Here is a 72,089-nt window from a genome sequence, read left to right on the forward strand (position 1 = left end):
GCCTTGGGCGCTGTCCCTCTGCTAATCATTTCAAAGTGAATGCTCTAGTCATTGAGCAATTGTGCCACTTCTAGTTTTCTGGTGGTTAATTGGACATAAGAGTCTTAAAGACAATCATGTTCCAGCTGGCTTTGAATGGCAATGCTCAGATCTCAGCCTCCTATGCAGCTAGAATTAAAAGCAGGAGCCAAGAGTGGCCAGCTTCACAGTTTTATTTATGTTTATGACAATTTCTAAAAACACCTGACTAGCAATCTTTGAATTACTGACAAAGAAAGATAATCTGTAATATATTTCTCTGTCAAATTGTAAAGGTGTAAGTTTAAAATTGTTATATTTGTAGAGGAAAGATTATACAGCTCAAAGTGTCTGTAGGGCACCAGATTAGATCCACATAAATATTATCAAGGAATATTTAATAAGGGTTAAACCAAATATTTGTGGAATGACATTCTCTTTAATAAGTGGTGATAGGTTAGACAGAATTTGGGCAAATTAAAAAGTGAACATTTACTTACACATAAAAATTTATTCAAATATGAACTTCTAGCAGGATTAAAACGTATATAAAACAAAAAGAGTTATGAAAATGAAAAGCAAAGGAAGATGTCTTGATAATTTTGGAGATGAAGCATTCTTAAATTTAGCATTAAAATTATACAAAAGGGAAGGAGATTCTGGGAAGATGGCGGAGGAGAAGCTAGAGTCTAAACAAGCTCTCGCGTAGAAAGCAGTTTTAGAGTTCCAGTGAACAGTCCTTAGCCAGAGAATCACACCAAGTGTGCCATCACAGGACAGAGAGTCAAGCCAGAGAAGGACAATCCACGCAAGGAGATAGATCTGAGCTCTTGCCAGAAGCCACAGAGGCAGTGGCAGCAGTGGTGGCAGCGACCGCAGACACCATACCTGACCCACAGAGAGTTCAGGACGAAGGAGCCAGACGCAGCAGGTGAGCAGATTCTACTAAACACCAACAAGAACCGACAAGGAGCTGACATCTTCATCCTGCAGTTCACAGACCAGAGACGACCCAGGAACCAAGACTCGGCGTGAGTAGAAGCCTGATGTCCTCACTCCTTCTCAGGGAGCAGAGGAAGGAAGGAAAACCCTCCCTCCCACCAGTACTGGAGATCTCCTATTTGGATACCGACAAAGCTCGGTGGAGTTGCTAGTTCCAACTCAAGCCTTGGAATAAAAGGGGTCATTCAGCAGGTCACAAGAACTTAACGATGGCATGACCTGCCAGACTCAGCTCTACCCAGGAAAAAGTCAACCAGCTTGGGCGCCAGCCCTAGGAGTGGCTTTCTTCACTGAGTAATCAGAGCCAGAGCCTGCCCCTCCCTCTAGCAGCCTGGACAATCAATTGAAATTCAGTAAACAGAAATCCTGAGAATGGCTCCAGGCTGGGCTCTGTGAGTTTTTCACAAACTAACCTCCGGGAAAAGCTACTGTTTGTTGAAAGGCCTCAACTCTACCCAGAACCTAGCCTCATCACTGCATCCCCCTCTTTGGTGATACTCAAAGCAGATCTGCCTCCCATTGAACTAGCCTGAGAGGAGGATCGCAAAATCCTGGGTAAAGCAGAGCATTTTTCTGCCTGTTCGAACAAACTGACTTAAGAAACCAACCAAGCCACAGGACCACAAGCAGACCAGAGACTCCAACAAGAGACTGGTTACAGACACAAGGGAGATACAGGATTTTTCCCACCCCTCCCAAAATAATCAAAGAACTTCTTTTTTCTTTTTCTTCTTTTTTTTTTTGGAACCTTATACAAAAAAAATTTTTTTTTCTTTGCTAAAACTTTTTTAATCTTTAATTTTTGCCTGTTTTGAAAAAAATTGTTTTCCAGTAACTTTTTTTTCCTCTTATAATTTTTATTTTAGGGATACGTGAGTATGCGTTTTTCTTTCTTTTTTTGTTTTCGTTCTCTTTTTTTTAATTATCTTTTTGTTTTTTGATTAGCTCTACTGAACTTCTGATCTTTTTTTCTTCCTTCCTTATCCTTTTCACCTTTTCCTCTCTTTCGTTCTTCTTTATGTGACTTAATTCTTGTCCTGCACAACCTCAGATAAACCCGTAGTTGAATATTAGACCCTATCCCATATTGTATACACACTTATTCCACAAAATTATTACTCAATTCAAAACCTCTGAGACTTAAATTCCTTAATAGCAGTACTACCTCTTTATGCCTATATAATATTTTAAGCATTTTTATTTTGAAATTCTTAACATCTCCTTTATAGTCCTCCCCTTCTCTCATCATATTCATGTTCTCCTCTAGATAGATTGTTTTCGTTTCTGCATAATATTATTAATTTTTACTTTTCTATTTTTTCTGGTCTCTTTTCTTTTCCCTTTCCCCTTCTTTTTTTCTCTCTCTACTTTCATCCTACCCAACCTATCTCCTGCTTTGAGATTAGGACTAAGTTAACTCTCCCTGTGCCTTCCCACATCAATCTATTCGTATTTTTTACCCACATCTCTCTCTAACCCTAATAATTTCTGGTTTTCCAAATTCTTCTTTGCGGTTCGTATCCATTAACATATAGTTGTTTGATGTTGAATAGATGTATCTGTTGAACTAGATTGTGATTTGAGAATAGACACTGAAAACCAAATTAAGGAAGTAAAGAAGTTCATACAAGATCTAAAACAAAACTTCAAAAAAGAATTTGAAGCCATCAAAGCTGACCAATGAGAAGGAAAAAAATAAAAAACAAAGTAGAAAGTCTTGACCGCAGGTTAGACCATGCAGAAGATCGAATCTCAGGGATTGAAGACAGCCTAGATATTATAGAGAAAGAACATACAACCATCCAAGACAAGTCCAAGAAATATGTTAGATCTATCCAACACTTGGAAGACACCATCAGGAGGCCTAATCTAAGGATAATGGGTGTAGACGAGCACCTAGAAACAGAAGTTAATGGCCTAGGATTGTTTAACACGATCCTAGCAGAGAACTTCCCAAACATGCAAAAAGATAGGTCTATTCAGATACAAGAAGCTTTTAGAACCCCAAATAGACCAGACCAGAATAGGACATCCCAAGGTCACATTATAATCCGCACAGGATAAACTCAGACCAACAAAAGATCCTTATAACTGTCAAGGAGAAGATATTAATCAGCTATAAAGGGAAACCAATTAGAATCACCTCAGAATTCTCAGCAGAGACAATCAAAGCAAGAAGAGCCTGGAATGATGAAAGCCATGCCCTAAAAACAAACAACTATCAACCAAAAATACTGTACCCAGCTAAAGTCTCCTTCACACCTGAAGGCCAAATAAAAACCTTCCATAATAAAAAAAAAATTGAAACAATACATCTCCACCAAACCAGCCCTACAAAACATTCTTAAAGATGTCCTATACATAGAAAACCAAGAAGACCACAATAAAGGCCAAGAAACTGCACCCAAACTGAGAATCCAAGAACCATAGGAAGAACCCAGTTTTCGCAGGCCCCAAGAAGGTGGATAACATGGCAGTAACCCCCAAATCCCTCTCACGTCCATAGCAAAATAAACCCCAATCCAATAGATGGAAGAAAATAATTAAAATTAAATCAGAATAAATGAATTAGAATAAAAAAATAGAAAGAATCAACAAAACAGAGTTGGTTCTTTGAAAAAATTAAGAAAATAGACAGACCCCCCAGCAAATCTTATCAGGAAAAGAAAGGAACACAGCAAAGACAATACTCAGTGGCAAGTTTATAGCTCTGAGTTCTTACATCAACAAATTCGATAGAACTGAAACTAAAAATTTAATGAGACACCTGAGCCTCCTTGAAAAATAGCAAACTAAACCCCAATCCAGTTGACGGAAAGAAATAATTAAAATTAAATCAAAATTAAATGAATTAGAATAAAAAATAGAAAGAATCAATAAAACAAAGAGTTGGTTCTTCGAACAAATTAACAAAATTGACAGACCCTTAGCAAATCTTAACAGAAAAATAAGAGAATTCACCGAAATAAATAAACTCAGAGATGAGAATGGAAACATCACCACGGAAACGACCAAGATTCAGAACATTATAAGGGAATACTGATCAAAACTTTATGCTAATCAGTTTGAGAACTTGACAGAAACGGATCTTTTCCTAGTAAATATTGACATGCCAAAACTGAACAAAGATGAGTTAAACCATCTTAACAGGCCATATCAAGCACTGAAATAGAAACAGCAATAAGAGACCTCTCAGCTAAGAAAAGTCCAGGACAAGATGGTTTTACAGTGGAATTATACAAGTCCTTTAGAGCAGAGCTCACACCAATACTCCTCCAAATCTTCAATGAAATTGAAAGAGAAAGTTCACTACCGAACACATTCTTTTTTTTTTTGTCGGTCGTGGGGCTTGAAATCTGAGCCTGGGTGCTGTCCCTCAGCTCTTTAGCTCAAGGCGAGTGCTCTACCACTTGAGCTACAGCGCCACTTCCGGTTTTCTGGTGGTTTATTGGAGATAGGAGTCTCATGGTCTCTCCTGCCCGGGCTGGCTTTGAACCGCGATCCTCAGATCTCACCCTCCTGAATAGCTAGGATTACAGGCGTGAGCCACCAGCGCCGGGCTGGAACACATTCTATAAAGCCATCATAACCCTCAGCTAAAAACCAGGCAGGGAATCATCAAAAAGAGATCTATAGACCCATTTCTTTGATGAACATTGATACAAAACTTCTCAACAAATTTTGGCCAGTCTACTTCAACAATTCATCCAAAAAATCATACACCACGATCAAACAGGATTCATTTCAGGGATGCAAAGCTGGTTCAATATACGCAAATCAATTAATATTATTCATCACATCAATAGGAGCAAGAATAAGAACCACATGGTTATCTCAATAGATGCAGAAAAAGTATTTGATAAGATCCAACAGCCCTTTATGATGAAGGTTTTGGAAAAATTAGGAAACCATGGAACATTCCTCCATACAATAAAGGCTGTATATGACAAACCTATAGCCAGCATTATACTTAATGGTGAAAAACTAAAGCCATTTCCTCTTAACTCACGAACAAGACAAGGATGTGTACTCTCTCCACTTCTCTTCATTCTAGTATTAGAATGCCTATCTACAGCAATAAGACAAGATGCATACATAAAGGGGATCCAAATAGGGAAAGAAGGAATAAAACGCTCCCTCTTTGCAGATGACATGATCTTGTATTTAAAGAATCCCATAGACTCCACTCCCAAATTACTCAAGCTGATTCAAAACTTTGGCAAAGTAGCAGGGTATAAAATTAACACCCCAAAATCAATGGCTTTTCTGTATGCCAACAATGAGAAAAGTGTGGATGAAATTAGGAAAGCAACTCCATTTGTAATAGCCCCACAAAAAATAAAATACCTAGGAATTAACCAAAGAAGTGATGGAACACTATGATGAAAACTTTAAAAACTTGAAAAAGGAAATCAAAAGAGAATTTAGAAACTAGCAAAACCTCCCATGATCCTGGATTGGAAAGATTAACATAGTGAAAATGACAATATTTCCCAATGCTATCTACAAATTCAACGCGATACCTATCAAAATTCCAACCTCATTATTCAAGGAAATAGAAGAGGGAATCCAAAAATTCACATGGAACAATAAAAGACCCCGATTAGCAAAACACTCCTCAACGGAAAGAACACTGCTGGAAGATTATCAATACCAAATTTCAAACTCTACTATAAAGCCATAGTAATCAAAACAGCTTGGTATTGGCATAAGAACAGACCTCAGGACCAATGGAATAGAATTGAAAACCCAGAAATGAACCTACAGACCTATAGCCATCTAATCTTTGATAAGGGAGCTAAAACAATAGAATGGAAGAAAGAGAGCCTCTTCAGTAAATGGTGCTGGCAAAATTGGTTAACTACTTGTAGAAAACTAAAGCGAGATCCTTATATATCATCCTGCACCAGAATCAACTGCAAATGGATCAAAGACCTCGGAGTCAAAGCAGACACTCTGAATACATTACAGCATGGAATAGGAGACACCCTAGGTCTCTTTGGCTCCAGCCGAAATTTTCTGAATAGGGACCGGGGAAACACAACAAATCAAACAATGTTTGGACAAATGGAATTGCATGAAGTTGCAGAGCTTCTGCATGGCAAAGGACATACCTAGCAAGATCAATGGAAAGCCCACGGATTGGGAGAAGATCTTCACTAGCCATACAACAGACAAGGGTCTCATATCAAAGATATACGTGGAACTCTAAAAATTAAATCCCCCAACAACAAATCCTCAAAGAAACAACTGCCCAATAAATAACTGGGCTAAAGACTTTAAGAGAAAATTCTCTGAAGAAGAAAGAAGCATGGCCAATAGACACATGAAGAAATGCTCAACATCCCTAGCCATAAAAGAAATGCAAATCAAAACAACATTGAGATACCTCCTAACTCCAGTCAAAATGGCAAAAATCAAGAACTCTAACAACAACAGATGCTGGAGGGGATGTGGACAGAAGGGAACCTTACTTCATTGTTGGTGGGAATGTAAAGTTGTTCAACTTTACATTGGAAAGCAGTATGGAGGTTCATGAAAAGACTTCACATAGAGGTCCCCTATGACCCAGCAATCCCACTTTTGGGCATTTACGCAAATGTTCACAAACAAGACCACACTAAAGCTACCAGCACAACTATGTTTATTGCAGCATTATTTACCATAGCTAAGATCTGGAACCAACCCAGATGCCCCTCAGTATATGAATGGATCAAAAAAATGTGGTATATATACACAATGGAATTCTATGCCTCCATCAGAAAGAATGACGTTGCCCCATTTGTTAGGAAATGGAAAAACTTGGAAAAAATAATATTAAGTGAAGTAAGCCAGGCCCAAAGAAACATAGATCTCCTGGTTTCCCTTCTTTGCATTATCTAGTATATGTATGAGTCAAGCAGAAAAGGTCAGATAATGTGATGTTAGAAAAATGAACCCTTAGGTATGTATTTTAATGTTTTTTCTTTCATGCATTTGTTTCTAACACATTTATAAGGTTATTTTTATGTTGCTTTGTATGTCCCTCCCCCACAGTATAACCCCTGCTTTCACTATATTTGATGTCAGTATAACTTGTGGAGGAGATGGGGAAAAATAAGTCATTGAAGGGTACAGGTGGACCTGTTGCATCAATGAGAATACAAGTTGTCATGTTGAAAACGAGGTTTACAACGATCGTGCGGGTCGGGGCAGGGGGAGGGAAGGTGGAGGATTAGAGGATTAGATGAGGGGTGGTGTGGGAGGCTGGGAGTGGTGTGAAAGGTAAACAAAGGAGGAGGCTTCAATGCTTGATAAGAAATATGCGCATTATTCTGCCCTTGTAATTGTAAGCCCTCTGTACAGTGTGTTCACAAAAAAATGAAATAAAATAAAATGAAAAAATATTATACAAAAGGAAAACGATATAGTTGAACTCAATAAAAGTATAGAACAATTTAGTCTGTGAAAGCTCAAATACAAGTAGTGAATAGATGTTGTTAGCAGATGGCTCATTTATCTCATCCTAGCTACTTGGGAGGATGTGTGATTTTAGTATTGCTGTTTGAAGGCAACCCACAAAATAAAAGCCCTGGGAATCTTATTTTTGTAATCTGCAAAAAGCCAGAAGTGAGGCACGACTCAAATGGTAAATTGTTAACAAATTGTAACAAATCCCAGGGACACTAAGTTCAAGCCCCAGAAACATACGTACATGTACAGAAGTTATAATAGGAATACTAATATGATGACGATGGTGCTGTTGATGATGATAATGATGATGAAGGGTACCCATAGTCCAGGATAAAATATTTGCAAATCCTATACCTGAAGAATGCTTTAAATATAGATTCTACATAGAACTTTCAAAACCTAATGTTTAAAAGAACATCAATTAGAAACTAGCAAAATACATCTTGTGAAAAATTAGCACAAGAAAAGCATCATCAGTCATCAAATGTACATTAAAACTAAAATGGCATCGTAAAACATGTATGAGAATTACTTCATGTAATACAATAATGACCATACTAAATGCTATCAAGAAACAGAGAAACTGGATTCTGAGTGGGGCAGTGCATAGTCACAGGCACTGTGACTACTCTTTCACATGTTACCCAAGAGTCAGGTTTCAACACAAATGACTACAATGTGATTGTGCAAAAGAGATTGAGACTTTTCCCTCTCATGAATCAGAATTCTGTCAAATGATTTCTGTCTTCCAGATATTTACACATTTCTCATGATCTTTTCTAATATTTTGTCTTCATTACTGATGTTCACAGTACAATTTTGCTGTTGTCTTGTGTGTATATCTCATTTTTAAGTATATCTCATTTTTAAGGCTTGAACTCTGTGTTTAATGGTCTCCATTGTATTTTTTGCTCATGCCTGATGACACTCTATCCTTGAGCCACATCCTCACCTGTTGCTTCTTGCTGGATAATTGGAGATAAGTTTTCACATTTTTGTCTGTTTGGACTGACGTTGAACTAAAATATTCAGGTCTCAGCCTCCTGAGTTCTAAGATTGTACACGTGACTGGCTAACACCAATCTTTGCTTTACTGTTATTTTAATTATGTGGTAGAGGAAAGTGGAAGTATATTTGTGTTAAGTGTGCAATTTTCAAATACAAGTTTGTATCAACTTGATATAATGTAACTGTTATCAATTTTAACAGTTAAGTCAATGACTTTTACACATTCCCACAGAAATACAATTGAAAACAAAAGGCATAACTATTTTCTTAAAACAAGTAATGGAAACATGAATTTCTTTCTCTTTACAATTCATGTTTTATATAACTTTAATTAGCATACTTACATGACTAAAGTAAATATATTAATTGTATACCACAATAAGCAAAGTGATTACATTAAGGATAGGTATTTTCTCACAGCCAGAAGATAAGTTTTTGAGCATTCTCACGAAAAAGAAATGTTACATGCAGAAATTAATGGATATGATGTAGCTTGATCATTATACAACATATAAATGAATGAGATTAGCACTCAATACTTCATAAATATGTAAAAATAATTATGTAGCTAAATGCCAGTGGCTCATGCTTGTAACCTTAGCTACTAAGGAAGCTGAGAGCTGAGAATCATGGTTCAAAGCTAGCCTAGGCAGGAGAGTCAATGAGACTCTTATCTGCAATGAGCCACAAGAAAACTGGCAGTGGCTCAAGTGGTAAAGCACTAGTCTTGAGATGAAGAGCTGAGGGACAGTGTCCAGGCCCAGATTTCAAGCCCCATGACTGACAAAAATTAAAAATAAACAGTTACAAATAAACACATATTTTGCCATAAATGTTAAAATATATATTCTAATTTTTTTTAAATCCTCAATAGATATACTAGTTTATATAAATATAGAGAAGTGTGTTCTGGATTTAGTTGTCATTGAATCAATTTTGTAACTCACACATTTCTCACTCAATTCATATTTGTATGTTTATATACTTATATACCTTAACTATAATTAACTGATACGTGATAGGCAATTCTGTTTTAGGAATCTACCTTGGCTTTCTAACATTAACCCTTCTACCCTAACATCGATATGCCCTCCAACATTGTCAGAGGTTTCATCTCATTGGAGCAGAAACGTGTAAGCCAAAACCATTGTTTGGAACAACTGTAACATTTTACATGTATTTCACTTAGTTTAAGAACCAAAATATTCAATTCATCTTAACCATGTCAGTAACAGCAAAATGTCTTCTGAGCTTTTCAGTCTCTTAAGAGATGAAAATCTTTAATTATACATCGATTTTTTTCTCTGTCAAACAGGTTATATCTTAGGAAATTTTTGGGTAATCCTGTGTTCTTGATTAGAAGACAGGAACAAAGGTAATAATGAATATAGCCAAAGAAAATACTTGAAAACAATTAAAAAAGCAATCACAAACACTCCTGTTTTCACCGATTTCAATGAGAATATACATTTAAGTATCACGTTTTTGTTGCATTTAAAGAGTAATAATTAAACTTTTATTATCCGTGAAAAAGGAAACAGAAAACTTTCTTTGAAGACAGCTTGACTTTGAACAATCCAACATAAGCATAATGGATTTAACTTGTTTTTCTATGTATTTGCCAAAATAATTGAAAGCAACCACAAAAGGCAGGAAAACATCTAAGCCAAAGCAGTAAGTTTTATCTATAAAATAATTTTGAGGGTCTGATTCTTTCAAAGTCAGGCTTGCAAAGAGGAAATTATATTTGCTTTGGTGTGAACAAGAAAAAATATAAAAATACTTTATTAATGTTCATCATATCTTGACTAGGGCTTCTCGTTTTGGAGAAGAGGAAAGGTATGAAAAAGTTCAAGACTGTTTAACTATTCTCCAAGATCATTCTTATTTATATGCTATAGTGATGGAAGTAGGCTTGGTTGCAAATAGTATCATGCTTGTTTACATTTAGAATCATTGTTTGTTTCTGGGTTGTAAGCTACAAATCTTGAGTATTAATAAAGGATCATTTCCTAAGAGAAGAAAGTTTTTGTGTAATCAAACCTAAAATATTGAAGACAGCATAGTGGATACTATTTTCTAGCTATTTCACAATCTGTAGGTATGTCAGCCTTACTGGACTTAGTATTCTTTTCCAGTTCCTTTTATAACACTTGTCCTAAATTATAATACATATTAACGGAATGAAAAAGTAATGCCATCTTAAGAAAGTCCCATTGCAACAAGATGTTATGTCAAAAAACGAACTTTACAACTTTGGCGGGGGTGGGGGGCTGGGGAGCGATTGGTGGGCAGGGATGATAAGGAGAAACAAAGGGGGAGGCAACAATGCTTGATAGGAAATGTATTCACTACCTTGCTCATGTAATTGTAACCTCTCTGTAATGTATTTTCACAAAAAAACTTGTTAATATTAAAAAAGAATGTCATTTAGGACTCTGGGAATATGGCTTCATGGAACAGCTATTGCCTAACATGCATGAACCTGGGTTCAATTCCTTAGTACCACATAACCAGAAAAAGGAACACTGGAAGGGGTGCTTTGTCTCAAGTGATAATGTGCTAGCTTTGATCAAATTATAAAAAGAGCTCAGGAACAGTTCCCTAGCCCTGAGTTCAAACCCCAGGTCTGGCAAAACAGTCATTTAGCTAGTAAATGCAAAATAAAAAAAACCATAATTGGAACATATAATTGCTTCTTCCAACTGATACCTAAAAATAGTCCTTAAATCATGCATGGACTTTACCTATATTAAAATACTGTGTTGAACAACAACAACAACAAAAAAGAAACACGTTTTTTTAATAGGTCATTGCAATTAATACCAGGAATGAGCTTAGATATCAAGTGAAGATTAATCCAGGAAATTCAAAGATGCCAGTCTTTTGAGTGGTCACTGCTAATCACAATGAGAAGGGTAGTATAAGTGAGATTTGGAAATCTTTTTGGTAAGTAATGGTACCAAAAAGGCAGAGGTTCATTAATCGTTTTGACAGAAGAGAAGGAATAACTCTAGATGGAAGGAATAAATGATAATAATAATTAACTTATACCACAAACTGTTCTAGAGAACCATTTTTGGTTATTGAACAACTAGTTATTAACTAGGATTATTTCTCATTGCCATTGCAATCTAATCACTTATGCCAGTTCTTAATCTCTGTGTGGTAAGTTGTTTATCCTTCTATGCTGCTCTTTCATACCTAATCTCCTTTTCTAAAAATCTCAGACTTTCTCTATTTCTCAATGAACAATTTCTGATACTAAGTCCACATACGGAGACAGCAGAGGATGCTAATGTAAGAGTCCCATAGCTCATGAGTCATAATGTAACAACATAGAAAAAGAGGACATATATAGTGCTACCTCAATTTTCTGAAAAGCTACAATGTCATTTGATTCAAATTTCCATTATTTGTGTACAGTGTCATTAAGTGCACATAAATGCAAATATGAGTCGGGTGTTGGTGGTTCACCCATGTAATATTAGCTACTCAGGAGGTTGAGACAAGACGATTGTATTTCAAACCTAGCCTGGTCAGGAAAGTCCATGAGACTTTCCTGAAACCCAGAAAGTGGTGTTTAACTAAATTGGGAGAGCACTCAACATGAGCTGAAGAGCTGAGGGACAGTGCTCAGGATCAGAGTTCAAGCCCCAATACCAACAGAAAAAGGACAAATATGACTTTAATTTTCCCTAAGAAGAATGACAAAGTCAATAGAAATCTTCATAAGCGGAGAAAATAATTCCTAAATAGTTCAGTCCACCTTTTGCTGAGTTAAGTTATGGCTTCTTTGCTGGACATATTCTTTTCTTTTAAAAATTGTCTAATATTAGCTTTATAATAAACTTCACCAAAAATTTCTTGGTTCAAAAGAGAAGCCCACACAGTTTATGTAACTTGGATTTAAAAATATCACAAAGCCAACAGAGACAGGAGAGTCTGTCAAACTCTTATCTGTAATTAAACACCAAAAAAGACAGAAGTGGAGTTTTGGCTAAAGCAGTAGAGTACTAGCTTTGAGGACAGGTGGGTAGGAAAGACTGTTCAGGGACAGGGTCCAGCCTCTGAAATCAAGCCCCAGAACCAGCACAAACTAAACAAACAAAAAAGCAAACAATAAAAAACCCACATATATTTCTTTGGGACCATCCTGAAAGCACTGGTTTTAAAAGAGGCTCCTTTTGCTGATCATACTCACTGTATCTTGCTTTTTGCAATCCTTGTAGCTATGGAGAACTCAGGAGCAGATTAAAGGACTAGATAACTGACTCCTGCAACAAAAGAATCATGTCAAGAGTGAAATATCTATGAATAAGGCACTTTTAAAGCACCATGTCTTTGTTTCTTTGCTGAAAAACACTTTTAAAACAATGTTATTCCCCTAACATCACCTTATCTGACCTTTTCTGCTTGACTCAGACATATACTAGTTGTTGCAAGTATGGGAAATCATGGGACCTATGTTTCTTTGGGCCTGGCTTAATTCACTTAACATAATTTCTTCCAATACTTTCCATTTCCTAACAAATGCCATTCTTTCTGATGGAGGCATAGACTTCCATTGTGTATATATACCACATTTTCTTGATGTGAGGGGAATGAACCCCAAGATAAGTATTCAAATGTTTTTTTTTCCTTTCATGCAATTGTTTCTAACATATTTCTAAGATGATTTCTTTGTATGTTCCTCCCCCACAGTATAACCACTTCTTTCACTGTATTTGATATTGGTATAATTTGTGGAGGGGAAGGGCAGAAATAAATCGTTTAACTAGGGATACAGGTGGACCCATTGCAACAATGAGATGTACAAGGCGTTATGTGGAAAAACAAACTTTACAACTTTGGTGTGGGGGTGAGGGGAGGGAGTATAGGAAGGGATGGGAAGGGGAAACAAAGAGGAGGCAACAATGCTTGATAAGAAATATACTCACTATCTTGCTCATGTAATTGTAAATCCTCTATACGGTATTCTCACAATAAAAATAAAAAAGAAAAGAAAAAAATAAAACAACGTTATTTCCTTTTCATCTATGCTGGCCTTCAAATGGCATATTGTTTCCTTTTGTAATGCTCTCAACTAGAAGTTTACAGACAAGGTTTATATAATTGAAGAACACACTTGAAAAATTCAGGGACAGAGTTTCCTTCAAGCCTTAGATTCTTTTCATGTACAGTAAAAACGAGAGCAAAAATTAACTTGAACTTTGTCATTTCTCTATGTTCAATTATCAAAGAATTAGCATAGTAGAAACTATTTTCTAGCAATATCACAATCTTTAGATGTAGATTTTGTTTCCCACTGTTCCATGGGACACATTTTTGTTAACTTCTTTTTCACCATCTAGTGATACTATAACATCCTATACTGTCCTGGGATTGCTGTATCTTTACTGGATTCTCTAATTTCTGTTGGAAAGTTAGGAACAATAGAAAATTGGGTGACTGTTTCCGTTTTACCTTTTTTTTTATTACCTTAGAAACTGTAAATCAAAATAACATAAACTATGTTTATAATATTAGGAGACAGATTTCATTTCTCCATTCTTACCCTAACCTTCTACATAACTTTGGTACTTAGTGATCCCCAAATGTGAAAATGGAGATAGGGAGCTTCTTATTTAAATATTATTCAGAATTTCAAGACTTCATTAATGCAAGGTCCTTAGTAGTATGCACATCATCCATGTGTACAAAGTTGGTGGCAAATTTTTCTTATTCTCAGAAACTAGGACATGTGGTATTTTTGTAGCTGCATCAGGAAATGGCTGTAGCTGAGTTAGTTTATTAACCAAATCTGATGTAAAATATTTCTACAAGTTAATTGGCTTGAATAATCTGTATTTATCATTTTACAGTTCTAAAAGACAGAAATTTAAAAGAAGTCTCACTAGATTAAAATTGAGCCACCTACAGAGCTAAAATATTTTTCAGATGATTCTAGTGGAAAAGTCATTTACTTCCTGTTCCGCTTTCCAGAAACTTCAGAATCTAGATTGTTGTCTTTTCCTTTATCTTCTAATGTAGCATCTTTACATCTTTCTGATGGTTCTTACTTAATCATGTCCCTTTGAACTGCACAGACAATGGGATAAGCATCTTCCCCTAGAAATAGCCTTTGACCACTTCTGGTTCACTTTTGTAAGCTGAAGTAGGTCACATGACCCATCTTGACATTGCAGAGTAGAGGTAAATCTCACCTACAGGAAACTGATGCAGGACAGACTAATATGTCAATATATGCAACACTTGAGATGAAGAGGAAAAAGAAGACAACTCTAATACAATCAGTCATACTTGCCATCACATGTCTCTGCATGTACTTTTGTTTCTAAAACTACTTAGATCTTCAAATCATGTCTTTAATGCTTGTATATTACTGGAATTAGAGAACATTTTAATACTGAGACAGCATAAAATGTCAAAGAAATCTGGAGAAATAATTTCAATATTACATCTTGTTCTACTAGGACATGAAATGATTTTATATACAATACTTTATACTAGTAAATTTTCCAGAACTGGATTTTGCTAATATATGTGACTATCAACCAGAATAAATGTCTTCATTTATCCGCATCTTGTACAGGCAGCATAGTCAAGCAGATGTGGGAGTTCATCAGTAGCACTTTTTAAAAATGCAAAAAATGTGCACTGGGAGCCAATATGAATATTTTTCCAACATCACCTTCCACATCCTCTTTCTTCCTTCCTAGGAAACAACCCAATCAATAAAAAGGCTTAGATTTTTGGCTCTTGCACTTGAAAGTGGAAGCAGAATGTTATGGATATCAGAGATGACTGTTCATGGTTTTTTACATAATAATGTCACATGCAACAGCCCTATGAGTCCTGCAGAACTTAGCATTGTACTTCCTTAGTGATGTGATAGGAATGTCAGCCTTACAGGACTTAGTATTGTTTTCCATTTCCATTTCTACCACCTAGCCTAAATTATAATACCTAGTAATGGAATGAAAAATTAATGCCATCTTAAAAAAGTCATTTAGGATTCTGGGAATGTGGCTTCATGGTACAGTGATTGTTTAGCATGCATAAAACCCTGGGTTCAATTACTCAGTACCACATAAACAGGAAAGGAATTTGTGCTGTGCCTCAAGTGGTAGAGTGCTAGCCTTAAGCAAAAAAAAAATCTCAGGAAGAATTTCCTGGCCCTGAGTTCAAGCCCCAGGACTGGCAAAAAATTCATTTAGCTAGTAAATGTGAAATAGAGAACCTACACTTGGAATATACAATTGTTCCTTCCAACTATGACCTAACAATAGTTCTTAATTCATGTACTTTACCGATATTAGAAGATTGTTTTGAGGAAAAATAAAACATTTTGTTAGTAAGTCATGACAATTAAAGTCAGGAATGTGCTTAGATATCAGGTGAAAATTAATCCTGGAAATTCAAAAATGTCAGGCTTTTGAGTGGTCACTGCCAATCACAATGAGAAGAGTAGTCTAAGTGAGATTTAGAAATCTTTTTGGTCACTTGTGGCACCAAAAAGGCACCAGCTAATTAATAGTTGTAATAAAAGTGAAGGAATAAATCCAGAAGGAAGAAATAAATAATAATAATTACTAAATTATACCAGAAACTCATCTAGGTAACCATATTTGATTATTGAAGAACTATTTATCAACTAGGCTTATTCCTCATTGCCTTTAGCATTCTAAGTCACTTAGGTTAGATCTTAATCTCTGTGTGATAAGTTGTATCTCATTCTATGTTGTTCTTTCATATCTGATCTCCTTTGTTTTCTAAAAATCTCAGTTTTTCTCTATTTCTCTATTAACAATTATTTATACTAAATCCACCTACGCAGACATCAGAGGATGCTAAAGTAAGAGTCCAATAGCACATGAGTCATTAATGTAACAACATGGAAAAGGATGACATATTTATTGCTACCTCAAATTTTCTGAAAAGCTGCAATGTCATCATTTGATTCAAATTTCCATTATTTGTGTACAGTGTCATTAAGTGCACATAAATGCAAATATGAGCCAGATGCTGGTGGTTCCCACCTGTAATCTTAGCTACTCAGGAGGTTGAGACCAGACGATTGTATTTTGAACCTAGCCTGGTCAGGAAAGTCCATGAGACATTTATCTTCAATTAGACACCTGAAACCCGGAAGTGATGCTGTAACTAAACTGGGAGAGCACTCAACTTGATCTGAAGAGGTGAGGGACATTGCCCAAGATCAGAGTTCAAGCCCCAATACCAACAGAAAAAGGACAAATATGACTTTAATTTTCCCCAAAAGGAATGACGAAGTCAATAGTAATCTTCACAAGCAGAAAAAAAATTTCCAACATGATTCAGTGTACCTACTTTTGCTGAGTTATTTATGTTATGGCTTCTTTGCTGGACATATTCTCTTCTTTTAAAAATTTTGAAATATTACCTTTATAATAAACTTCACCTAGTATGTCTTGGTTCAAAAGAGAAGTCCATACAGTTGATGTCACTTAGCTTTCTTACTATCTCAGTTCAAAGCCAACCCAGGCAGGAGCATCTGTCAAATTCTTATCTCTAATTAAACACCAAAAATCCAGAAGTGGAGTTTTGGCTCAAGCAGTAGTGTACTAGCTTTGGGGGCATGTGGGCAGGAAAGACACTTGTTCAGGGACAGGTTCCAGACTTTGAGTTCAAGCCCCAGAAGTGGCACAAACTAAATAAACAAACAAGCAAACAAAAAATCTCATATATTTCTTTCGGACCATCTTTAAAACACTGGTTTGAAAAGAGGCTCCTTTTGCTGATCATACTTACTGGATCCTGCTTTTTGTAATCCTTATTGCTATGTCGAACTCAGGACCAGAATAAAGGAATGGACAGCAGACTTTTGCAACTAGAGAATCATCTCAGGAGTTAAATATCCATGCATAAGACATTTTAAAACTCCATGTCTTTGTGTCTTTGAAGTAGAACACTGTAAAACAATGTTATTTCTTTCTTTCTATGCTGGCCTTCAAATGGCATATTTTTTTCCTTTTGTAATATTCTCAAGTAGAAGTTTACAGAAAAGTTTTATGAGTAAAGAGCACACTAAAAAAAAGTCAGGGACAGAGTTTCCTTCAAGCCTTGGATTATTTTCTTATACAGTAAAAACGAGAGCACAAATTAGCTTGAACTTTGTCATTTCTTTGTGGTCAGTTTCTACTTCCAGTAAAAGTTCCTTAAAATGAGTGTTTTCTGGCTTCATTGAAATAGCCCAAAGACATCTTTGGACATGAGGTAGCACGTGTTTCAGAGACAACTTCGTAACGAGAAAATATGGAATTTACATGGCTTATAAAACATTATCCATGTACATATGGCCATATAAGACAATGTTAAGTGAAATGAACCGCCAAATAGGGAAACATCTTGTTTTTTAATTTCTTCCTATTGTTTTTAATGTATCTAACATGTACTATGTGTTTTTTTGTTTCTCTTCTATTTTCTTCCTCAATGCTATAAACTTTTTCCACTGTATTTGATGTCAGTGACCTGCATCTTGCATACACATTTTTCTAATGTGGGGAGCGGAAGGGAAATAAAATGCTGAAAGAAGTATACAGTATGAACCGTTGTTAAAATGAGAAGAACAAGACACTATGTTGAAAACGAACTTTACATCTTGGGGATGGGAGGAGAGAATTGGGGTGGTGGGGAGAAAAGGGATGACAGGGGAAAAACAAAAGAGGAAGTAACAATGCTCGTTAGATAATGTACTCATTAACTTACTTCTGTAACTCTAACCCCTTTGTCCACCATTTTCACAATAAAAAACATGATAAAAAACATTATCCTGGAGTATATTAAGTTCAAATTTCCTAAGTGCTCTGGGAAAAAGGTTTTCAGAAACATTTTTTGTCAGTGTTTGTGTTGTACATTATTACCCAAGTGTACATAAGTTAAAAGAAGGTGAAATAATAGGAATAAGAGAAATAGAAGTTTTGTGTTTAAGTATAATGGTTCAATACATTATAGAAGACTCTGCAAATAAGACAACTTGGAAACAATAAAGCGAAGGCCAGTATGTAGACTTATGGGAGTGATATAGAGAAAGCATTACTCCTAAGTGGAACATGAAGGATGAGGCCACTGTCTTTCTTCTACTAGCTCTAAATCATGGTAGCTAATCATTCAAATTTGTAAAAAGGAGAATGGAAGAATAATTCCGGTTCCAAGCAAGTCAGATATAAGAGCATGGATTTAACTGGAAAAAAGGCCATGTTGAGAGAGCAGGAATTATAATAGCAATGAACTGGTGGCTAAGATCACATTTCTTTTTCTTTTTTTCTTTTTCTTTTTGTTGGTAGTGGGGCCTGAACTCTCGGCCTGGGCACTATCCCTCTACTCTTCAGCTCAAAGCTTGTGTCTACCTCTTGAGCCACAGTACCACTTCCACTTTCCTGGTGAATTAGAGATAAGTGCCTCAGAAACTTGCCTACTCATGCTGGATTTGAACTGCAATCTTCAGATCTCAGCCTCCTGATTAGCTAGGATAATAGGCATGACCCACTGGCACCCTGCTTAGGATTACATTTCTAACAGTGTACACTCAGCATATATAATGTGTATGTTCATCTATCTTTATATGAACTCGATTTAAAAATCTGGGCTACAGCTAGATTTTACACTCACAAAAATATTTGTAGTTCAAAAGTTGATACTCTTGGAGAAATATAACCTAAGAATATAAAGGAGTCTGGGAAGTTCAGTTTGCATCCAGCTTGGGCAGAACAGTCTTTGAGACACTATGTATAATTAACCAGCCAAAAAATGCATTGGAAAAATGACTCAAGTGATGGAATACTAGTTATGAGCAAGATTGCTGAATAAGAGTTTGAGGTTTTTGCACACATATATACATACAAACATGCACATACACACATAGGCACTTATATGTTCAAACACACATAGGAAACAATTCTCAGATTGTGTAGAAAAGTTAGAAAATAATAGAAAATAGGTCCTGAGTAAGAATAGAATCAAGTGATAATTTTTAATATTTGAAAGTCATCAAGTGAAATTTCCCCCAAAAAGCTTGAGAATATTACATAGGTGGGAAAAGAGATAGTAAGAAACTCAAGTCATCATTAATAAATTATACTTCAGCAATTCTTGGCACATTCTACTTTGGGCCTTTGTCTTCTTTGCACATTCCTTTTGAGTTCATAGTTGCTCTATTTCCATTTTATCTGTAAATACTGCTAAGAAAATTGTTCAACTTCCACTTCTTCTTTGCACACGCCCAGTCTATGTATGAAGGTACATTGTCCATGTTAAGCAATAGGGTAGTACTCACTCTCTGAGGAGAAAAGTTCCACAATTTAACCCTATGCCCACATTAGAGTGTGTAGAATTTAAAGCATTTTGAGACAAACAGTGATATTAGAATTGAAAGAATGTCCTTAGGGACATTTCCTTGGAGCTCATTAGTTTTCCCAGGAGAAATATAAATATCCACAAAATTTGGAGCTAATTGGTTAAGTATCTGAATGAAAACTAGATGTTGTGTTAATACAAGTCACCACTGTATTATTGTTACATCAGAATGCTTCACTACTTCACAATATGTATGAGAAAATGGAAGAAAGGCATTAAACACAATATATTATCTTTTTAAGCATTTAATCCAGGTGGTGAGGGTAATGTCTGAACTCTTCCATTCAATAAAAGCTTGAAGTTTATTAGAGCACTTCCTACATATAAGAATTTGTGGCAGGTTGATTGATAGAGCTATTTCAGCATGGAGATATCCCTAAAAAGAACTACACTTAAAAAGAATATGTGGCAGTTATGATGTGTCAATGCCTATTGAAGCATTTTCTATTCTAAAGAAGAATCAATTGAGGAGTCTTCAGTTACATCCAAAAAGCTCTAATACCTAATACCTAGTGTTACTTATCCTACATTTATAATGAGTAGGTGATAAAATATACAAACATATCTAAAGATATTTCAATAAAATCCCAACCTGATATAGATTCATTGGTCACTCATCGGAACTGTAGGATACATTAGGCTTGTTTGTGCTGTAATTCAATCTATAGTCTCTTGGCTAAACAAATCTTCAAAAATATTCACAGAATACCTCTAAGTAAAGTTCATGACAGTTATATCTGTATAATTCTTCTAAGGTTAGGATAAAAGCATTTTGTCCCAACATTTAAAATCAACAGGATCTGTTGAATTCATGAATCCACAATTTTATGGCTTCACATTCATATCTCAACGTTTTACTAATATGACTTTCACCAAAACACTGTTCTTATTGAACTTGCTTGTCTATGTCCCTTTAGTTTTCAAATCCAGATAATATATTTCCTACAATATCTTCCTGAAAATTCTTTCCTTCCTTTACTTCTATAAATCTGTGTTTATTACTTTTTTTCCCCTTATTTATCCCTTTCTTCCAATCTTGTCCACACTGGTGCGCACATTGCTCACATTTGTGTCAGAACTTTCCTTTTCCTCTTCCCTCCAATAATTCTCCCAATTTTATTATTCTTTTTCACATTAATGGTCGTGGATATATTGATGATATCTAAACAGACATATCTTTGCATCTTTTTAACATAAATTTTAGAACTATCAGAGAATTTTTACCTCTAAATCCATCTTTTTCACCTGTAGTCGTTATCACAAGAATATCACTAACACAGTTGCCAGCCAGAGAAGTGGAAGCACTTCAGATTTCTTCTTATCCTTCTACTCTCGCCCACTAGATAAGATGAATGATCAAGATGTTCTCAGTTTCTGTCACTAATATGATTTCTATGTACACCTTTTTATGCCCCTAACACTAGCCTATTTCAAATACTCATCACTGGTCACCTAGTCCTAAAACAACCATTTCGAAAGTATGCTTTTTCCCCATAGTCTTTTCATATTGGTCCTCTCCATCACTAAATTACTCTCCTTGTAAGCACACAGAGTGAAGAGCTCAGACACAAATTCTAGTATCATTATTTACTCACTACATTGACTGTTGGCCTTACATTTCTCATCTGTAAATGAATGTAATTTACCAGAAATACTGTTGACTTGTAGACCAGGAAAAAGGAAAAGTGAAGAGTCCTTACATTTTCCACCTTAGCTTACAAATAAGGAAAGAGTCAAATTCAGTTTGTTGGTATAAAGTTACAAATTGTTTCATGCAGAAATAAAAATAAATTTTACCTCCTGGCTCTACGGCCTGTGTCCTTTTAAGACAACATGTAAGTGCTATTATGTAAATTGTGTCATGTGTTCACAGCAGTATTGAAGATCATAGTCTTAACATATCATTGGTTTTTGAATAGTATCTATATGAGAATGTTATTTGAACTAATCACCATAAGTTGAAAACTATATCTTAGTCCATCAAAATGTGGAAATAAATTATTTGATTTATTAAAAAACAATACCACCAAGCCAGGCACTGCTGGCTCACAGTGAAGTGCCCAGATTTCGCATGCCCCACTAGAGACTATGATCAATGCAAACATCAACGAGTCGTTTATTGCAAGCTCGAGCTTGGTCTTCTGCGCACTTGGTAACCAGTGATGCTAAGAGGCCCCAAGCTCAAAATTCAAAATTAGCGCAGCTTTTATAGTATCAAACAAACAAGTGTAGGGGGTTTCCACACAACCAAGTTCACAAGTTCAGGGGGTTTCCACACAAGTAAGTTCACAAGTTAGGGGGTTTAAGTCCTCCCTGATCACACTTCCCTTTTTCTGCTGGAACACCTGGGCAACTGTTCTGTTCCTTAAGGGTGGGCAGGGTTGGCGGCAACCTGGGGTTTTTCTGAGAACTATTTTTCTCTTTGGCAGCACAGCTCTCTTTGGGGGTTACTCTGAGGGCAAGAGAGCTGAAGGGGCTTCATATTAAAATGGAGTTACTTTAGCTCTTCACACACGTTTAATCCTAGCTACTCAGGAGCTTGAGATCTGAGGATCACTATTCAAAGCCAAGCTGGGCAGGAAAGACCGTGACACTCCTATCTCCAATAAACTACCAGAAAACCGGAAGTGGTGCTGTAGTTCAACTGGCAGAGCGCTCACTTTAAGCTGAAAAGCTGAGGGACAGCGCCTAGGCCTAGAGTTCAAGCACCACAACCGACCAAAAAAACCCAGAAAAACAAAAAAAAAAATACTACCAAGAAAAGTGAGTATACAGGAGTATGCAGGAATAACATTAGGAATTTTACTGTCTCTACCTGTTTATGTGACTGTATTTCCTGATATTGAATCTCTCCTCTTGTTATTCTTATTGTATGTAATCCAACGTCATTTATTACTATGAATTCAATGTGGGAATCTAGCTTTAAAGATGTCTAAAGTTTCTTCCTTTTCAATCAAAACATTGTCGTTATCATGATACACTGTGGTCATCATCATCATCTCCATCAAAATTATTATTAGCATCAGAAGTGCTAATTATTGAAAGTCTGTTTTGTGTCTATGATTTTGTTATTATTTGTCTTTTCATTAATAAGTTTAATATCACCACAGTGAATGCATCCATATTAAAATTTTGAACAAATAAAGAAACAAAAAACTAAACCAAATCAGATAGCTTGACTATGTACTTATAACAAATTATGGAATAGATTTTCGAAGCATTGCAAATTCCTAAACAATATTAATTAACTTCCTCTCTCCCCATCACTAAGATACATTTTTAGAGATTATTTGTCAGAAATATATACATATATCTAAATTTATGTGTAGAATGATATACATTAAGTGAAAAAAATATTAAACATAATCAAATTTTTTAATTCATCAAACCAAGTGCCGGTAACTCACGCTTATAATTCAAGCTATTCTTTTTTTTTTTGGTCTGGTCGTGGGGCCTGAACTCTGGGCCTGGGCGCTGTCCCTCATCTCTTCAGCTCAAGGCCAGCACTCTACCACTTGAGCCACAGCACCACTTCCGGCTTTTTTCTTTTTGCTTATGTGGTGCTGAGGAATCGAACCCAGGGCCTCAGGAATGCAAGGCAAGCGCTCTACCACTGAGCCACCTTCCCAGCCCCTAATTCAAGCTATTCTTGTGCTGAGATCTTAGAATTATATTCGAAATTAGTCCAGACAGAAAATTAATTTTTAGATTCTTATTTCCAATTAACCACTAAAAACAGAAATTAGCTCTGTGCCTCAAGTTGTAGAATGCTTTGCTTGAGCATAAAATGGCTTAGAGACAATGCCCACGCCTTGCAAACAATAACCACAACAAGAAAATGTATCACATTAATTTTACAAAAGCATCTTTTAACTGCTGTGAACATTTCTTAGAAACATGAATACATGCCCTTGGAAAATGTTAAGTTAAAATGTATACAATATTTATGTCTATGTTAAAGACATGACTATTTAGATTAAGATATTTAGGTAATGATTAGGAATTAAGAATAATGATGGGTAGGTAAAATATTGGGACTGGTCTTTAATTCTATTTTACAATAGTAATAAAATGATATTTTAATGATTATATAAAATTACTCTTGCTTGTTACTTGAATTATAATAAGTGATAAATGTTTTTAAATGATTTCCAATGCAAAGGAATATCAATGTTTTGTAATTTCAAAACAATGAAGAAAATGATTTCAAGGCTGGCTCACTCTAAGACTATATTTGTTTTCTTGTTCTAGTTTTTATATGTTCACAGAAATTCTAAAAATTCAATAGATGTTGGCATTCAGGAACCGCTTCATTGATACTAATATTGGAGCCCCTTAAGAGTAATTGTTTTATTTCATTTGTTATTTTCACAAATAAATCAAGATGATTGTGTATTTTGTTTCTTTTCAATGCTTTTGGCTCTTGTCTTGAGAATAATTTGGTTTCCTAGCAAAGTAGAGAAAAGCAATTGGACTAAGCAAGTAATGTATGGCTTTCATAAAATACAGATGCATAGATTTGTGTCTTCTGTTATTTGCTAAAAGTTTCTTCCAGAAAAGGTTATCAATTACTTATAAGTGATGCATAATTCCTAGGTATTCCAGTTATCACATAGACTTTTTGATTGAGTTATCTCTGTATAAACTCAAAATAACAGACAAAAAAAAACCCTCAAAATAAACAGAAATCACATTTTGTTTAAAACGCTTTAGTTTACAGAGTTTTTAGCCAACACCAAAAATATCTTTATAAGTATTCTGCATTTTGTGTGAAGAATTTTTAACAATAGTTTTTTGCTGACATGTAATTAACTTACAATATATTATCTCCTTTTATTGTATACATTTTAGTACTTTGGAAGTGAATTGTACCTTCATAGGTTTTCAAAGCCTAATTTTCACAAACTTGCATTTCTTCAAATAGAAATGCTATAAATATTAGAACAGACATTAAAATAGATATAAAATTCTGTAACAGGAATTTGTCCAGCATGCATCCTCTATAGTGTGTCTTTTCAAAGTTTGTTTTTGGGGATTATTTCCAGGGTAACACAAATACTATTCAAGTGCACTGTCAATGAACTACAATTCTCTGTCCAAACAAGTTTATTACTTCTCTTTAATACATTCATAGATGGGGAAAAACCAGTTGTTTAAGGATACAGGTGGACCTGTTGCAACAATGAGAAGTACAAGTTGTCATGTCCAAAACGAGCTTTACAAAGTTGGTGCGGGGGGGGGGGGGGGGGAGGGAAGGAGAAGGATTGGGATTAGGGGGGGAGGGGGGAGGCTGGGAAGGGATGTGAAGGGTAAACAAAGGAGGAGGCTGCAATGCTTGGTAAGAAATGTACGCATTATCCTGCCCATGTAACTGTAACTCCTCTGTACAGTATGTTCACAAATAAAATTAAATTAAATTTAAAAAAACAAACAAAAAAACAAAACAAAAAAAGAATGATTACTGGAAATGCAGTCTCTAATACTGCAAAGTATATCGACTTGAATTTACTTCTGATAATTAACTTGAAGCTGCATGTATAGAGTTAGTAAAAACCTAATTGTGAATTGAATATGAAGACCTACAACCAATTATAGGCATGAAGCTCAGCTAGAGGCACAGCCTTTTTACTCAAGTTATTTTCTGGCAAAATCATCTGTCCTATGAATCTCTGAATGGGAAAGCCCTAGGGAATGAATGAAATTTTCGCAGTATATACAAGGAACATATTTTATATTCTATTCTTTGTAAGGAGTCACTGAGTATAATAAAAAATATTTTCATTAAAAAAAAAAAAAGAAATTCGACGCCTTAAAACAAAATTGTTTTTCAGGGCTCAAATTCTCAATGATCTACATCTTCCCCAAAGGAGAGATAAGCCTCTAAATACAAGTAGACCACATCTTTCTAACCCGGGTTTCTCCGGTCTGCATCCTAGCTTGGATGAAAGCCACTTATACTGTCCATCCACAGGAACCAGTCCAATTTTGTCTTCCAATTCTGGGAGAGCTGACCAATGTTAGCGAGTTCAGCATGCAAACGAAAGTTTGAGTAAAGCAGAGAAAGTCAGATAAGGTGATGTTAATGAAATGAACCCTAAGATATGTATTCAAAAGTTTTTTATTTGCTTTCAAGCGATTGTTTATGACACATTCATAAGATCATTTCTTTTTTAATTTGTAAGTCCCTCCCCCATTATATAACAACTGCTTTCACTGTATTTCATGTCGGTATAATTTGTGGATGGGAAGGGGAAAAACAATTCGTTTAAATAGGGATAGAGGTGGACCCATAGCCAAAATGCGATGTACAAGTCATTATGTCCAAAACGAACTTTACAACTTTGGTTTGTGAGTGGTGGGGGGTATGGGAGAGGGGAGGACTGTGGGGGAGGGCAGGAGGAGGATGGGAAAAGATGGGAATGGGAAACAAAGCGGACGTTACAATACTTTATAAAAAATATACTCATTATCTTGCACATGTAATTGTAATCCCTCTGTACATTCTTTGCAAAAAAATAAATGAACAAATAAATAAATAAATAAATTTAAAAACAAAAAAAATACATTCATAGAAGTGTAATGAATGGACCCTATACAATTCTCTTTGACCTTTTAAAGACTTGAAAACTTGCTTGCTAAAATGATTGCAGTATTATACAAATAAAATCAATATGAAGAGTATATCAATTTCTCCACAAATGCATTACTATATTTTGTGTCATTTTTTATATTAGGGTCATACTAGTCAGTATTCTTTCTCTTTTTTCTTAGGTACTAAAGAGGAGCTTATTTCATATGCTCCTCATCTTGAGTATTAATTTACATATGTTCTTTAAAGAAATATCCTATTTAGACAAAACTTTATATAGAATTAGAAGATATAAAAATGCTTAAGGTTCAGAATCATTGTAGCATTAACATTATAGCATTAACAAATATGTTCCCTCCATCTGTTGGATGTTTTCACTTCGGTTATAGTGCCCTTTGTATTATGAAAAGTTATCACTTGATATAATCCAGTTTATTCTTGCTTTTCTTTAGCCACTGATGCTTTCCACGTCAAAGTTTTAGAAACCTTTACTGTCCAATGTCATGAATTTTTACATTTATGTTTTTTTAGGTTTTTACATCTCTCATTTAGTTTGATAATTATTTTTTATTTTAATTTTTTTATATAAGGATTGAGGTAGGCCGGGTGCCTGTGGCTTACACCTGTAATCCTAGCTAGTCAGAAGTCGGAGATCTGAGTATTGTGGTTTAAAGCCAGCCGGGGCAGGAAAGTCCATTAGACTCTTATCTCCAGTAAACCACTAGAAAAACAATAGTGGTACGGTGGCTCAAGCGGTAGGGCTCTGGAGTTGAGATGAAGAGCACACGGACAATGCCTAAGCCCAGACGTTAAGCCCCATGAGTAACAAAAAAGAAAACAAAACAAAAAAATGATTGAAGTAGTAGTCTACGATCATTCTTTAAATCTCCAGAGAAAATAGTGCCAATACACCCATTTAAGATTCTATTTTTATTTCACAAAGACATGGGATACTTTTCAAAATCTATTCACCATAAAAGTAAGAATTTATTTTTGACAAATCTGTTACATTCTTCTATGTGTCTGCTCTTATTGTAGAATTATGTTTCCTTCACTACTAAACATGGAAATAAGATTCAAGGCTAGTATGAAGGCTTAAGCTACACCATTTTACAAGGTTGTTCTGACTGACTTGTATTCCTTGAATTTACATACGATTTTATTGAGCAGATGAACCAATATTCTGCAGAGATATCTAGATATTTGATAGTCACTCATATTTTGTACCTTGTGAAAACACAAGACCTCAGATATTATATATAGAGTATATATAGATATGTCTTTAGAGAATACTTGAAACAACTAAAATTATTTTAGGAATGAGTTAAGATTTAGATAACGCTGTAGCATAATAAAGTTGAATGATAACAACTTGAGCTGTACAACAGAGGAGAATGAGAGTGGAAAGAATGATGGACCACATAGGAGCTATATGTCATTGCTCCTGTGTTTCAAAAAACAGAAAGGCTTCAGAGAAGAGAAGGAGAAAAATAAAGTGTCCTGAGTCAAGTTTCTTTTTAGCCTATCTAATAGTTTGGACTAAAAGTCAGCCAAAATGGGAAAAAATAAAATAGAAAATAAAACATTGTATATACCTGTTACAATGTAAAGAAATTGTAATAGGAATATGATAATTTCCAAAGACATAAAAGAAAGAATAGGTAATCTCTAAAGGGCAAAAGAATGAAGAGAGAAAAGAAGCAAAGTAAAATCTTTATCAATAACAAACACAAGACTTTGAAAGTGGAAAGGCAGTGGAAATATTCAAAATAACAATAAATTTGCTAGGGTGGATAGACTATGGATCCCATTTTATCACATATAATTTTGAAAAAGCATACTAGGAATGAAAGTTTAAAAGTCATGATTTAAAACATTATTTGGATTATAACTAGACAGTATAGCTCAGTGGTCAAACATTGGTCTAGCATATGTGAAGCATATAAATTAGCTTTGTAACCTGTGTAATATATATGTGTATGTATGTATCAATGGATTCAGAGAGAAATATTTTAACATATTTTTGTATCTACAATAGATTTATGAAATCATCCATTATAAAATAAAATGGATACAAAAGTTAATAAAGTGCAATACAAAAGGAATTGTTACAGGTTTCTTTTTGTTGAATGGAATATGAATTGGGAGAATCAGTTTGGGAAAATTATCTCTACTTTACCAGAATGGATAATTGCTATTAATTCCAATCCATCTATTTGCCTATATTGTGCATCCCCACACATGAGTGTCAAAATCAAACCACACTTTTTGCCTTTGTATTTAACTCACCTGTCATAATTTAGGAGATAGTCAAATAAAGATTAAAATAATAGTAAGTGAGGCTATGAGTTAGAGCTTAACAAGATTTTAAATATGATAATAACTATTTTAATTGTATATATCTTTTACTCTGTTGTGATGTCCCTCATTCCCACATTAGGAAAGTACATAGAAGGTTCTCACTAAATTATATGTACAATTATGAAAAATGTATTGAAAGAATATGGGCACAGTGTGGTTTTAGCTTATTGAGACCTGTATGGGGTAGTGTGTTTTTGAGGATTTGCAATACTTTTTGTTGGAGATGAAGGGAAGGATGTGCTTATTCTGGAAAACAGGTTAGAGGATTGCTCCCAGAAAGATAGTGATGAATTCCTCCAAAAGGTTACAGTAAAAACACTTCCACAACCATATTCACTACTGCACTATTCACCATAGCCAAGTTATGGGAACAGCCCAGATGCCCTTTGGCAGAGGGATGGTTGGAGAAAGTGTGTCATATATACACAATTGGATTGCACCTATCAATTATGAAGATTGTTACATTATTTGCAAAGAAATAGATAGATCTAAAAATATGTAAAGTAAACTAAGTCAGAACCAGATACACAAAGGACCCATGTTCTGTCTCATATTTGGAAGCTAGAACTTTATACAAGTTTACAAAACAATATTAACCAAATCATGCTATTTGCAGAGGAGTATTTAAAAGGTGTAGTTTTTTATAAAATTGAACTTTTAATCCAACAAAATGAATACCAGGAAATTATCACTTGGAAGATATGAGGGGAAATCAAAGGGAAGAAATAAAGAGAGTTATGCAGGAAGAGAGTGAAGACAGTATATTCAATGCAGATAGTATGAAATTAGTAAAAATGAAGGTGGGGTGAGGTTTGGAAGGGTAGGGAAAAGTTATATAAAGATCCATTATACTTAAAAAATGATTTATTGGATGGAAATTCCTTGTACAACTAGTTAAGATAATAAAAATATACTTAAAAACAATGGAGACATCTTAAACTGCGTTCTCTTAAACCATGAGTCAATATAATAGTTTCCTCCTGAGAAATTTTCTTTGCAGGGCTGGGAAGGTATCTCAGTGTTGGAGGGCTTGCCTTGCATGTATGAGGCCCTGGGTTAGATTCCTCAGCCCCACATAAGCAGAAAAAAAAGCCAGAAGTCCTGCTGTGGCTCAAGTGGTAGAGCGCTAGCCTTGAGCTGAAGAGCTGAGAGATAGCATCCAGGCCCAGAGTTCAGGCCCACGACCAAAAAGAAAAAAAAGAAATTTTCTTTGCAGGTATTTTCCTAATAGTGACAGAAAAGTGATCAATGCAATGAATATCAATACATTACATTGCACATCATTAAGAGACAGTATATAGAATCACGGCAAAAATGTTAGAATTCATCAAATGATAAAATAACAGGTAGAATGTGCCAAATGCTAATTGATTGTTTTTCCACATTCTTTAACCATGGTATCTAATTTAATCCTCACAATAATTCCATAAAGTGGAACTATTTACATTATTAATTCTCAGATGATGATACTGAAGTCTTCAGAGTTGGAATTACTAGTACAACATTGCACACATGGTAAGTGTTATCCTGAGATACATCTCCCACTGTATCAATTAACCTCATTCTATTTTATGACTAAAATACCAGCACTTAGTCTACAATTTCTAGGAGAAATTCTCAGAATTATTGTGTACACTCATAATATTTCACTTTATATTTGTTAGAAAATAGGTAACGCGGGCTGGGAAGGTGGATCAGTGGTAGAGCGCTTGCCTTGCATGCCTGAGGCCCTGGGTTCGATTCCCCAGCACCACATAAGCAAAAAGAAAAAAGCCGGAAGTGGCGCTGTGGCTCAAGTGGTAGAGCGCTAGTCTTGAGCTGAAGAGCTGAGGGACAGCACCCAGGCCCAGAGTTCATGCCCCATGACCGGACCCCCCCCCCCCCAAAAAAAGAAAATAGGTAATGGTAATATGAAAACTCAAAATTCATAATCAATGCATATCTCCCTGGTGAAAGGAACTGCTAAAGTATAACATTCTTGATTTCTAGCTCAAAATAGTAGAAATCATATTGTATCCCTTCACTCAACACTGCACTGCCTGGGGACCCTATCACTGTTTAACAAAGTCTTACTGAAAGAATGACCTCCCCAATTCCTGATGGAAACAGACTGCAGGTCTTATGGACCAATCATTTCCACATTGTAGCTCACCTAAGTTGTTTACCATTAGAAGTGTTTTGATTGCTTTTTATACCCAATATTTTAAGCGAAAGGTACTACTTTAAAATGCCATTAAAGCCAGACTGATAAAAATCAATTTTGACCTCAGAAAAATATTTTACCTTTCATATACCCAAAAATGCCGTCTGACCTATCATTAATGTTAGGAACAAGAGGTTAAAAATCATAGATTCCAAGACCTAAGCATGAATTAAAGATTCTCCAACTTGTGAATACAATTGGTTTAAAAAGACATAAAGGGCTGGGAAGGGGCTCAGTGACAGAGCGCTTGCCTTGCATGCATGAGGTTCAATTCCTCAGCACTACATAAGCAAAAAGAAAAAAGCTGCAAATGGTGCTGTGGCTTAAGTTGTAGAGCTTTTCCCTTGAGCTGAAGAGCTGAGGGAAAGCGCCCAGGCCCAGAGTTCAGGCCCCACTACCGGACCCACCCCCCCCCCAAAAAAAAGACATCAATACTACTACATTTTTTCAAAATTTCTTATGATACAGAAGATTCAGTCATAAACTATTAATACTTGAAAATAACTCATTTTCTTGGGAGTAGGACACAAAACACAAGATTAATCCAAATCATTTTCAAAGACCTTTATTTATACTACAAATTCACTATTATATCTACAAAGATTTTAAAAATAACTGAAGCACAGTGACACAAAGGACATAATTTAACTGCATCAGCTACATTCAAAGGACTATGCTAATAGAAAACAAAGTTATACTAATAATTAGCTTCCCCAATTCACTTACATTCTTTTATTCTATTTCTTTTAGTTTCATAAAAACTGGCTTTCCATAAAATGATGTATAAAAAGCCTATATACCCACTTACTTTTTCAGATTTTAACAATGTTTATTGCAGAAATGTCTTTAGCTCTATAGTCAATGAACTGAAATAATATTAAAATATTCAAAGGGTTTTCAGAAATTGTAAGACTCGCTCTGAGATGTTATTTATATTCGAAAAGATATTCAAAAAGCCTTATTTGTTAAATTTGTGATAATTACTCCAACAAAAGAACTATTAATGAAGAAATCTTTGTATGTACAAAACAACTTCAAATGCATCCACAGTCTGGAGATGACACATGCTTTTTTTTTTGTCGGTCGTGGGGCTTGAACTGTAGGCGTGGGCGCTGTCCCTGGGCTCTTCAGCTCAAGGCAAGTGCCCTACCACTTGAGCTACAGCGCCACTTGACACATTCTTTTTGTTTCTTTATTTTTGAAATGTAAACCTAACAAGCATATCCACAATATTGATTTTCAGTCAGTATGATGGGATATTCAAATCTAAAAAATACGGGGTTTATTATATTAGTGTGAATAGATACGATCTTACCAAAAACGTTATTTTCAACAGAAATGCGTAAAGAGTTTATCCACTTTGTGTTTCACAGGAATAACCAGAAAGTAATACCTGTTTGGTCAAGTCACTCAAAATCACTCCATGAGTATATCTTAAAAGTATAACCAATTTAAGAGGTCAAATACATATTTTGTACTGACAGTCATCTTACAGCAATAACTTACTACCTAATTATATGTGTATCTTCTTACCTAACAAATACTAAGAGCTGAAAGTGATCTCTTTTATCTAACTTAATGGTGTAAATGCTTTGATAATGATATTTTTATCATTTGAAAAATAAAATGTACAGAAGGGTGGTTCCACTGAAATGACAGAATGGAACACTGATAAATAAAAATGTAACAACAGCTCTTTTAAGCCTCACCCTGTCCATATTGGCAAGCAACATTGCAACAGCACAAAGCACACATATACACATACACACAGGTGTGCACATGCACACACAAATATACATGCATGCCAAATTCAGGGTTTATTGTACAAAAAAGTTCAAATAAAATGTTAGTGTTTAGGACAAATGATAATTTGCCTTATTACAAAATAATACATAAGCCAGTCACCATGGTTGTTACATTTTACCTTCCACTCCACATGTGACCACTTAATTTATTTTTAGTTAATTAATAAATTATACATTCATTAGTTTGTTGCTAATACTAGAGCTTGAACTGAGGACCTGTCTCTGTCCCAGAATTGTTATTTTTTTTTTGTTTTAGTTTTCTCAAGGCTAGCATTTTACTGCTTGTACCACAGATCCATTTCTAGCTTTTGCAGGTTACTTTCAAATCAAAATCTAATAGACTTTTTTTCTTGGTCTGATTTCAAACCACAATCATCAGATTTCGTCTTTCTGATTAGCTAAGATTAAAGAAATGAGCCACCAGTGTGGATCCTACTATTTCCTATACTAATCTAATGCACATACTTAGATAGTAATTTAAAACTGAGAGCATAGAAGCAAGATGTACAGTGATGATATTGTCCTGTCAGAAATTCAAGTTAGTAATGTAAATTTCTTCTTAAGGACATGCACAAAAAATACTTAAGAAGAAATCTGATGATGTGTGTGTATATGTGTGTATGTGTGTGTGTGTGTGTGTGTGCACGCGCGCTGTTGCAATATGTTCCACATAGAAGCACTGTGCAGGGTGTCCAGCCATTCACAGTTATTGCATGAATATCTACCTTGACTACCAACTCATGGACAATGTCTAAATGTCCACTCTAGGTTTCCCTATGAAGAGGGATATACTCATCCTCATCCCTAGTATTCATATGAATGGCATTTTTGGAAAGTAGTCTCTGCACTTTAGTAAGCTGCAAGGCAAGCACTATACCATGAGCCACCTTCCCAGCCAAGGATTAAAATTCTTGTCTGTAATTTGGTCAAAGGTATGTCTCTTTACGTAGGCTACTAAAAATGTGTTTACTAATTTAATGTAAATAAATGAATTCTATTTCCATCTCTTTAAAAAAATTGTTCTGTAAATTGATCAGAAGCATGGATTTTGTGGCTAGATAGGTCATTGCACATTTGTTTCTTTCTTCCTCTCTCTCTTTCATGTTTCTCATAGATAATATAATTGCTCCATAATTATCCTACTTTGTTTTGCTTTTATATTTTCGGTTGTATCATTTCACTTTCTGCCCTGCCATTTCCCAAATCAGCACCACATAAACAGAAAAATCTGGAAGTGGTGCTGTGGCTCAAGTGGTAGAGCACTTGCCTTGATTTGAAGAGCTCAAGGACAGTGCCCTGGCCCAGAGTTCAGGCACCACAACTAATTTAAAAAAACATCTAAATCCTTTAAAATTCTAGTAACAGATCTGACTGAAATCAGTGGAATCACACTTTTCCTGTACAATGAAGGAATAAGTCCAGGCTAGGAAAGCAACTAGAGAGGCAGGCTGATTGCATCTGTGATAAACCTTTTTGGAAAATGGTATCGAGTATTACTTACTGGTGATCCACTTGTGCTGGAAGCATGATTCTGAACTATTGCTTGCTGATTCTGAACTATTGCTTTGATCATTATATTCTCCAAGAAGAAAAGTGAAATTAAATTGATAGCAAAGGATTACTAATACATTTTGACTTCTCATTAAGCATCTTCAATCATCAAAATCACCTAAAGACAATAAACAGGCCTACTTTTTTAGATGAAAACAAGTGTCTTTAAAAAAAAAAAACAAGGAATTTAAGTAGTTATGCAAAGGACTTCTATTTTACTACTGCATTATACATTTTTTTTCTAATTTGAGTACCAATAAATTATGAATCTATTAGAAAGGTCTTATGTTGAATAGTGAGTACTCTTACACTATATCATGGTATTTCCCAAATCATTTACATAGAAGGTATTGTTTCCTATTTTCTCATTCCTAGAATAAGCTGCTCATGAAGATACCACTGGTCCTCATTTTCAGTCTGTACCTTTGAATACGGAGGAAAATCTTTCTCTGCTCTCTATCAATCCCTACTCTCCTGGTAGAATAATTTAGAATAGTAAAAATGGAAAAAGAGAAAATAAATCACGGTGAAAAAACATACCGAAAATTCACCGGATTTTTCCAACAAGTTCAACCAACGTGAACTATACGGGAAATTCATTGACACCTCATTCCCACTGGTACTCAAAGTCTCTGGTTAGGCAATTCTGATGAAGACAAGGAACAATATGAAAAATGAGAAATGGTATCAATTACGAGAAAAAAATGGAGAAGGATCCAAGTAAATTTCTTCTTTGGGATGCCGAAATTAATCGGCTTACTACAGTGCGGAGACTACTTTCCAAAAAGGCCACTCATATAAATACTAGGGATGAGGATGAGTATACCCCTCTTCATCGAGAAGCCTACAGTGGACACTTAGATATTGTCCATGAGTTGGTAGCTCAAGGCAGATATTCATGTAATAACTGTGAATAGCTGGACACCCCTGCATAGTGCTTATATGTGGAATAATACCAGAGTGGTTTCTTTCTTACTTCATCATGATGCAGCTACAAATGCCCAAACTAAAGTCCTCTTGACCACCTTGCATCTTGCTGCTGGGAATAGAAATAGCAAATATATGCTGTATCTACTTCTGTTGAACCATTATATCAAACCAGGTCTGAAGAACAACTTGGAAGAAACTGCATTTGATATTGCCAAAAAGGATAAGTATGTATCACTACCTCTTTGAAGTTGTGAAAGGCTTTACAAATTGTTCTCCTAAATCGTAATGGTTTGGTTAAGTTCTTTAAATTTCAAAAATGCCAGTTCATCCTTTGTGTCCCTCCAAAGTCGTAATGGTTTGGTTAAGTTTCTTAAATTTCAAAACTTTCATCATTCATGTCCTTACAAAATATTTTCACAATGCAAAGCAACAGCAATATCTTACTTTAAAAAATCATGGATTCCATGTTATTCTTCCAAGTGAATTGCCTGACATTGATGTCAAAATGTATTCAAGAGTTGTTTGTATACATCTATAATGTTTTTTGCAGAGTTTGTGATTTTTTTAAAATCAGAAATAATTTTAACTTATCTGTGGAAATGAATAGTATAGAAACTTAAGTTATTCCTGGTGCTTATCTGAAAAAAGTATATCTATATTTGTATAATGTCCATAATCCATTTCCTTCTCTCCTAGATATATTTTGAATTCTACATTGTTTTATAATATATAGGTTAATTAATAAATGTGTCCATTCAAATTGCATTCCTTATAGAAAAAGTTTAAGATTCCTTTTTTTCCCTAGGTCCTTATAGTATTTTATTTCTTTGGGATAAGATGACAATGTTATCTAATTTCAAGTTGTTTAAAGGTTATGCTATGTAAAGGCCTTTCTAAGGTGAAGATTTAAACACTGATGTCAACCTAACCTTTAATTCTATGAATTATATATGCTGTTACACTTGTATTTTTGTAATCAACCTTTTAATAACTCTTTTTCATTTCTTGCATCTGAAAAATGAAAAATATGGAATACTTCACCAATTTTTATATCATCCTTGTGCAAGTGCCATGCTAATCTTGGTATTGTTGTCATTTGCGTAGAACTGCTGCTGAAGCCTGTAGTATCCTCTAAATTTAAGTAGTTAATGATGCAATCTTTATACAGGCATATACCCTTGGTTGCCTATTTGTAACAATGAACCCTTATTGTTCCTAAAAATGGTATTGATCTTATTTCTCTAAATTTCTGTTTATAGTGGAAAAAAACTTATATTGTATGGTGGATTGCTCACATTTGCAATTTTTCTGTCAAAGACTATTTTGTCTTTTTCATTTTAAATTTGACCATATTTTGAAGCCTTTATAGCTAAGTCCAAAGGTGATGGCTTTTCAAGTACTTACTTATCAACTGAGTTAGCTTTGTGGAGCTAATGGATTCAAAGTAGGCCTTCTTAAAAGCTACTTCGAAACTTCTGCAGCTTAAAATTTCCAAAATGAGGTCTCAATGGCACTAATGTCTTCCTGACCCTTTACCCTTCTTCCATGTAGGAAGAGACCAACCAGAATATCTTTCCGTGACAGCATAGATTGTCTTACTGGAACAAAACTAATCTTAGTTACAAGGGATCATAGAGAGATGAATAGTTGAGAATGAATTATTCAGAATAGAAGGTATTTTCTAAAAATAGGCATGAGGATGAGTATACCCCTCTTCCTGGGGAAGCCTACAGTGGACACTTAGACCTTGTCCATGAGTTGGTAGCTAAAGGCAGATATTCAAAGTATTTTATTAAAATACCTTTGTTTATTATACCAAACATTTCAAAAGTAGCTAAAGCCAAGAAGGTGAAAATATTGTTCATATGCATGATTACCTAATGTCCTAGCCTGTCTACAATCCAACCAGGCAGGAACTTACACTACTGACTTTCTATCAACAAATATTTTCATAGCTCCTGGACAAGTCCTCGATATTAGGCCTTAAATTGGTAATGTTTTAATCACAGTGTTTCCTCTTGCCTCTAGGCTGTAAATCTCGAAATGGTAAAGCTTTAGATCTAACTCTACCAAAAACTGAGGTAGAGATAATGGAACAATACTTTAAAACGGAGTTGCCTTTGATACCCTAACCACAACAAAACAATGGAAAATAATTTCTTATATTATATATACTTACATATTTTTATTTATATGTGTTGATTTTAAATTTCACACAGTGAAACTTACTAGAATTAGATGATAATTTGACAACTAAATTGATATTTATTCCCATAAATAGATTGGAATATAAATAATTATTTTTAGAATATAAAAAGTATCAATGCAATGTCTTCGGTATAAATTTGTGATACCTTCTAAGTGTTCTTGATCTTCTGAATTTACATGGTAAAAAAACAGTATTGTTTTCCTCTAATCTATAATGTATTTTACTCTGCTGCTCTGTTTATTGTTTTAAGTCGCTGGTCCCAAACTGTTTTTCTCCATATTTCTGAAGCATTCTTACTGATTTTACCAAAATTTTGCTGATATGATGTCTAAAAGCTATTATTCTTCTGCAGGACCCACGGGTCCTAGGATACCAGTTCCCAGTTATCTGCATCATCAGATAACAAAAGCAAGACTTTTCACCTAGGCCCATGCAACATGCCAACAGTAAGTAATTGAAGACATGTCTCAATTTCTCATTTCCTATAATATTTCAGGTCCTTAATTCCTTGCAGGATTTAGATGTAAGCTATTGTGAAATGCAAGTCAACTTAAAATGAAAGATGAGATCATAAAATATGAGAGAAAGTACTGTAATTCAAACTTTCAATTTACAGATGACAAGCCCATTTGAGTGAACAAAATCACAAATGTCACAAGAATATTTTTAATACCTTCTCCTAATGATTAATGAAAGATTTCAGCCCAGCATAAGTAGGCCAAAAATACTTCCTGGAACGGTAGATCCATACATGGTCTACCAAGGCTAGGAAATCTTGACTTAGAAGTCAAATATAATTTAGAAAAACTTTAATTGAGAAGATTCTTAGAGCTTCAAAAAACTGTTACTTCAGTAAAACTTGGTTCTGTAGTATAAAAATGTTGTCATTCTCAAACCAATGATAACCTACATTTAATCTTCTGAAAGTATATTCCTTTTCAAATAAACTTTTTAAAATCACATTCGCCAAAATAACACTTGGCAAGTAGATGATAGTGACATTACAAGTTTTTCAATGTAGGGGCAAGTTACAATAGAATTGATTTATTTACCCAGCACTAATCCCAAACAAGTTCAACCATTCATTAAATTGTAGAAATATTACCCCCCACACCATTGGCATTGTTCGAGTAGATGCCTTCCCGAAATGTGTTAAACAGATCAGCATCCTATATTTCAAACCCAAATATTAGCTAATAAAGTAAATTTCATCACATAAGAAGGTACATTTTAAAAAGTCACTAATAGTTGCCTTATCATGCATTGTTTTATGTGTTCCCTGTTTAACATAGTTAGAAATGTGACTTCAAGTCTTGAATATGGGTACTCATCAGAGATGTGACAAACATAAAATCTGTCTTCTATTTCTATCATATACCTCTATAGTAGTAAATCTTAGTTTTCTTCTTTTTCCAAATAAATAAAATAATCACACCATTTTACAAAGCCATTTATAAAAACTAGTACAATAAATTCTAAGCCATTTTTAAACTTTTTTGTTGACTAAAGATTAATGTTCCAAATGGATTAGAATAAAATCATGTCTAGGTGCTTCACATCTCCAGTCTTGCAAATGAATTATGGAAATATAAGCTGACATCACTTCATGTATATGCGGGATTGAAACTGCAGGAGATGTATATAAACCTTTCAAAATATTAACAGACAGTTTAACAGAATGACTATCAGGAAATTGAAACCTGAGAGGAATAATAGTAAAGACATAGAATGAATGAAAAATGGAACAAGGGCAAGTATATCTAGAACACTCAATATACACATGTAATAAATGAAGTGGTAAATCTGAAATAAATCTTGGAGAAGGGGGTTGGTAGAGCATGATAGAAGGAGTGACTCTGATCCTGGAGCATTTGACAATTAGATGGACATATTCAATTGTAATATACTTGCACAACCTTTTGAAATTCAGTTAAAAACACAACAACAAACAAAAAACACAAAAATCGCAACCAAACAACAATCTCAAGAGAGTACGAATATGACCTATCAAAATTTTAAGCAGTTAATGAAGGGCAGTCTTGGGAAAAGCAAACAAAGCTGTTCAAAGAGGGCAGTTTGGGGTAGGGGAGAATTTAGAACAGATTAAGTACATTGTCAAAGGTTATAAAGCACCTACATCTACTGCGAATCTTTTCATCTGCGAGTGCTCTTTGTCTGAACTGGACACTCCAGTCATGAGGCACACTTGATAGCTTGTGAAGATAGAATGGAAGAAACAAGATCAAAAACGCATTATTCTACTGGAGAGAAAACATTTCTCTGTGTTTCCTCTCATCTGTCTTCATTACTCTTTTTTCATACCTTTAATAAAATCAAGTGATTTTGAATTATATCTTTCCTTCTTTGTTCTGGCAAAGTAATTGTTCAAAATATTTCACTAAATTTTATTTCCCATTATTTTCTATCATACTGTTTACTTGTCCAAGTGAGTCCATTAAACTTCCCCTTTGCATTTGGTTGCCACGAAAACTCAACATCTATGTTAATGAGGATAAACTGTAATGCAAAACTTTGTCTCCAAAAAACCAGTTCAAGAACCTGTAATCACAAATATTTAGCTATAATTTTTTTCTTTTTTCTTTTACCTTGAAAATCTTCTCGTGTCTAAAGTGCCCTCAAAAATAAATACTCTACCTTGAGAGCATTGGCACCCACCCCTGGGTATCTAGACAGGGAACAGACCTTAGAAAGGAAACCTCCAGTTTCAAAAGTGAATCATTTGGGTTTGAGGAACATCAGCGAACTCTTCATTTGTTTGTTTAGCTTTACTTGATAATGTAACCCAGTTCTTGAACGGCAGTAGATTAGAATAAATTTAGGGCATTAAATATTAAAAAAACAAAAATAAATAAATACTCCACCACTTTTTGCTTCAATCACTTCTAACCTCAAAGATATATTTTGCTAACAAGATGCTTAGAAGAAACCAAAGAATACTCCACTTTTATCTTCACTCTTAAGACTCTCCTTAGATACCATATCAAGAACAGTGAAGTTATTCTTTGCAGAATTATTTCAATAGATTATTTTTCTCATGGTCTTGCATTTGCTCAACAAAATGTATGGAGAAGAATAGAGTTAAATCACCCATTCCTTGGATTACAGTGTCTGTTACAAAGGCAATACTTCTATGTCTTACTTCTCTGTTCTCCTCTTTGCTCTTGACTGATTTCCAATTAATCACAGCTTCTCAGCTTCAGGTCTAGTAAAGCTGAATTACTATAAGACCTCCCGTACTGCTATATCTTCATGGTTTCTCTTTCAAAACTCTTTTATTTGGATGTGGAATTTATTTTCATGTCTTCAATGTGCTCTGCAATACACTGAGCCAAATAGACTCTGTAAAATCACTTTAGGTAGCAAAAACATTATGACAATCTACATCAAAAAGTTTTGGCCTCCCTCCACTGCAGAAACCAATACACTTAGCTAAGGCTTCTAAGAACGTGTTTTCTTACCTTTTCAATATTCTCAATTCTTTTCTGATCCCAAAAGTTTTTGGCTTATGTAATAAAAGAAGTCTTCATTATCTCATGTTAATAAGGATATTATATTTTTGAGCTACTTAGAAATGCGAAATAATTGGTTTGATGTATCCAATCAGATTTTTTTCTGTGTTTCACTGCTTCACGAGGAAAGAAATTGTGGAAAGTATTACAAACAGAAAAGTGTAAACCCAATACCCTCTTTCATTGTGGAGGACACTCTCTCCCTAAATAATTTGAACCAAATTATCTTATTCAGAAAATTACTGTTTGGTAATTAAAGTCAATTCACAAATTTTAATTTCTTATTTTTTTTACAAAATTTGAGTTTAAATTCCACTACAACCTTGTTTTCACACAGTAAGAGTATTTTTCCTGGTTAAGGACAATTCTCAAGGGAATCTACATGATTTACAGCAAGGTTTGTGAGGTTTGTTTATTTAGTGTGAAAATGAGCCATCTTACCCACATTGCTCCATCTCAGCTAAGTCTCTATGGATTTCTTTACATGAAAGCCTATTTTCCCAGGTAATTTTAAATTTTCTTAATAGGTTAAGTTGTGAAAAAGGTTGAACAATTAAAATTTACCTGTCATAAACATTAAATTTTTTTGAAATTCCTTTATCAGAATCACGAATTCACCAATCCTAATTCCACCTTTACCATAAAAACAGTTAATATATTTTTTCCTGATATACTGTCCATGAAACTATTATTTTCCAGTGGCTTTGTTATGCATGTATATGATCATATGAGCGGATGCTGAGCAAAATGAACTCCAAGCTATGGAAACAGAGATATTTATTTGCAGTTGTTGTTTGTAATGTACAATGTGATTTCTATTTTCTTTGGGATTTTCCTCTATGGTTTATTCCCTGCTGTATTTGATTTTGGTACCCTGTGTATTGAGCATGCATTTACCTTAATTAGGGAAGGGAACAGGAACAACAAAATGGCGAGACAGAGGACAAAGGGCAAACCAATGCAATAGCAATACTCACAAGACAATAAGTTGGAAATGTACATTACAACTTGTGAGGCATATTGGGGTGAAGTAAAACTGTGAGAAAAATGAGAGAGGGGGTAACAAGTTTGAAAAATTGTGTTTTCACTAGCTTACAATTGCTGTAACCCCACAGCACATCATTTTGACATTAAAATTAAATTTTAAAAATAGGCTGCATGAAATAATATTTCACTGTATTGGTATAGTAAATATTATTCTTTATGTAGTAACTTTTAAAAATCAGTACTATTTGGCATCTAATTTGAATTTTAATCAAAGGGCCATCAACTTGAATGTTGTCCAACTAGACAATATTTTCACAATATACTTGCCAATATTTTGAAAAAAGAATAAATGTAGTACTTTCTCATGTTAAAACAGAAAACACTTTAATTCTACGGAAAGCCAGAACTTTTAAAAGTAAATAAGTTGTTAAGAGGACAGAATATATGTGTTCTTCAAAATTCTTATGACTAATAACTACTCATTTTGAAATAATGAACATTCCATATATGCATTTTCCAATGGGGTGTTACAGATAGAGAAGTGAACAGAAAAATAGCCACATTCTGAAATAGTATAAAACTATGAAACATCAGTTATAATTAATTCTTCAAGAGTAAGCAATTATTTATCAGATTAAGCTATTATTTCTATGACCATCAATCCCAAGGTTTATGCAATAAAGTAATCTGAGACCAACAATTTCCAACTTGTAGGGTGCACCTCAAAATTCCCTTAATTCACATCACGAATAGCTTATCTCCATTTTGAAAAAATACTACACCTCTGCTAATGTGATACCCTCCGTGTTCTGGAAAAAGCACCACAATAAATTGGGTTGCATCATTTTTCCTCCACTGGTATTCTTGCAAATATTATTTATATTTATACTTTTTTAGCTATCATAGATAAACAGAAGATTACATTTCAAAACCCACCCAGGCAGGAAGGTTCCCTAGATTCTTATCTCCAATAAACTTCTCAGCAAAAGCCAGACACAAGTGGTACTGAGGTTGAAGTGGTAGGGCACAAGCCTTGAGCATAAACAGCCTCAGAGACAGTGTCCATGCCCAGAGTTCAACCCCTAGCACAAAACAATAAAACAAAAATAAAAACAAACCCCAAACCTAGCATTTTTCTCATTGTATACAGAGACACATAATTAAGGAAATTGCTTCCTGTGTTACATACAGGTAGAAGAAAGAAGAAGTCACACAATTATTCTCTTCATACAATGTTATACCAAAGCCTCAAAAAATTGCCTTTTTCTAAAGTCATAAATTAATATCATCTATTGTTGGCAACTCTGTCTACATTATTCACATTATCGTTTTATACATGAACTGTTTGAAATCTCTATTAACAGAGTTCTAATTATAACTCTCTTGAAAGTATATTCCAGGCAAATAGAATGTAAGAAACATTTGTAAATTTTTCAATTAAACCTTCTACTTAAAAAGAATTTTGTAGTATCCTATAGAATATGAAATTACAAACAAAACCAAAATATATATTTTAAATCTAAAATCTAATTAAGCAAGATCTATAAATTCTTACATTAGACGAACTCTGCTATATCTTCAGGCTTAATCTTTTGTAATCCTTCATCCTTTTCTTGGAATCTAACAGAATGATGATTACTTACTTTTTCAAGTTCTGGATGGGAATCATGAGCCATTTTGCATCTAGGAATGTTCTGTAATGAAGAGACCATTTAAAAGCAGAACTGAGGATTATATATGAGTTGCATTTCAATAGGAAACGACTTCTCAAAACATTATGACAAAATTAGCCCAACCTTCCAACTGTGTATTCCTTTCTTGTTTGGTTTCTTTTATTAAGACAAAATTATACTACCTGGTGCAGGAAGGGTGTCACTATGTAATTCCAGTTTCTAAACTCCTGTCAGTCTGAGTGCTAGAATCCTAGGCTTGTATCACATTGACCCGCCATAGTTTCTTGCTTTATTTAATCTAGATACAGACTAGCAATTCTGAACTTCTCCAATGATATCATCCACTAGACTGCTCCGACTGTTCATGTACTATTTTAAAAGATGTTCTAACATTTCACAGAGGATATGATCATTTTCAGATACACATTTGTGGTCTCTGATTCATTCCTTCATGGATCTGATCCTTTCATAATGATTACTTGACTCTCTTACTATCTCTGGTCCCTATCTATGTAATATTCTTAAACTTTTTTGAAGAAACTTCACTTGAGGAGTTTCTAACATTAAAAATTATGACTTGATTCTCATCTTACTGAGGACATATTATCTATTGTTTCCTAACTTTTCCTTTTCTACATATTCTGAGAATTGCTTCATTTGTGTATTCATGTGTGTACATATAAGTGCCTCTGTGTTTATGTGTATGTTTGTATGTATGTATGCAAAAGCCTCAAGCTCTTATTCAGCCATCTTGCTCATGACTGGTATTCCATCACTTGAGCCATTCTTCTAATACAGCTTTTGGCTGGTTAATTATAGTGTCTCAAAGACTGTTCTCCCCACGCTGGATCCTAACCTGAGCTGAATAGCAGAGGGACAGCGCCCAGGACCAGAGTTCAAGTGCCAAGACCACCACCAACAAAAAATATATAAGTAAAGGAAAGAGAAAAATGTGATCTTATCCACCAGTTCATGGCTAGTATAATCCCTGCTCTCTCAAGATGGACTTTTTTTTTCCAGTTAAGTCCATGATCTTATATCTGACTTGCATTATAAACAGAATTATTCTTCCATTCTACTGTCTACAAATTTGCGTGATTAACAAGCGTGATTTATAAAGAGAGTGGGCTCATACTTCGTATTCCTCGTAGGAGTAATGCTTTCCCTATATCACTCTCATAAATCTACATACTGGACTTGGCTTTATTGTTTCAATGTTGTCTTATTTATAGAGTCTTCTATAGTGTAATGAACCCTTATACTTAAACACAGAACTTCTCTTTCTCCTATTATTGCTATTGTTTCCCTAACTGTTAACTCATGTACACTTGGGAAATAATGTGCAGCATATATACTCATAAAAAATGATCTGAGAACCTTCTTCCCATTTAAAATTCGCCTTAATTTACAGAGCACTTACAAAGTTTGAACTCAATATACTCATGGATAATGTATTTATAAGCAATATAATTGGTATTTTCTCTTTACTAAGTTGTCTCTGAAACACGTGTTACATCAGGTCCAAAGGTGTCCTTGTGTTATTTCGGTGAAGCCAGAAAACATTCATTATACCACAAGCAGCACCATCGATTGTTCCTGGAAGTAACTGTTCCTGGATGTGGAAACTGATCCTAGGAGGGGAATGGAACAAAGAGGATTGACAAAGATCAAGTTAACTTGTGTTTTCCTTTTTATTGTATAAGAGAAGGACAAAGATGGCGACAAAGCAGTAGGGAAACACTGAAGCTCTCCCCAAACAAAAAGAGAGTTCGAGTTCCAATGCTTAATCGACCCAAGAGACCGACAACAACAAAAAGACGAACACTCAGAGACAAACAGGAGGTGGAAAATAACAAAAAAGAAAGAGAGGAAAAGAAGAATTTCAGAACAGAGAAGAGCAAAAGACCCCTCCCCTAACATTCACTGGCCATATGGCAGCATGCCAAGCCATGGCCAGCCAGCATGGCGGGGGCTGCCAGAGTCCCAGAGACACAGGGGGCTGCCTGCAGATCACTCATGCAGAATCTGCCTGAGGTACAGGTGTCAGACCCATCGATTGGGACAACCCGATGGGGGCTGCCAGGGTCCCAGAGACACAGGGAGCTACATGCAGATGCAGAAGCCGCCTGAGTGTGGACACTGTGGACCTGACAGCTTCGACAGAGGCAGAGACAGAAGAGAAACACAGAGACACCACCCCTAGCCCAGCCTGCAACCACCCCAACTGAACTCGGATTGCAACAGCAACTGACAACCTACACCACACAGAAACAACTAGCTCCAGGGTGAATACCCCACAGGGGACAGTGTATCCCTCAAAGGAGAGCAGATCTGGAGGGAATCCCCAGACCCTGACCCAGACTCCCTACCCCAACACCCGGACCACAGGACCCACTAAAACTGGGAACTCTTCGAGAGCTCCACCGGCCCTGGGAACACACTCTGCTGGCCAGGCTAGAGCAAGAGCACCCCTGGAAGAGAGCTTAGACAGCCAAGCCAGGAACAGTGCCCCTGGGTCAAGACAACCAACAGTAGCAGAAATTTAAACTGTGTACCCCAGGCTGCATAACCTAGGTGGTATACACAGCAGCACAGGCCTAACTGGCGTGCCCCAGGCGGGGGACCAGAACCAGGCCTGGCGATCCAGTGCCTGAACAACAGAGCCAATTCCTCCCAACTAAGCATACGCCTCAGCAGAGGGATGAAAAACAGGGAACTGTATCCCTTGGGAAGTACATCTGTGACAACAAAAGACCTGGAGGCTCAGGACAAGAGAAGCCCAAACCCCACCAAAACCCAACCCATATACTCTAGGCTGGGATTGGGCAACACAGGCCACCAGCACCTGATAGTAGGCAGGAGCTCAGGCTGGTAAGGTGGCTCAGCAGTAGAGTGATAGTCTTGGGTGCATGAGGCCCTGGATCTGATTCCTCAGCATCACATGAGCAGAAAGGGTCAGAAGTGGTGCTGTGGCTCAAATGGTAGGGTGCCAGCCTTGAGCTGAAGAGCTGATGGACAGCACCCAAACCTAGAGTTCAAGCCCACAACCGGCCCCCCCAAAAAACAACCAAACAAAAACATCAGGAGCCCATAGCCAACTCCAGCATCTGGAAGAGTGCATCCAGAGCATCTGATCTTGTCAAGAGCACTCGTAGGAGCAAACATGAGCAGTCTAGGGTGCTCAACCCTTCCAAAGGCGGGAATTGCCAGGGATCTACAGCAGAGAGCCGAGAATCCTATGTAGGTCAGACCAGCAGCTGGAAGTATACCCCCAACAGAAACCAGATCAGGCACAGACTCTCTGTACCAATACAGAATCAGCAACCAAGCAAAAACAGACACACCAAAACAAAATTGCAAATTAGTCTCCAATAATCCCTGAACCCCCATGAGAAAATCACAGAGAAAAATTACAAGGTTTATCACTACCCAGGATAGCAAGCTATCCTCAATAGCCAGCAACCATGCAGGGGAGAGCCCCAGTGGGAGCAAAACAGGAATGGAAGACAAAAACTACATCCAAGGGTTGCTGAGGCAATGACTCAAGAAATAAAGTGAGAAATAGATCAGAAATTAAAAGAATACAAGGATGAACTATCAAAAGAGATACAAGATATCAAACAGGAGATGCATTCAAAAATAGAGGCTGCACAAAGTTCAGTAAGAAGTGAGATAAATGCCACATTAGAGGTAGTACATACCTCATTAAGAGGTGAGATCAATAGTTTGAGAACCAACATCGAATCCATAAAGGAATCCATTTCCTCCAGGCAAACGACAATAGAAGTCACGGTGAACAGAGTGAACGAAATGGAATGTAAAGTGTCAGATACAGAAGACAGAATACACCAACTGGAACAAAAAGTGACAGATATGGAAAAATCACTCAAATTAAGCCAAAGGGAAATTCAAGAGAAAGAAGATAATGCCAAGAAATTTAACCTTCGTATAGTTGAGGAATTTCAGAGCAAGGGAATGCAACACCTATTCCACAAGATAATCGGTGAAAATTTTCCCCACCGCAAAAAAGAACATCTTACCTACATAAAAGAAGCATATAGAACACCCAACAAGCAAGATCCCAGGAAAAACACTTCTAGACACATTATAGTAAAAACGATAGATCTGAATAATAAGGAAACAATCTTGCATGCAGCAAAAATGAAGAAGGAGCTATACAACAATGGGAAAAAATTTAGAATCACTGCAGCTCTCTCCACACAAACACTGAATGCAAGAAAGGCCTGGGAAAATACCATACGAGCCCTGAGAACCAATAACTGCCAACCCAGACTGATATACCCAGCAAAGCTAGGATTTACATTTGATGGAGAGAGCTGAAAATTTTTAATAGCAAATAAAAACTAAATGAATATATAAACATTAAGCCAGCATACAAACAATACTAAAAGAAGGAACACAACCTGAAGAAAGCAACCAGGAACAGGGACTCGCATCAGACAGGCAGTAATAGAAGTCTAACTGAGCAAGTGCAGGAGGAAAGGAAAGAAGAAAAAGTTAGGAAAACAGGGAATGATAGGGACCACAATGCATCTCTCTGTACTATCACTTAATATTAACTGGCTTAATTAGCCAATCAAAAGAAAAGGAACTGCAGATTGGATCAGAAAATATGACCTATCCTGTTGCCTTCAGGAGACCCACCATTCAGCCGAACATACAAGCAAACTCAGAGTGAAGGGTTGGAAAAGGATCTACCAATCAAATGTCCCCAGTGAGAAAGCTGGTGTAGCAATCCTGATATCTGAGAAAGTAAACTTTCATTAAAATCAATTCAAAAAGACAAGGACGGACACTGCATATTAATACAGGGAACAATCCAAAAGAAGGATATTAGCATCATCGTAATAACAATTCACTTAAATAATTGTTTTTCTTCTTCAGACTATTAGTAGAACCATATTTAATCCTAGCTTTTATATAAACAGGAATAGAATTTTTCTTGTCTTATTTTACTTTTTTGACTTGGTCAAATTTTCCTGATTTTGTAGACCAGGTTTTTCTCCATGAATAATTTTCAGGGCATTTCTGCATATTATGTATAATACAATTAAGAGATTTTCGGCCAAAGAAAACAACTCAGAATTCTTGAGGTTAATGACTATACACTGCACTTGGCACTGCATTTGTCATCTTGGTGTTACAACAATAGACAATCTATATTGAAAGTTGTGTTCTTTTTGTTTTCCCATTTCAAGCCATATGAAGCATTTAAGGTGTATAGCAAGTTAACTGTGGGAGTATACGCTTGTAATCTTTTAAAATATTTTTATTGTAAAAATACTGTTTAGAGCGGTTACAGTTACATGAGTAAGGTAATGAGTACATTTCCTGTTGAGCATTGTTACCAATCCTTTGTTTTCCTCCTACAATTCCTTCCCTTTATACTTCCCTAACTCTTCTGTCTACATACCTTGAAGTTGTGAAGTTCATTTTCAAGATAGTGTATTGTACATCTCATAGTTACAATTGGTCAACCTGTATACTTGTTTCAACATTTTGTTACCCTTCCCATCCCCAAATTGGAAAATTGTATATACAAGATGAAAGGAACCGGAATAAAATACAGTGACAACTGAGGATATATGAGCTGGTAATCTTTAGCCTTTAAATTCCAAAACAAGAATAAGCAATGAAAGATAAAATTTTTTTCTAATTTAATTTAATTTTTTTGTGTGAACATATTGTACAGAGGGGTTACTATTACATGGGCAGGATAATGCGTACTTTTCTTATCAAGCATTGCAGCCTCCTCCTTTGTTTACCCTTCACATCCCTTCCCTACCACCCCCCTATCTCTTCACCACCCAATCCTCCCCCCTACACCCCCCCGCAAAAGCATTGTAAAGCTCGTTTTCGACATGAACTTGTACTTCTCATTGTTGCAACAGGTCCACCTGAATCCTTAAACAACTGGTTTTTCCCCATCTCCTCCACAAGTTATACTGACATCAAATATAGTGAAAGCAGGGGTTAAACTGTGGGGGAGGGACATACAAAGCAACAAAGAGATAATCTTATAAATGCGTTAGAAACAAATGCATGAAATAAAAAAGCATTAAAATACATATCTAAGGGTTCATTTTCCTAACATCACATTATCTGACCTTTTCCGCTTGACTCATACATATACAAGATATTGCAAATAAGGAAAACCATGAGACCTATGTTTCTTTGGGCTTGGCTTACTTCACTTAATATAATTTTTTCCAAGATTTTCCATTTCCTAACAAATGGGGCAGTGTCATTCTTTCTGATGGAGGCATAGAATTCCATTGTGTATATATACCACATTTTCTTGATCCATTCATCTACTGAGGGGCATCTGGGTTGGTTCCATATCTTAGCTATGGTAAATAATGCTGCAATAAACATAGTTGTGCTGGTAGCTTTAGTGTGGTCTTGTTTGTGAACATTTGCGTAAATGCCCAAAAGTGGGATTGCTGGGTCATAGGGAAGCTCTATGTGAAGTCTTTTCAGGAACTTCCATACTGCTTTCCAAAGTGGATGAACAAGTTTAAACTCCCACCAACCATGCAGTAAGGTTCCCTTCTGTCCATATTCCCTCCAGCATCTGTTGTTGTTAGAGTTCTTGATTATAGCCATTCTAACTGGGGTGAGGTGGTATCTCAATGTTGTTTTGATTTGCATTTCTTTTATGGCTAGGGAGGTTGAGCATTTCTTCATGGGTCTACTGGCCATCCTTCTTTCTTCTTCAGAAAAGTTTCTCTTCAAGTCTTTAGCCCACTTATTTATTGGGCAGTTGTTTCTTTGAGGATTTGTTGTTGGGGGATTTAATTTCTTGAGTTCCAAGTATATTTTAGATATGAGACCCTTGTCCGTTTTATGCCTAGTGAAGCTCTTCTCCCAATCTATGGACTTTCTATTGATCTTGCTAGCTATGTCCTTTGCCATGCAGAAGCTCTGCAACTGCATACAATCCCATTTGTCCAACTTTTCTTTGAATTGTTGTGTTTCCGGGTCTCTCCACAGTAAATTTCGGCCGGAGCCAAGGAGATCTAGGGTTTCTCCTATTCCATTCTGTAATTTTTTCAGAGTGTCTACTTTGACTTCGAGGTCTTTGATCCATTTGGAGTTGATTCTGGTGCAGGGAGATATATAAGGATCTAGCTTTAGTTTTCTACAAGTAGTTAACCAATTTTGCCAGCAGCATTTACTAAAGAGCCTCTCTTTCTTCCATTCCATTGTTTTAGCTCCCTTATCAAAGATTAGATGGCTATAGTTCTGTGTGTTCATTTTTGGATTTTCAGTTCTATTCCATTTGTCCTGTGGTCTGTTCGTGTGTCAGTACCAAGCTGTTTTGATTACTATGGCTTTATAGTAGAGTTTGAAATTTGGTATTGATATTCCTCCAGCAGTGTTCTTTCCGTTGAGGAGCGTTTTTGCTATTCGGGGTCTTTTATTGTTCCATATGAATTTTTGGATTGCCTCTTCTATTTCCTTGAAGAATGAGGTTGGAATTTTGATCGATATCGCGTTGAATTTGTAGATAGCCTTGGGAAGTATTGCCATTTTCACGATGTAAATCTTTCCAATACACGAGCATGGGAGGTTTTGCCATTTTCTAAGTTCTGTTTTGATTTCCTTTTTCAAGATTTTAAAGTTTTCATCATAGAGGTCCTTCACTTCTTTGGTTAAGTTAATTCCTAGGTATATTTTTCTTTGTGGGTTATTACAAATGGAGTTGTTTTCCTAATTTCAGCCACACTTTTCTCACTGTTGGCATACAGAAAAGATGTTGATTTTGGGGTGTTAATTTTATACCCTGCATCTTTGCCAAAGTTTTGAATCAGCTTGAGTAATTTGGGAGCGGAGTCTATGGGATTCTTTAAATATAAGATCATGTCATCTGCAAAGAGGGAGAGTTTTATTTCTTCTTTTCCTACTTGGATCCCCTTTACGTCTGCATCTTGTCTTATTGCTGTAGCTAAGCATTCTAATATTAGATTGAAGAGAAGTGGAGAGTATAATGCTGGCTGTAGGTTTGTCATATACAGCCTTTTTGGTATTGAGGAATGTTCCATGGATTCCGAATTTTTCCAAAACCTTCATCATAAAGGGGTGTTGGATCTTGTCGAATGCTTTTTCTGCATCTATTGAGATAATCTTGTGGTTCTTATTCTTGCTCCTGTTGATGTGATGAATAATATTAATTGATTTGCATATATTGAACCAGCTTTGCATCCCTGAAATGAATCCTGTTTGATCGTGGTGTATGAAGTTTTGGATGAATTGTTGAAGACGATTGGCCAAAATTATTTTGAGAAGTTCTGCATCAATGTTCATCAAAAAAAATGGGTCTGTAGTTCTCTTTCTTTGATGAGTCCCTGCCTGGTTTTGGGATGAGGGTTATGCTGGCTTCATAGAATGTGCTTGGTAGTGAACTGTCTCATTTAATTTCATTGAAGATTTGGAGGAGTACTGGTGTGAGCTCTGCCTTGAAGGCCTTGTAAAATTCCACTGTGAAACCATCATGTCCTGGACTTTTCTTAGCTGTGAGGTCTCTTATTGCTGTTTCTATTTCAATGCTTGATATGGGCCTGTTAAGGTGGTTTAACTCATCTTGGTTTAGTTTTGGCATGTCAATATTTGCTAGGAAAAGGTCCATTTCTGTCAAGATCTCAAACTTATTAGTATAAAGTTTTGAGAAATATTCCCTTATAATGTCCTGAATCTTGGTTGTTTCTGTGCTAATGTTTCCATTCTCATCTCTGAATTTATTTATTTGCGTGTGTTCTCTTCTTTTCCTGATAAGATTTGCTAAGGGTCTGTCAATTTTGTTAATTTTTTCGAAGAACCAACTCTTTGTTTTGTTGATTCTTTCTATAGTTTTTTGGATTCTAATTCATTTAATTCTGATTTAATTTTCATCATTTCTTTCCTTCTACTGGATTGGGGTTTATCTTGCTGCTCTTTTTCAAAGAGGTTTAGCTGTGTCATTAAATTGTTGGTTTCAGATCTCTCCAATTTGTTGTTGTAGGAGCTCAGAGCCATAAACTTGCCTCTGAGTATTGCCTTTGCTGTTTCCCAGAGGAGATGGTAATTTGTGTGTTCATTTTTGTTGAATAGCATGAACATTTGAATTTCCTTTCTAATCTCTTCCATGACCCACTGGTGATTCAGCAGTGTGTTCTTTAGCCTCCATGTGATACCGGACTTTCTTTGGTGACTTTTGGTGTTGAGTTCTAATCTTATTCCCTTGTGGTCAGAGAGAAGGCAAGGTATAACTTCAATGTTTCTGAATTTAGACAAGTTTGTTTTGTGGCATAAAATGTGGTCTATTTTAGAAAATGTTCCATGTGCTGCTGAGAAAACGTGTATTCTGATGCTGCTGGGTGAAATGTTTGGTAGATGTCTGTAAAATTTAGTTGATCTATGCAGCTGTTTAGATCTGCAGTTTCTCTGTTGTGTTTTTGCCGGGTTGATCTATCTAGTGGAGAGAGTGGTGTGTTAAAATCCCCAACATTTAATGTCTTTGGATCTATATGGGATTTGAGTTAAAGTAGTGTTTCTTGGATAAATTTGGGTGCTCCATTGTTTGGCGAATAGATATTTAGAAATGCAATATCCTGCTGAAGGAGAGATCCTTAATTAGTATGTAGCGACCTTCTTTATGTCTTCTCCCGAATTTTAATTTGAAGTCTATTTTATCTGATATTAGGATTGCAACTTCTGCTTGTTTATGGGGGCCGTTTGCTTGGTAGATTTTGCTCCAGCCTTTCACATTGAAAATGTGTTTGTTTTTACGGGCAACATGTGACTCCTGAAGGCAGCAGATAGAAGGATTTTGTTTTTTAATTCAACTAGACAGTCTATGTCGCTTAATTGGAGAGTTAAGTCCGTTAATGTTAAGAGATAGGACTGAGAGGTATTTGGGAGTTCCTGCCATGTTTTCCACCTTCTTGGGGGTTGCAAAAACTGGGTTCTTCCTATGGTTCTTGGATTCTCAGTTTGGGTGCTGTTTTTTGGCCTTTATTGTGGTCTTGTTGGTTTTCTATGTGTAGGACATCTTTAAGAACCTTTTGTAGGGCTGATTTAGTGGAGATGTGATAAAATTTTTTCATAAGGGTAATCTCAGCCTTCTGACTAATGCTCTGATTATTTCATTAAAATAAAATCCTGTTAGAATCAAGTTCTGATCCAGGGTAAAATGCAAATAGCCATGGAAATGATGACATTAAGTTGGTATTAATTAAATATGCCTTCTTATTAATGAAATACCATAGAGAAGGTTTTTACAAAAACTGTACAAAAATTGGACGATAGCAAGAGGGATTTCAGACAAAGGCATTATAGTGGGTAAGGTGTGTCAAATTTTCCAAACTGGAACTGCATGCTGGGAAAAGAATAAATACACAGGGAGGAGTAACTTACTGTTTTAGATGAGCAACGTTAAGATGGATCATTATGTAAGAAGAAAGTTTGTATTTGGTTATTTCTAACTAGCAGACACTTTTCTATTCATAAAAAATGAATACTAGAATGAAAATCCAAAAGAACTTTGATGATACATTTAATATTTTGGAGACTGCAAATATTTTCAGTGATAAAAACAGTTCAATTATTTATGGAATTTATAAGCACTGGACTTCCATGTAATCATTATAAGTGATGTTCTTAGAACAGTATGAAATTTCTAAGGATGTTATTGGGTAGGAAATATATGCATGATACAATGATAAGAAAAGCAAAGTATAAAGTAGGCTCACACCTTATTCCTACCTACTCACCAGGGTGAAATTTGAGGATCATGGTTCAAAGCCAGCCCCCAGAGAAAATCCTTTCCACCACCAAAATTCCAGAAGTGGAGCTATGGATAGCATTGAGGGGGAAAAAAGCAAAGAACAATGTGCAGGCCCCAGTTTTGGCAATAAACAAATGAATAATCAAACAAATATATGAACCCAAATTATAAGCATATATATATATATATGCATATATATATATATATATATATATGCATATATGCAAGGCAGAGGGTATAACCGTGGTGTTCCAGTGTTCACATTGTGGAGCTCCATGATGGAAACAGCACAAATATTTACTTAAAGGAAATCAAAAGTGACAATATGTTGGAAATGATTTGTACACCTTGGGCAGTGGGATTGAGAGAGCCAAGAAAAGAGGACGAAAAATGTGGGAGGGTGTAACAAGTTACACAAGAAATGTTATACTGCCTTATTTATGTAACTGTAATCCCTCTGTACATCACCTTGACAATAATATTAAAATTACAAAAAAACAGAACGAAGCTTTTAATTATGATATTATATTTAAAAGTTTATTTTAAAAGAATTTTAGGCATGTTTTAAATTTCTAATGAATTGCCCCACTCTACTGGATTATACTGTAATATTGGAAGAATTATTTACACATGTTTCCATGTGTAAGGACCCCAATAAAAATTCCACAAAGAAATGCCAACATGGAACAAAGGGTCCTAACCATAATACATTACTTCTACAGCAAATCACACAATCTTCCAAATTCACATAACTTAATCATTTAAAGACAAATGATGAACCAACGTCTCCATTTGTAGAAATACATACTTTCAACAAGGATGGAAAAGGCACGGATAGCCAAAGTGAATGATACACAATAATAAGGAAGAGTCCATACATAAAGGAGTGTTTCCCGCACATTTACAACTCTAAATCTGGGAAAGTCAGTTATCTTTGTCATACTAATAGAAAAACACAAAAAAGCTAACTGTGGGATTCAAAAAGATTGCCTGAGAACAGGTGTTCATTATGACAACACAGCAACTTCATTGCAAATTACTATGTCTCTCTTTCCTTGTCTTATTCCCACTTCATTCTTGAATTCGGAAGGTCAGATTCTAGGGAGCCGGTTCTTTTAGCTCCAGTAATTAATGAAAAGGAATAGGTGATTGGAGATACAATTTCTTCACATTGGATTCTCATTCTTTATTAAGCTTACTGAGTACTAATGGATCCATGAAACACAAGAAAATCTTAAGTTTTCCACTAATTTTTTAAATGCCTGCTGTAAGAAGAATCAAAATTAACGAAAGCAATATTGATGCACCCAGATATGTTAAACAAATACTCTCAAACTTACAGAATAAAATAGATCCCAATACGATAATACTAGGAGACTTTAACACACCCGTCTCACCAAAGGACAGGTCTATCAACCAGAGGATTGGCAAAGAAGCTACCGAATTAATTGAGGCCATACTTCAAGAGGAATTAACTGACATCTACTGAGTATTTCACCCTAAAACAACACAGTACACATTCTTCTCAGCAGCTCATGGAACTTTCTCCAAAATAGACCATATCATAGTTCATGCAAGGAACTTAAGCAAATACAAAGGGATCGACATAATCCCCTGTATCCTCTCTGACCACAGTGGAATCCAGCTAGTTCTCAATAACAAAGCATACCGCAGAAATTTCTCTAATACATGGAAATTTAACAGCACACTCCTTAGCAATGCCTGGGTAACAGAAGAGATCAGAGAAGAAATAATATATTTCCTACAACTCAATGAAAATGAAAACACTTCGCAAAGAAACTTATGGGACACAGCAAAAGCAATCCTGAGGGGCAAATTTATTGCCCTCAGTGCCCACATCAACAGAATGGAGACAGGCCAAGTAAATAATCTCTTGTTGGAATTAAAACAGCTAGAAAAACAAGAAAAAAATGGAACCTAAAGTTACTAGACGGAGACAGATAACCAAATTAAGAGCAGAGCTTAACCAATTACAAAATCAGAAAATTATAGCCAAAATTAACCAAACAAAAAGCTGGTTCTTTGAAAAAATAAACAAAATTGATGGACCATTGGCAAGATTAATTAAAAAAAGAAGAGAGGAAACCTATTTTAACAGGATTAGGGATGCCACGGGAAAAATCACAACCCGTAACCAAGATATCCAAACAATCCTAAGGGACTACTTTCAAAAGTTATAATCTCTAAAGCAAGAAAACCTGGCAGAAATGGATGCATTTTTAGAGAAATACAAGTTGCCCAAACTGAGCAAAGAAGAAATAAACCGGAGGAGCATACGTGTCACAGATAGGAGGACCTCGATCCAGCCCAGCCAGAGCATATATTGTGTCTCTGTTTCAGAAATGCCCAAGACAGAAAGTTGGCTCCTCAGAGCCAGGGAGAGGAAACAAGCAGGGGTCATGGTGCCCCCAGGGGAGTGTCTGACCTCGGTAAAGGTGGTTTGGGGGCGGCCCCTAACCTGTGCTGCTGGGAGAAGCTGCTGGAGGCTGCTCCAGGTGCGGTGAGCAGTGATGGCGATGGTATTGTGGACAAATGGGCCCAAAGTAGACAACCAGGTCCAGGGATCAGGTTGGGGCTTTAATCGGGCTGGCAGCGCGCCATTGCCTGATATTTGAAATCTCGAAACTTGGGAAAGGGGGAAAGTGGCTGGGGGCACTTTCTCAATTTCCTACTATACTCCGAAGTCACCTTGAGTCTCTTCCTCACCACTCAAACACCTCACCTTCCTCAACTGCTGGTAGTGGTGTAAATTAACACTTGGAATCCCGGTGCTACCAGGCAGCATGGAATGTGGGCGTGGCCACCAATCTTGAATCCCATTGGTCAGAAAGAACCATGAAAGAAAGGGGGTGTGGCCGGAATCCTGTGATGCAATCAGCATGGGCAGAGTCAAGAAGTTAGCATATCCCCAGCCCTTTTCCCAGGGAAGAATGTCAATTCAGTTGGAGACAAGAGGGTTGACTAGCTTTAACCGGATGGCTGCACAGATTATTGTGTATGTCTCTTCGTTGCCATTCTTGAACCTTGAACTCAGGATCTGGGCACAGTCTGTGAGCTACTTTTTCTCAAGGCTGGACCTCCAAACTGGAGCCACAGCGCTTCTGGCTTTGTTGTCACTGAAGTTAGAAAGGGGTCTCAAGGACTTTCCTTCCCAGGGTGACTTCAACCATGATCCTCCAATCACAGCCTTGTAAGTATCATGGAGGACTGCTGATAGTCACTGGTGCCTGCTTAATCATTGGACTTGCTGATGTTCTTGGACAAACAGGTGAGTTCCCTATCCTTGGGTTTAAGTGGTGGGAGCTATAGCCCAAAGTTCGAATCTTGGTCCTGCCACCAGCAAATGGCAGGAGATCCCAAAAACTTACTCCTATCCATATGATTACCAACGGAATGTGATGTGTGTCATGATTGAATGAGCAGTTCTTGAATGATTCCAGTATAAAATTATACACTATTATATTATAGGACACTGATCGATGTTAGTTAATATTTTATTGAGCATTTAAACAACCACATTAATAAAATGGAGGCATAATGAAATAACTAAGAATTGGGTCTCACATACTATAAAGGTGGCATTTTTCTGCCAGGACTGGTTTTGGAACTCATGGTCTTGGTAACTCTGATGCACTATGTGGGAAGGGAAAGCTGGTTTCCTTGAAGTCAAGAAATTCAAGTCTGTTCCTTAGGCCTGAAATAGATCCCCACCACTAGAAAACATCCCATTCATGTACAATTTACATATATGATTTATATTTATACACATATGTTGACTATATTTCATTCAGTGCAATTATTTAATTTTTTGTTTTATTCATGCATTGTACATTTATTTTATTGACTATTATGTCAAATAAAACACTGATTACATGGGCCTAGGAAGGTAGCTTAGTGGTAGAATGCTTGCCTTGCATGCATGAGGCCCTGGGTTTGATTCCTCATAAGCAAATTAAAAAAAGGCAGAAGTGGCGCTCTAGCTCAAGTGGTAGAGTGCTAGCCTTGAGCTGAAGAGCTGAGGGACAGCGCCCAGGCCCAGAGTTCAGGCCCCACGACCAGATCCCCCCCCAAAAAAGCATTTATTACATTAATTACCTAGGATATATGACTGCATATGTATTCAACTTCATACCTGACACCCAGGACTTTCACAGAAAAGTAAAACATATGTCACCATCAGCTTCTTACTCCACAATTCAGTTTTTGGCAGTGCTGGCATCTGAACTCATGGCCTACAAGCCTAAAAGGCCCAATTCATGAATGGGTGAGTGTCAGCACTCCATCCTGGGGCAAATTGAGCTGACAGGCTGTTCCCAGGACCTGATATCAAGCCCCAGGGGTTAACAAAATAATAACATTGATATGCAGATGGCAGTAAGTTAATATATATTTTTCATCGAGTGTAAGAGATATCTATACATTATTCAGTTATATAGATTGCATTCCTACCAATTCTTGGGTTTTAATTATGCATCCATGTAATCAATATTATTGTTTTCATCCTTAATGAAATCAGTGTCCTGAAATTATTGTGTTCCTGTAAGTAATAATATTCTTTTAATGCTTCATAAATATTAAATAAAGTCTATCAGCCTCCTGAAATGATGCTGTCTAATTTTATAGGAGCATCATTCACGATCAACTCATTCAACCGTGACATTTAAAGCATTCCATTGTTATTCCTGTGGATGGGGAACCATTTTCTTAGTATCTCCTGCCATTGGTTGGAGTCAGGACAGGGACTCGAAATCAGGGACAATATTGCCACATGGGCCTAAGGCCTCCCCGATAGTCTGGCAGCCTTCAGCAATGCAAGATGAAGTACCCTTTGCAACAATGGCATTCAGATCCATGAGGGTCACCGTGCAAAGGAAGAAAACATAAGAAGGCCACATATTTTCTGTGCATTGCTTTCCTTGCAAGGTCTAGGGGTCTAGGATCCCAGGAGCAGCTACAGGTCTAGTGGCTGCACCCCAGCCTAGGGTGATCGAAGCTGAGGCAGAGTTGGTACAACCTGAGTTCAAGCCCCATATTGAGAAAAGTAAAATTAAAAAAAATGCTCCCTAGCTTCCAATTCATGCCGTGTACCCTTCTAGGTTTTGGATTTGAACTCCGGATGTAGGTAAATCTGCAGCAATGTGAATGAAGGGGAAGATCACCGTACTTGAAGGTAAGAAAGTCAGGCCTGTTCACTAGTCCTGAATTCAAGCCCAAGCCTTGGAAAACATACTAATTATATACATTTTAAAGATAGGATTTATACTTACCTATAGATATTCAGTCCATACATGTTTGGTGTGGTTGTTCCTTATATTTTTTGTTTTATTCATTTATTTACCTTTGATTGTACTATGATGAAACCCATTCTGTTTATTTCATTGATGACATCCTATCACAGAGCATCTAGATTTGTAGAAATGTTCTCCACCATGCCAAGATTCTCAGGGTCACCCAGGAAATTCAGAGAAAAGGAAAACAAGTTTCACACTTGGCTTCTTACTCCACGATCCACTTGTTGGTAGTGTTGGGATCTGAACTCAGGGCCTAGTAGGACCACTTGGCCAATAAGTCAAGGTTAACACACCAACTTGTGAGCAACTAAGGAGCTAAGCCAGTCCCAAGATCTGACATTGATCCCCAAGGTGGTCCACTATAGTCATAAATTCATAATTTAAACATACAATCTATATTGACGTACATGTGTCAACAGCATATTGTATTTAGTGAACTTCTTCTCCTTATTTTGTATCTACATCATGGAAGTATTTTGTATTTTACTAAGTATGGTGACAGGTATAACTGTGCTGACATGGATGACAAAAGGTTCCCATGGTTATAGTCTATGAATTCCCCTTCCTAGTTGATACTCAGGACTTTCACAGGAGAAGCAAAGGTGTGCAACAACTGGCTTCTGACATCAGCATGGATCTTTTGTCAGTGCTAGGATTTGAACTCAGGTGTGGGTAGCTCTGTTGCACTGTGGGGAAAGGGGAAGCTCTCCATCCTTGAAGTCTAGAATGTCAGACCTGGTCCAGGGCCTGATTTGAAGCCCAGCCCAGGAGAAAATAGCAAGCCCACCATTTTTAAACATAGGATCTCTCTTTACCTACAGGAGTGGTATGCATCTTGCATTCAATGTAGTTATTCTTTTTATTTTGTGTCTTATTCATTGATGTATTGTGCATTTTATTGAGTATAGTGACAGATATAACTGTGCTGACATGGATGACAACCTATTCCCATGGCTATAGAGTTGCCTATACAGCATTCTCCATCATCAATGACACCCAGGACATGCACAGAACACGAAAACATGTGCAACCCTAGGCTTCATCAGAATGAATCTTTTGGCAGTGCTGGAATTTGAACTCAAGGCCTAGCAGGCCCAATTGGTGAATGGGTCATGGTAAGCACAACAGCCTGTGAGCCTCTAAGGTGCTCGGCCATTCCCAGGACCTGAGATTGATCCCTGGTGAGGGCCAATATAGTCATAAATTCATAATTAAATAGAGGATCTATATTTCCAAACATGGGTGGGCAGCATCTTGCTTTTGGTGTAGTCATTCTCTTTATTTTGTGTCTTATTAATTGATGTATTGTGTATGTTCTTAAGTATAGATTGACAGATATAACTGTGGTGAACTGGATGACAACCTATTCCCATGAGTATAGAGTTGCCTATACCTTCTCAATCTAGCAGAGACCCAGAATTTGGGCAGCACAGGAAAACAGGTGCAACAACTTTCTTCTCACATCAGGGTGAATTTTTGGCAGTGCTGGGACTCGAACTCGGGGCTTAAGAGGCCCAACTGCATAGTGGGTCCACGTGATCACACAGACTGTGAGCCAGTAAGGAGCTGGGTTGTTCCCAGGAACTACTATCGAGCCCTAGGGAGGCCAAAATAGTCCTCAATGCATCATTGAAACATGGGATGTATATTCACATCAGTGTGTGGACTGCATCATGCATTGAGTGTACTTATTGTCTTTATTTTGTATGCTATTCATGAATGTATTGTGTATTTTCTTGAATATATGATGACAGGTATAACTGGGCTGACATGGATAACAACTTATTCCCATGACCACAGGGTGCCCCATGCATTCGCCATCCTAGCTGGGACCCAGTACTTGCACAGAAAATGAAACAGGTACAACAATTATCTTCTGGCATCAAGATGAATCTTTTGGCAGGGCTGGGATCTGAACTCAGGCCTAGCAGGCACCATTGGTGAATGGTTCCACATGAGCACACCAGCCTGTTAGCAACGAAGGAGCTAGGCCTTCCCAGTACCTGAGTTTGAGCCCCCGTGGGGGTAGAGTGGCAAGCACAATAGTGACCCATTCATAAGCTGAAGGTAGTATGCAAATAAGTATATATTTGTATAGAGTAGGATTGATGGTGACCTGTGTGGAATCCAATCTGTGTGACTACTGATTCTTGGATCTTTCCTGATGCCTCCATTTCATGACTGTGATTATTATTGTCATGCTTCATCAACTCTCCTTTACAAATAATCTATACCCCATGAGTCTTGCCTATCATTTCCTACTTGCATCATGCACGAAGTACTCATTCAAGGATGAGATCAATCGCATTCCATGACTCTTCCTAAGTCCAGAAATGAGTATCTCAGGATCTCCCGCCATTCCCTCTTCATAGGGGGGCTGAATTCAAGCCTCATGCCTGTAAAACATACTCATTATATACATTTTAACGATGGGATTTATACTTCCATACAGATGTTCAGTCCATATTGTGTTTGGTGTGGTTATTCATTTTATTTCTTGTTTTATTCATTTATTTACCATTTATTTTATTGACTCTGATGACACCTATACCATTTATTACATTGCTTACATCCTATCACATAGAATCTAGATTTTAGATGTGTTCTCCATCATGTCTGGCAGTGTGAGGATCTGAACTCGGTGTCTAGCAGGCCCAATTCATGAATGGGTGAGTTTCAGCATGGCAGCGTCTAGAAAATGAAGCTGTCAGGTTTTTGCCCAGCACTGAGATCAACCCCTACGTTTGGCCAAAACAGCAGTACATGGATAGGCAGACGGTGGTATACAAATAAATATATATTGGTAAAGAGTGCCAGAGCCGTCAATCTATGATTGAATGACAACTACTACGTTGCTACCAATTCTTAGATATTTATTATCCCACCATTGAAGGAATATTATTCTTTTCATGCTTAATAACATTAAGAACAATCAGCATTCTAGGATTATTGCGTCCAATTTTAGACAAGACCGATGCATGAACTACTCATTTAATCAGTATTCTTATGCATAGGAATGAGTCTCTTGTGATCTCCTGCCATTGGTATCAGGACTGGGATTTGAACCCAGGGGATATGGTGACAGGTTGGCCTATGGCTTCACTGATAGCCCACCAGCCATCAGCAAGTGCAGGTCAGGTCCACCTTGCAGCCATGTCATTCAGACCCAGGATGGTTACCGTCCAAAGAAAAAATCATAAAACCCCAGCCCTCTACAGCTTGCCACTTTTTGTGCTTTCCAGGTTTTTTATTCTACCTGCAAGAACTCTGGGCCTAGGACCTCAGGGTTGGCTATGGGAGATCAGAGCTGAGGCAGAGTTTAAAAGAACTGAGTTCAAGCCCCATGGTTGTAAAAAAAAAAAAAAAAAAGAAGAAGAAGAAGAAAGAAAAAACATTAAGTAAATTAAAAAAAAATAAAGCTCCCTGGTTTGGAATTTCTGCCAGTTTTCTTTCCTCGCCTGGGATTTGAACTCAAGGTCTTGGTAAACTTGTAGCAATGTGAGGGAAAAGTTGCCACAGCTTGAGTTCAAACCCAGTGCCAACCAAAAATGAAAAACTAAGTCACTAAACTCGGCAGGGTGATGTAGTTGTGGAGATGGGAGGCAAGGAATGGTAAGAGGAAAACAAAGGAGGAGTCAACAATGCTCAATTGGAAACGTACTCATTACCTTGCTCCTGTAACTGTAACCCCTCTGTGAAACATTTTTACAATAAAAAAGTACAAAAAAGAGAAACAATATAGTTCTCAGAGAAGCACTTTAGATGTAAGGAAAGTATGTCTGAATAGTTGTACAAAATTCTACACTGCTTTTTTTTAATGTTCAGTATGGAACTGAGTAAACATGATTGCTTCCATTTAAAAAAAGTAAGTTACTGTCGAAACTGGGGCCAGTATTTCTGCCATTGCTAGGATTTGAGCTCACCATCCAGGTAACTCTTACACCATGGGTGAAGGCGAAGCTCACTGTCTTTGAGGAAAAGAAATTCAGGGCCTGAATGAAGGCCCTGCAATTGAAAAACTATTTCTATACAAGTGTAATATATGATATACACTTATGTATGTTAATTTCATATTATGATTTTATTATTGATTTTGTATTTTCTTTTTTAATTTTTCTTATTTTTATTTTGCTTTATTTTTATTTTTAATTGATTGATTATTGTATTTAGCATATTATACACATAATATTTATTACATTTTGCACACCTATAATAAAATTCTATGCAACAATTTAGGACATTGACTCATGTTTCATTAATATTTTATTAAGTGTTGAAACATAATACATAAGTAAAGGGATGCATTTGTCACAGTCTTCACATGTTTAGAGTCTCTTCCAAGTATGAGCTTTGTCCAATCTTTGGACTCTTCCTATTGGATGATTTATAGTCAGAAACCTTTTCCTGAGGATAGGCAAGTGAGGTATAAAATTGAAAGGATGGAGCTAGAAATGTGGCTTAGTGGTAAAGAGCTCGCATAGCATGCATGAATGCCAGGGTTTGAATCCTCAGTGCCACCTACTCAGAAAAAGGTAGAAACTGTGGAGTGGCTCAAGTGGCTAGCCTTGAGAAAAAGGAGCTCAGAGACAGTACCTAGGCCCTAAGATCAAGCCCCAGGACTGTCAAATACAATAGACCAGATGCAGTGTCTCACATATGGAATTCTAGCTTCTCAGGAGGCTGAGAGCTGAGGACCACAGCTCAAAGACAGCTTAGCCAAGGAAAGCCTGTTAGACTCTTATCTCCAGTGAACCACCCAAAGACCCCATGTGGTGCTGTTACTCAAGTGGTAGAGTGTTTGTCTTGACCTGAGGGGCTAAGGGACAGTGCCCAGGCTTGAGTTCAAGACACACTATTGCGAAAAAAGTGGAAAAAAAAGTGAGGGTTAATCCAGGTACTTTTCCTATTTGCTAACTATGAGATCATTCTTTGGAAAATGAACACTGATGTATACCAGAATTGGAGTCAGAGCTTAAGGTTCAAGTGTAACACATTCATATGCCCAGCCTCTCAGACTCTAGCATTGTAATCTTGTGTCCTACAGGGTTCTGAAAGGTCCAATGTTGAAAGGCTTAATATGCTTCCCAAGCCCATTGTGATAGCAGTTGACTTGTACTGTCAAGGTCATTACAGCTCTGAGCCTAGCAGAGCACCAGTAGTTCAGGCCTGTCACCCTAGCTCAGGAGACTGAGGTTTGAGGATCACAAGGTGAAGCCAGCCAGGGCAGGAAAGTCTATGAGACTCTGACTTCCACTTCTGAAAGGTCAGATGTTCAAGAGCTTCCTGTGTTTCCCTTGGTGATGAGAAGTACTTGAACTCTAAATGTTCTTAGAATTCTTGAGCTATAGAAGCAGGAAAGAAACATTGACCCATCTTGGGTTCACATGAAGTTCTCAGGCTCCAAACCCTAGCCCCATTAGCAGAAAGAACTCCAGTGTAACACTAATTGAAGGACAGAAAACATTTTCAAATGCCAGGCTAGGTGCAGAGACCAGGCCTACAGGATTCGGAGGCAGAATGTACACATTCAACAGATAAGTGAGCAGCAAAACCACTTCATATATTGCAGGCAATGCAAGCAATGGGAGGAAACCTAAAACATTTGTTAGAGTTACACCAGGGTCAGGCTTTTCTCAGCCTCTTCAAACAATGACTAATTAACATTCTTCCCACAAGTGAAGGGAGAATCAGGCTATCTTAGGTTACCAAAAGAGCCAGTTTAGTCGGGGAGAAGGGAGGAACAGAGTAGAAAAACGCTGCTCTCTGGTCTTAGGGAATGGGTTTTTGATTTTCCATCTGTCAGATTTGAAGGCGCTTCTTCTACCTCTGCCAGTCCTTTCTACTTCCTTCATTCTCCACATAATTCAAATCCCCAGACCAACTAGAGTCAGGGTTGTTTCTCTTCTTTCTCCAAGCATCTGAGTTAGAACCTGGCTCTGCCCAATTGGCTCTGGTGCCCTTGGCTGCCTGAGAAGTGGGAAAGCGACAGTCTTCTTGCTCTCTGGTTGTGTGAAGGAAATGCTGGTGTCCTGGCACACTGCAGAAGGCCTAATGACTGGAAATTGTTCCCTTCTTTCCTCCTGAAATCCAAGACCAGATTCATCTATCATCTTCCTATCTATCTTTGTTTCTTTCTTTCTTTGTTTCTTTCTTTCTTTCTTTCTTTCTTTCTTTCTTTCTTTCTTTCTTTCTTTCTTTCTTTCTTTCTTTCTTTCTTTCTTTCTTTCTTTCTTTCTTTCTTTCTTCCTTTCTTTCTTTCTTTCTTTCTATCCTGTCTGTCTATCTATCTATCTACCTACCTATCATTCTACCTAGATATCTCTTGCCAGTTCTTGGGTTGAACTCAAGGCCTGGGCACTGTCTATAACACTCTACTTGAGCACTCTACTTGAGCCACAGCCCCAATTGTGGCTTATTCTGTGTATGTGCTACTGAGGAATCATACCCAGGGCTTCTTGCATGCTAGACAAGCACTCTCTCAGTAATCCACATTCCCAGCCCCTCATCTTTTCCTTAATGGTAGTTTTTTTAGGAAAGTATGTTGCCATTTTACCTCCCCAAGTTTAAGTTTCTGAATACTGGATACTTCTATGAAACCTGGTCTTCTTTTCCCCTGCCATGTTTGTTATGGTTCCTGCATTGGCCTCATAACAAAATGTAAATAAAGGCTCCTGAGAGTGTCAGTGTATCATATGAGGACACAGGCCTGGAACCCTGGAAGAGAAAAGCCATGGGCCTGAAATGAAGAGAATGATGCAGTATATGAAAGGAGCATATCTGAAATATAAATCAGTAAATAAAAGGAGAAGCACTGCAAAGGTCTATTTGCATTCAGGGAGGTAATATACAGACATAAGTAGGTAGGGCACTGATACATAAAATTGGCCATCTCTTTTTGAATTTTTTTTGTGGACATCCCAGGGCTTAACCTCAGGGCCCAATGCATTCCTCCACTGTTTTTCCCAAAGCTGAGGCTTTACCACCACCACAGCTCCACTTTCAGCCATCTGGTCATTAATTCGACATAAGCGCCTCCCAGGCTTTCCTGCCTGGTCTGGCCTGTGTCTCCTTCTTGACTTTCTCTCTCAAAGCTGGAACTCTGCCCTCTGGACCACTGTTCCACTTCTGATGATCTGGTGGTTTATTGGAGATAAGAGTTTCACAGAATTCTTGCTCAGGCTGAATTTGAATGGCGATCTCCCAAACAGGATTTAAGCGGCTTTCCTCAGGGATACACCAAGGAGTCCCTCCACACAAACCCTTAGTCTATGTCTCGAGAGGCACTACAGAAAAAGAGATACATGAAGATGCTTCTAGTGGGTTCTAGATACTTAAGGTTGTAGACACATAACACTCATAATTACTAGATCATTTTATAGACAAAAGGAGTAATGCAAACAGTATGAGGATCGCTCCAGCTTTTGGTCTTCTCATCTTGAGACAGCAAGTTCACTGCAGCTCAATGCTAAGTGACAGAATTGTCATGTCCTGTGGACATTTGCTCCCAAATCCTGTGACACTCATTTCTCACTTTTGGCTTCAAACATGTGACCCAGAGGAGAAGATGAGGAGGAAATCCTTCTCAGGTAAAGCAGTTCTAAAGAACATTGGGTAGTTAATTTATAAATTCAAACCATTGCAATGACCCTGCTAAGAAGTCAGATTGTCCAGATTAAAAATGAAGAAGAAAAGAAAGAAGGTGCCAGTGGCTTCTCACTGTAATCCCAGCTCCTCAGAGGGTGATATGTAGAGAATCTGAATTTTATTCCAGCCAGATTAGGAAAGTCCATGACACTTATTTCTAAGACATCACAGAAAAACCCAGAAGGGGGGTTGTGACTCAAGCTTAATGCACTACCCTTGAGCAAAATGAGCTCAGTGACAAGTTCTAGGCTCATAGTTCCACCCCAAGACCTGCCCCCTCAAAAAGAGCCTGTACTTCCATGTCTTTGGGTATGTATGGATGTATTCCTATAGGTGAAGTTTCAGAGTAGCTATGATGAATGGCACCAAACTAGGTAATGTGTATTCAATAAAATGATTTCACAACAGAGACTGTTTTCATGATAGTGCATGTTCCGGGGCTCCCCTCACTGTTCCCAGTGTAACCTGAGGGTTTCTCTGCATCCCAGGCCTGCTGGAAGAAGTCTCTCTCATTGTCTGGACAGGGAGACAAAAGGCCTCAGTCCTGTACAACTGTGTAGCAAACAACTCCGTCTGGGTCAGATAGTGAGGATGAGTGTGGGTGGGCTCTGAAGTTCAGGAGAAAAAGGTCTCTTTGTACCCCAAACTATCTATTTCCCCAGTGCTCTGGTTTGACAGGAAGCCTTCATATGTGCCACCTTCTGTGACAGGCCACGTCCTGTGCACTTATCCTGGTTTTGTGAGACTATACTCCAGTGTTCAGATACAGTGCTCAATATAATTCAAGAGTCCTTCTGGCGGACAAATAGGGCATTGAACCTAATGAAATGTTTCATTGTCTGTGATGATGGGCCTATGATGCCTCTCCTAGGTTTCAGGAAGTTTGGGAAATCCAAACACATATCTGGTATCACAAAGCTTCCTGTCATCTAGGGCTGGTGAACCTCATCAGGTTTTGAAACATTTGACCTCTCCTAGTTGGGCCCTGAGTGGCTAGGTTTTGGGGTTGAACACAGGGCCTGGGCGCTGACCATGAGCTCAGTGCTGAAGCCCGGTACTTTACCATTTTGTGTAACAGCATCACTTCTTGTCTGTGTATGTGTGAGTGTGTGTGTGTGTGTGCGCGCACACGTGGGAGAGGGCGCATAGGCACATACACGATTCTTGGACGTTGAACTCAGGACCTGAGCACTGTACCTATTTTCTCTTGTATAAGTATAGCCCTCTCCTACTTGAGCCACAGAGCCACTTCAGGCTTTTTTTAGGGTTGAGGTCCTGAGAAATCAAACGCAGGGTTTCATATTTGCAAAGCCCTATACCCCTAAGGCACATTCCCAGCCCCCTACTTCAGGTTTGTTTGTTTGTTTCTGTCTTTTTTTATCGTTGTAGAAGATGATGTCTGGGCCTGGGTGCTGTCCTTGAGCTCTTCAGCTCAAGTCTTGTGCTCTACCACTTGAGCCAAATGGCACTTCAGCTTTTCTGGTGGTCCATTGGAGCTAAGTGTCTCAAGGACTTTCCTGCCCATGCTGGCTTTGAACCATGATCCTCAGATTTCATCCTCCTGAATAGCTTGGATGACAGACATGAGTGACAAGCACCTAGCTTCCACTTCAGGTTTCTTAGTGATGAATTGGAGATAATAGGCTCATAAGACCTTTTGTGTCTGGGAGAGTTTGGAACCCAGGTCCTCAGATCTCAGTTTCCTGAGAAAGCAGGATGAGAGACCTCAGCTAGAGACCCCTAGGGCTGTTGCCTCTCCATGTAATTAATATTATTGTTTTCATCCTTAATAAATTATTAACTAAATCAACCACTGTTCTGAAAATATTACGTCCATGTAATTAATACTATTCTTTGAATATGTCAAAAATATTCATTAAAATCCATTGGCCTCCTAAAATCACTCTATTTATACAATAGTATTCAGAAAATACTTATTCAACCTTGCCATTCATAATCTTCTGTCGGTATTCCTATGAATAGGAAGGAGATTCTTAGGATTTCCCGCCTTTGGTAGGGATCACGACCGGGCTTCAAACACAGGGCCTATGTTGCCATGTTGGCCTATGGCTTCCTTGGTAGCCCGCCAGCCTTCAGCAATGCCAGGTTACCAACATTTTTCAACAGTGTCATTCAGACAGGATGGTCACCTTGCAAAGAAAAAAAATGTAAAACCGGCAGCCATCTGTAAGTTGGCAGTTTGTTTTTGTGTGTGTGTGTGTGTGTGTGTGTCTCGCATTATTTTTTTTTCTTGTCAGACTTTGTGGCCCAGGAACCTAGGTTCGGCTGTGGGTCCAGTGGCTACACCCCAGCCTAGAGTGATCAAAGCTGAGGCAGAATTGCCACAACATGAGTTCAAGCCCTGTGCTTGACAAAACAAAAATACATACATACATACATACACAAACACATACATACATACATACATACACTAAAATATTTTAAAAATTATCAGGCTCCTTGGCTTGGAATTCACACCATTTTTTCTGCCAGGCCTGGGAATTGAACTCAGGGTCTGGGTAAATCTGCAGCACTGTGGGGGATGGGGAAGATCACCCTTCTGGAAGACATGAAATTCAGGCCTGTTCCTAGAGCCTGAATTCAAGTCCTAGCACTCGAAAAATTAATATTCGTATATATTTTAAATACATGATTTATATTTACCTACACATGTTTATTGCATATTGCGATTAGTGTATTTATGTTATTTTGTGTTTTATTTATTTCTATTGTACTTTAGTGACTATGACTACACTTATAATATTTTTTGCATCCTATTACATAAGACATAGATGTGCCTATGTATTCTACATCATTCCTGAGTCCCAGAAATTTCACCGATAAGGAAATCAAGTGGGACAATTGGCTTTCCACCAGGATTTAAGTTTTTGGCAGTTTTGTGACTTACACTCAGGGCCTAGCAGGTCCACTTCATTAATGGGTAAATGTTAGCACACCAGTCTGATGCAAGAGAAGTTGGCGGGCAAATATGAGGACCTGAGATCAAGCCCTAGGAATGGCCAATATAAAAACAGATAGATGATTAGATTGCAGTGTGTGTGTGTGTTTTTGTGTGTGTGTGTGTGTGTGTGTGTGTGTAATTACAAATGTGTATGCATCTATAAATGTATACAGAGAGAGACAGATAGACATTTACGTAGACTCTAGTGTATAACCCTATATAAAGGGTGATGTCTATATCTTATTTCTATATATTATATTACTACCAATTATTTAGTATAAAATTATGCCTCCATTAATCAATTATAGAAGACTTATAAAGTATTAATCAATGACCTATATTTATTGAATACAATCTTAAACTGGAATGACTAGCTAATTAGTCATTCAGTTAGTACATTTCAAACATTCTATTAGTGTTCCTATAGATAGGATTAAGTTTCCTAGGATCTTCAGCCATGTGTAGGTGGCAATCCCAGGATTGAATTCCCTGGATTGAACTCAGTGCCTAGGTGTCTAGGTTGGGCTCAGGCTTCACAGAGAGCCCTCAGCCTTCATCCATGCAAGCTCACGTACAATTTTCAAGCTGAGTCATTGAGACCCAGGAGGGTCACAGTGCTAAGGAAACAAAGATAAAACTGTGTAAAACTTCCTGATTTTTCCCCCTCCATTTTTGCTGGTTTGTTGTATTTTTGCTAGCGCTGGGAGTTGAACTCGGGTCTTAGGATCCCTGGATTATCTGTGGGTGTAAAAGCTGCACCCCAGCCTAGGGTAATCATAGTTTAAGACACAATAAAATGTTTCCTTGAGCAAAAGGAGCTCAGTGAAAATGTCTAGGCTCACAGTTCAAGTCTCAGGACATGCCACAAAAAAAGAGCCAGTAACTCCATGTGTCTGTGTATGTATGCATGTATTTGTATCAGTGAACATCCGAGTCTCTACGATGAAAGGGACCCAGCTAGAAATTTGCTTTGAATAGAATGATTTCATAGCACAGCGAGTGCTTTCAAGAAAGTGCATATTCTGGGGCTCCCCTTACTGTTCCCAGTGTAGCCTGAGGGGTTCTCCATACCCCAGCTGCTGGAGGAAGTCTGCCTCACAGGCAGACAAAAAGCCTCACTCCTGTATTGCTGTGTAACAAACAATTCACCCCGGCTAATTATTGAGGATGTGTGCGGGCAGGCTCTGAAGGTCAGGAGAAAAAGGCCTCTTTGTACCACAAGCTATCTCTCTCCCCAGTGCTCTGGTTTTTTTGTTTTTGTTTTTGTTTTTGTTTTTTTGATCGGTCATGGGGCTTGAACTCTGGGCTTGGGCGCTGTCCCTGCACTCTTCATCTCAAGGTGAACACTCTACCACTTGAGCTACAGAGCCACTTCTGGTTTTCTAGTGGTTTATTGGAGATAGGAGTCTGACAGCCTTTCCTGCCCAAACTGGCTTTGAGCCGTGATCCTAATATCTCAGCCTCCTGAATAGCTAGGATTAGAAGCATGAGCCACCAGCGCCCAGCCCAGTGCTCTGTTTTGACAGGAAGCCTTCATTTGTGCAACCTCCCATGGCAGGCCAAGTTCCTGCACTCATCCTGTCATTGTAAGATTGTGTTTCAGTGTTGAACCAAACTGCTAACATTAATTCAAGAGTCCTTCTGGCAGATAATTAGGGAGCTGAACCTA

At 36.9% G+C, this 72,089-nt stretch overlaps 1 non-coding gene across 1 annotated transcript; it reads right to left on the reverse strand.

Annotated features, from left to right (window-relative positions):
• Positions 1–36,338: 36,338 nt before the first annotated feature.
• On the reverse strand, positions 36,339–36,442 carry LOC122121720. The gene has a single exon (XR_006150028.1). It is a non-coding gene; the product is annotated as a U6 spliceosomal RNA (small nuclear RNA).
• Positions 36,443–72,089: the final 35,647 nt, after the last annotated feature.

Source organism: Dipodomys spectabilis, unplaced genomic scaffold (genome assembly GCF_019054845.1).
Source record: "Dipodomys spectabilis isolate Male_0828 unplaced genomic scaffold, ASM1905484v1 ptg000195l, whole genome shotgun sequence".
Taxonomy (NCBI): Eukaryota; Metazoa; Chordata; class Mammalia; order Rodentia; family Heteromyidae; genus Dipodomys; species Dipodomys spectabilis.